The sequence below is a fragment of the Aulostomus chinensis genome, chromosome 4, assembly GCF_037954235.1.
Source record: "Aulostomus chinensis isolate RoL2024-O1b breed Wild chromosome 4, RoL_Achi_v1.0, whole genome shotgun sequence".
Lineage (NCBI taxonomy): Eukaryota > Metazoa > Chordata > Actinopteri > Syngnathiformes > Aulostomidae > Aulostomus > Aulostomus chinensis.
This window is the reverse complement of record NC_141323.1, coordinates 31,942,833-32,014,921: the sequence shown is the minus strand read 5'-3', so window position 1 is coordinate 32,014,921 and position 72,089 is coordinate 31,942,833. Positions and strand designations below refer to the sequence as shown.

Genomic DNA, 72,089 nt, shown 5'->3' with positions numbered 1-72,089 from the left:
GGTCCTGTTGTCACCTGCTATGATGAGGTGGAGCTCCTGGCTCTCAGAGGAGAAGTGATGGGGGAAAACATGGGACAGGTGATAAACACATTTGTAGTTCCCTCGGTGGGTGTGGTCTGCTGCTGAGAACAGGAACTGGGCGGAGTACTTGAGCGCTGGTAGGGTGTAGTTCTGTGCTGTGCTGGAGGTGGAGAAGATGAGCTGGAACAGGCCTCCTGGGTACTGTGGTTCAACAGAGCAACTGATGGTGAAGTTGGAGCCCCGGAGCAGCAGAGTCTCCTGCTGCCTCACCTCAGAGACGCCGTCAGTGAAGGCAGAGAAGGAGATGTTTGGCTGGACCAGCAAATCTGTGGAGGGGGGAGCAGAAGAAAGGCTGAATCAGCAGATGTGCTGGTGTCATCGAGGAAGCAGCAGCTTGTTTGGAATGTCCAGTTTTACCTGAGCACACCACCATCAGACTGGAAGCACTATGAACTTCATCAGTCTCCACTACACACTCCTGCAGTCCAGATGCTGACTGGACACAAGAAGACCTGATCCACCACACAGGCCTGGATCGCGAGTTCTGTCTTTTATTTGTTAAAGCAGCAGAGCCACAATTCATCCGTCTACACACTGCAGAGGCAGACTGGTGGAGCCATTCAGGACCCCCAGGGGCCGCTGGTCTCCACTCTCCCTGGTGTTTGATCTCCAGGGTCCCAGCACAGCGACTGGGCTCTCCCACCATCCTGACTCCATCAGGCTCTGAGCAGACACAGGAATCATGAGTGGTAGAAGCAAAGCAGTGGGATGAAGCAGATCTATGACCTTCACCTGAGCAGACGAGGCCAACGCTTTTCCCAGGTAAGCAGGTCTTCCTCACTGAGCCAGACCTTCCACAGTTTAGCAGAGCAGATTCATCTCCACCACACTGGAACTTTGCTGCCATGACTGGGGTCTCCATGTCTGTATACGGGCCCCCGTGGAGGAGGGACGGAGCCCCACACCCCAACTCTCTACACACCACCTCTGCATCCTGCAGGCCAAAATCCTCCTCACACACAGAGGACCATGACTGGTTAGACTTCACCTCCAGTCTGCCTGTGCACAGACTGGACCCCCCCACCAGCCTGACAGACTCTGTGGAGACATCAGGAAATCATCATTCTAATATTCACCCATTTTTCTCAGCTACTAATCCTGCTGAAACTCATCGGAAAAAACAAGAACCATGAAACTTCCCTTCCTGACTCACCTTCCTCTTGTTATTGCTTGATGAGGCTGAACCCCCAAAACACACAAACACATACACACACACACACACACACAAACACACACTCGTATTTGAGACAACTTGGTCTCTCTGCTTGAAGTGAAACATCTGGACTCCGTATTTCACATCATCAACATGACCCTCATCAAATTCAGGATCTCATCATTGTCAGAATAACAGAGGAATATTTGTGTTCATGTAAACAGCCAAAGACAACTTTTCCTGGATCTCAGTCACATGACTGTTAGTGTCAATAATGTTACCTGAGCAGGTGATTTCCTGGATGGTGGAACCAGAAGAGTTCCATGATCTCACACACTCCTTCAGTGTTGATGTAGACTGAACACACTCAGATTTGATGAACCACACGAGTCGTTCTGAGGACTCGTCTCTGTGCTGTGTTGAGACAGCAGAACCACAGTCCAGCCATCTACATATCACAGCTGTTTCCTTCAGGGTCCAGGACCGGTCTGTCTCTGCTGCTCTCCACTCTCCCAGGTGTTTCACCTCCAGTCTACCAGCACAGTGGTTTGCTCCTCCCACCAACCTGACATCATCAGCATCTGAGCAGAGACAAGAGCATCATTAATACATGAATATGAAACAGGACGGAGGAGGACCTGAACCAAAGCTCCACCTGAGCAGATGAGTCCAACTGATTTGCCAGGTGAGCAGGTGTTTCCAGACCCTGAGCGTCCACAGTCCAGGAGGGAAGATTCATGGCCCTCACACTGGAACGCCTGAGTCCAGAATGGAGACTCTGCTGGTCCAAAAAGTCCCCCCTCCAGGACTGAAGGTGTCCCACATCTCAGCTCTCCACACAGCACCTCTGCATCCTGCATGTCAAAGTCCTCTTCACACACTGAGGACCACAGCTGGTTAGATTTCACCTCCAGTCTGCCAGAGCAAAGGTTCGACCCGTCCACCAGCCTGACAGACTCTGACAAAGACAACAAGAGGCAGATTCATGATGAGAATGAATTCATGTTAACATGAACTCACCTGTTCATGCCTCTGACATGTTAACTAGCAAACCCTGGAAATGAGACAGGAAAACACAGATTTCCAAGGAATTTAACCTGAGAATGAAAAAGAAAATTTAGAATTGCAAGGAATTTATCCTCTTTGAAATAATTCACATGCTCTTATATCATCTGAAATCCCACACGTATAAATCAGAGAACACAACTGGAATCTCTGGTTTTCATCACCATCTTAACCCTTGTCAAATTTGAGCACTGGTGGCTTGAAGTTAAGAAATATTAACTTGTGATTGGAGGGTTGCTGGTTCAATCCTCAGGATTTGCAGGAAGAAGCAGTGTAAATGACTCTCATGTAGGTCTGTTTCTGAGGGAAAATTTCCTGAGGGGTTTTAATTTGTTCAGGTAATTTTCAGGATTTGAGAATTTTATTTTGAAGGGAATCCAGTTACGTTCCTGTTTTGCACATCTGGCAGGCAGCAATTTGATGCCTTCACAGAATGAAGTGAGGTTAAACAGGGTTTTCCTGATGTGTGCTGATCCTGTTTAAGACACTGAAGCTCCTGGCTGGAACTGGAACAAGGAACTCTGTGTTTCATTTGTTTGATGTCAATTTATGGGAATCAGTGAACTTGATTGAGTGTTGAGATGAAGGCTATGCTAACAGGAGCTTCTCTCACAACTGTTTCTCAGTCTTGTTAGCTTCTCTACCTCACCACATGAGCAAACTATGGGTGAACATGACTAATTTTTGTGGTTTGTTGTTGTGTAGATTGTTCATGTTGCACATCTGACGTTTAAAATTGTTGTTTTTCTAAGAAATAAATTTATTTCATTTATCTGTCTTTTAGCTCTGAAGGTTTTTTTCTGAAGACAAAAATGAAACAGAGAGACAGTAAATTATGTTAAAATACAACTGAAAGCTGAACAGATTAAAAAGCGACTGGAAACATCAGTACACTTCACCTTTGTCTCACCAGGATTGAGCTACAAGCAGCACTGCTGCCTCCCTCACTGCCACCACCATGGGGCCCTTGAGCAAGGCCCTCAGTGGCTGAACTGAGCACCTTGTTTTATGTGATAATGAACATTATCAGAGTGATGCTGCAAATGTGAGTCCCTCAGTGAGTTTCCTCTGGTTAAATAAAGGTTAAAAAAGGGAATATCATCATTGTCAGAATAATAGAAGAATATTTGTGTTCATGTAAACAGCCAAAGTCAACTTGTCCTGGATCTCAGTCACATGACTGTTAGTGTCAATAATGTTACCTGAGCAGGTGATTTCCTGGATGGTGGAACCAGGAGAGTTCCATGATCTCACACACTCCTTCAGTGTTGATGTAGACTGAACACACTCAGAGTCGATGAACCACACGAGTCGTTCTGAGGACTCGTCTCTCTGCTGTGTTGAGACAGCAGAACCACAGTCCAGCCATCTACATATCACAGCTGTTTCCTTCAGGGTCCAGGACCAGTCTGTCTCTGCTTCTCTCCACTCTCCCAGGTGTTTCACCTCCAGTCTACCAGCACAGTGGTTTGCTCCTCCCACCAACCTGACATCATCAGCATCTGAGCAGAGACAAGAGCATCATTAATACATGAATATGCAACAGGACAGAGGAGGACCTGAACCAAAGCTGCACCTGAGCAGATGAGTCCAACTGATTTGCCAGTTGAGCAGGTGTTTCCAGACCCTGAGTGTCCACAGTCCAGGAGGGAAGATTCATGGCCCTCACACTGGAACACCTGAGTCCAGAATGGAGACTCTGCTGGTCCAAAAAGTCCCCCCTCCAGGACTGAAGGTGTCCCACATCTCAGCTCTCCACACAGCACCTCTGCATCCTGCATGTCAAAGTCCTCTTCACACACCGAGGACCACAGCTGGTTAGATTTCACCTCCAGTCTGCCAGAGCAAAGGTTCGACCCGTCCACCAGCCTGACAGACTCTGAAAAAGACAACAAGAGACAGATTCATGATGAGAATGAATTCATGTCAACATGAACTCACCTGTTCATGCCTCTGACATGTTAACTAGCAAACCCTGGAAATGAGACAGGAAGACACAAATTTCCAAGGAATTTATCATCCTTGAAATAATTCATGTGATCCAACAGGGCTGGTTCTAGACAGTCACATATAAGGGGGCAGATGGAAATGTGAAGGGGGCAAAGGGTGGCAACACATGTGGGAAAATGGTGTGGTGGCGGTGTTGGGGGGGGGGGGGGGTAGGTGGTTCTCTGGATAACTGATATTATCATGTAGTTTGATTGCTCTTTATCAGACCTTTACCCTAAGACCGGTCCCTCTTGGTCCAACTTGTCCCACCTGAAGGCTAAGCTTCTGCTGGTGTAACTCTTCAGGTCACTGAGGCCCACAAACCCCCTGACCCTGATGAGGTGGCAATACCTCGGGGCAAAATTAAAAAAAAGAAAACAAAAACAAAAACAAAAAACAAAAAAACATTTCTTAGGATGACAACAACTAAATCTTGACATCTACCTTCATTGGATGGCCTGTATCAAATATATTCAAACCCAACAATAACACTTATCATTATTGCCAATGTCAACAAAACAAAAAGGGTAGGCCAGGTTATTAAAGAAAAATCCCTTCACCAAGTCTTGAAAAACAAAACCGATCAATAGAAAATAAATAAATAAATAAAATAAAGAATAAAATAAAACATCCATCCAGATCTCGACAATCAACAACATTGAAGGTCTTTGTTGGCTCCATGCAGCAGACCAGCTCACTGTGTTGCTTGTGGGATCCAGAAAGAAACACTTCTCTTACAGAGTCAAACAGTGAGAAGAACAATGGGCTGGTCCTCAGTTGACTCTACAAATACAGATGTGCGTGCAGCTGAGTGACAGGGAGATGAGAGGAAGCTGAGACTGTATCACACACCTTTTTTTGCATTTTTTCTGCTACTGCAGATAATTTTGTCAACTCATAATATATCAATTTTGTACGTATATCAAAATGTGTTTTTTTTTTTACTTCTAAAATTTTGATTTGAGGGGGCAGGACATTTGTTTGAGACAGATCTTGCTTCCCCATAGAGCCGCCCTGTTGATCTTATATCATCTAATATCCCACATGTGTCAATCAGAGAACACAACTGGAATCTCTGGTTTTCATCACCTTCTGGACCCTTGCAAAATTGAGCACTGGTTATGTCACGATCCCTGTCTCGTGCTTCCTGTTTTATTTTGTAGTCATGTCCTGTCTTCCTGACCTCCCTCCTGTGATTACCTCATGTGTCTCACCTGGTTGATTGCACCACCTGTGTCTTGTTTCCCCTCTCGTATTTAACCCGTGTGTTTTCCCCTGTTAGGTTGTTGGGTCATTGTTGTTGTTGTTGATGATGTCGCTGTCGTCGCTGATTGTTCTGTCTTGTATACTGTCAAGTTCATCAGTCACCGGTCAAGCCTCCAGCCTCACGTCTTGTCTCCGCCCTCACGCCACGTCTCCGCCCTCACGCCACGTCTCAAGCCTTCGCCCTCACGCCACGTCTAGCCCCCAGTCACCCAGCTTCAATAAACCTCTTTTGTGCACCTCCCAAAATTGTCTGCATTTGGGTCTCCCACACCATCCTCAACCCCCAAAACTGACATGTTACGAAAAGGAAAGAAAATTGCCTTGTGATTGGAAGGTTGCTGGTTCAATCCTCAGGATTTGCAGGAAGAGAGTGTAAATGACTCTAATGTCGGTCCATTTCTGAGGGAAAATTTCCCGTGGGCTTTTATTTTGTTAAGGCAATTCTCAGGAGTTGAGGCTTTTATATTGAAGAGCGTCCAGTTAAGTTCCTGCACATCTGGCAGGCAGCATTTTGAAGCTCCTGGCTGGAAATGGAACAAGGAACTCTGTGTTTCATTTGTTTGATGTCAATTTATGGGAATCAATGAACTTGATTGAGTGTTGAGATGAAGGCTATGCTAACAGGAGCTTCTCTCACAACTGTTTCTCAGTCTTGTTAGCTTCTCTACCTCACCACGTGAGCACACTATGGGTGAACTTGACTAATTTTTGTGGTTCGTTGTTGTGAAGATTGTTTATGTTGCAGATCTGACATTTAAAAAAAGAGCTAATTTCATTTATCTGTCTTTTAGCACTTGAGGGTTTTTCCTGAAGAAAAGGATGAAACAGACAGTAAATTATGTTAAAATCCTGCTGAGTGCTGAACAGATTAAAAAGCTACTGGAAACATCAGTGCACTTCACCTTTGTCTGGCCAGGATTGAGCTACAAGCAGCACTGCTGCCTCCCTCATGAAAACCACTGAGGTGCCCTTGAGCAAGGCCCTCAGTAGATGAACTGAGCAGCTTGATTTGGTTTTTGTGAACATTATCAGAGTGATGCTGCAAATGTGAGTCACTCAGGGAGTTTCCTCTGGTTAAATAAAGGTTAAAAATGGGATATCATCATTGTCAGAATAATAGAAGAATATTTGTGTTCATGTAAACAGCCAAAGACAACTTCTCCTGGATCTCAGTCACATGACTGTTACTGTCAATAATGTTACCTGAGCAGGTGATTTCCAGGATGGAGGAACCAGAAGAGTTCCATGATCTCACACACTCCTTCAGTGTTGATGTAGACTGAACACGCTCAGAGTTGATGAACCACATGAGTCGTTCTGAGGACTCGTCTCTCTCCTGTGTTGAGACAGCAGAACCACAGTCCAGCCATCTACATATCACAGCTGTTTCCTTCAGGGTCCAGGACCGGTCTGTCTCTGCTGCTCTCCACTCTCCCAGGTGTTTCACCTCCAGTCTACCAGCACAGTGGTTTGCTCCTCCCACCAACCTGACATCATCAGCATCTGAGCAGAGACAAGAGCATCATTAATACATGAACATGCAACAGGACGGAAGTGGACCTGAACCAAAGCTGCACCTGAGCAGATGAGTCCAACTGATTTGCCAGGTGAGCAGGTGTTTCCAGACCCTGAGCGTCCACAGTCCAGGAGGGAAGATTCATGGCCCTCACACTGGAACACCTGAGCCCAGAATGGAGACTCTGCTGGTCCAAAAAGTGCCCCCTCCAGGACTGAAGGTGTCCCACATCTCAGCTCTCCACACAGCACCTCTGCATCCTGCATGTCAAAGTCCTCTTCACACACCGAGGACCACAGCTGGTTAGATTTCACCTCCAGTCTTCCAGAACAAAGGTCCGACCCATCCACCAGCCTGACAGACTCTGAAAAAGACAACAAGAGGCAGATTCATGATGAGAATGAATTCATGTTAACATGAACTCACCTGTTCATGCCTCTGACATGTTAACTAGCAAACCCTGGAAATGAGACAGGAAAACATAGATTTCCATGAAATGGAAATGTGAAGGGGGCAAAGGGCGGCAACAGATGTGGGGAAATGGTGTGGTGGCGGTGTTGGGTGGGTAGGTGGTTCTCTGGATAACTGATATTATCATGTAGTTTGATTGCTCTTTATTAAACCTTTACCCTAAGACCGGTCCCACTTGGTCCCACTTGTCCCACCTGAAGGCTAAGCTTCTGCTGGTGTAACTCTTCAGGTCACTGAGGCCCACAAACCCCCTGACCCTGATGAGGTGGCAATACCTCGGGGCAAAATTAAAAAGAGAAAAGAACAAAAACTAAAAAAAAACAAAAAACATTGCTTAGGATGACAACAACTAAATCTTGACATCTACCTTCATTGGATGGCCTGAATCAAATATATTCAAACCCAACAATAACACTTATCATTATTGCCAATGTCAACAAAACAAAAAGGGTAGGCCAGGTTATTAAAGAAAAATCCCTTCACCAAGTCTTGAAAAACAAAACCGATCAATAGAAAATAAATAAATAAATAAAATAAAGAATAAAATAAAACATCCATCCAGATCTCGACAACCAACAACATTGAAGGTCTTTGTTGGCTCCATGCAGCAGACCAGCTCACTGTGGTGCTTGTGGGATCCAGAAAGAAACACTTCTCTTACAGAGTCAAACAGTGAGAAGAACAACGGGCTGGTCCTCAGTTGACTCTACAAATACAGATGTGCGTGCAGCTGAGTGACAGGGAGATGAGAGGAAGCTGAGACTGTATCACACACCTTTTTTTGCATTTTTTCTGCTACTGCAGATAATTTTGTCAACTCAGAATATATCAATTTTGTACGTATATCGAAATGTGTTTTTTTTTTACTTCTAAAATTTTGATTTGAGGGGGCAGGACATTTGTTTGAGACAGATCTTGCTTCCCCATAGAGCCGCCCTGTTGATCTTATATCATCTAATATCCCACATGTGTCAATCAGAGAACACAACTGGAATCTCTGGTTTTCATCACCTTCTGGACCCTTGCAAAATTGAGCACTGGTTATGTCACGATCCCTGTCTCGTGCTTCCTGTTTTATTTTGTAGTCATGTCCTGTCTTCCTGACCTCCCTCCTGTGATTACCTCATGTGTCTCACCTGGTTGATTGCACCACCTGTGTCTTGTTTCCCCTCTCGTATTTAACCCGTGTGTTTTCCCCTGTTAGGTTGTTGGGTCATTGTTGTTGATGATGTCGCTGTCGTCGCTGATTGTTCTGTCTTGTATACTGTCAAGTTCATCAGTCACCGGTCAAGCCTCCAGCCTCACGTCTTGTCTCCGCCCTCACGCCACGTCTCCGCCCTCACGCCACGTCTCAAGCCTTCGCCCTCACGCCACGTCTAGCCCCCAGTCACCCAGCTTCAATAAACCTCTTTTGTGCACCTCCCAAAATTGTCTGCATTTGGGTCTCCCACACAATCCTCAACCCTAAACCCTAACATGTTACCAAAAGGAAAGAAAATTGCCTTGTGATTGGAAGGTTGCTGGTTCAATCCTCAGGATTTGCAGGAAGAAGCAGTGTAAATGACTCTAATGTCGGTCCATTTCTGAGGGAAATTTTCCCGTGGGCTTTTATTTTGTTAAGGCAATTCTCAGGAGTTGAGGCTTTTATATTGAAGAGCATCCAGTTAAGTTCCTGCACATCTGGCAGGCAGCATTTTGAAGCTCCTGGCTGGAACTGGAACAAGGAACTCTGTGTTTCATTTGTTTGATATCAATTTATGGGAATCAGTGAACTTGATTGAGTGTTGAGATGAAGGCTATGCTAACAGGAGCTTCTCTCACAACTGTTTCTCAGTCTTGTTAGCTTCTCTACCTCACCACGTGAGCACACTATGGGTGAACTTGACTAATTTTTGTGGTTCGTTGTTGTGAAGATTGTTTATGTTGCAGATCTGACGTTTAAAAAAAGAGCTAATTTCATTTATCTGTCTTTTAGCTCTTGAGGGTTTTTCCTGAAGAAAAGGATGAAACAGACAGTAAATTATGTTAAATTCCTGCTGAGTGCTGAACAGATTAAAAAGCTTCTGGAAACATCAGTGCACTTCACCTTTGTCTCACCAGGATTGAGCTACAAGCAGCACTGCTGCCTCCCTCATGAACACCACTGAGGTGCCCTTGAGCAAGGCCCTCAGTAGATGAACTGAGCAGCTTGATTTGGTTTTTGTGAACATTATCAGAGTGATGCTGCAAATGTGAGTCACTCAGGGAGTTTCTTCTGGTTAAATAAAGGTTAAAAAATGGAATATCATCATTGTCAGAATAATAGAAGAATATTTGTGTTCATGTAAACAGCCAAAGACAACTTGTCCTGGATCTCAGTCACATGACTGTTACTGTCAATAATGTTACCTGAGCAGGTGATTTCCTGGATGGTGAAACCAGGAGAGTTCCATGATCTCACACACTCCTTCAGTGTTGATTTAGACTGAACACACTCAGAGTCGATGAACCACACGAGTCGTTCTGAGGACTCGTCTCTCTGCTGTGTTGAGACAGCAGAACCACAGTCCAGCCGTCTACATATCACAGCTGTTTCCTTCAGGGTCCAGGACCAGTCTGTCTTTGCTGCTCTCCACTCTCCCAGGTGTTTTACCTCCAGTCTACCAGCACAGTGGTTTGCTCCTCCCACCAACCTGACATCATCAGCATCTGAGCAGAGACAAGAGCATCATTAATACATGAATATGCAACAGGATGGAGGAGGACCTGAACCAAAGCTGCACCTGAGCAGATGAGTCCAACTGATTTGCCAGGTGAGCAGGTGTTTCCAGACCCTGAGCGTCCACAGTCCAGGAGGGAAGATTCATGGCCCTCACACTGGAACACCTGAGTCCAGAATGGAGACTCTGCTGGTCCAAAAAGTGCCCCCTCCAGGACTGAAGGTGTCCCACATCTCAGCTCTCCACACAGCACCTCTGCATCCTGCATGTCAAAGTTCTCTTCACACACTGAGGACCACAGCTGGTTAGATTTCACCTCCAGTCTGCCAGAGCAAAGTTCCGACCCGTCCACCAGCCTGACAGACTCTGAAAAAGACAACAAGAGGCAGTTTCATGATGAGAATGAATTCATGTCAACATGAACTCACCTGTTCATGCCTCTGACATGTTAACTAGCAAATCCTGTAAATGAGACAGGAAAAAAGATTTCCTAGGAATTTATCCTCCTTGGAAAAATTCATGTGATTGTTGAAACTGGGAAACAATATTCCTGCTCATTTCTCACTGAACCTAATATCCCAGGATTTAATATCCCACATTTCTAAATCAGAGAACTCAACTGGAATCTCTGGTTTACATCAGCATCCTGACCACATAGAGAAGTGAACTTGTGATGGGAGGGTTGTCAGTTCAATCATCAGGAGAGGCAGGAAGAAGGAGTGTAAATGAATCTGATAGGCTTTTATTGGGGTTAAACTCTGTGAGCTTTTATTTTCTTAAGGCCTTTTTTTAGTCGAGGCTCCTAACATGTAGGAATCATTCAAAACTTTGAAGCGCCAAGTTGGAATGAGAACAAGGTCTTCTGTCATTGTTCTGTTTGATGCCATGTTCTGTGTTTTGGGTGGGGTTTTTGTATCTGTGTGTTGAGGTAAAGGCTATGCTGACATCAGTCAAGTCAAGTCACTTTTATTTGTATTGAGCCAAATCACTACAAAAGTTATCTCATGACACTTTACAAGTACAGCAGGTCCAGCACCAAACTTCTTCAATGAATCTACACCCAACAATTCTCCATCAGCAGGCACAAAAGCAGTGACAAAAGCCTTCCTTTTAACAGGCAGGAACGTCGAGCAGATCCAGGCTCAACAGGAACGGCCTTCTGCTTTGAATAGCAGGGGGAAAGAGAGCAGGAGAGCAGGACAAGACAGAAAAGGGAGGAAGACAGATAAACAGGAGGAAAGAGAGGGACAGATGTAAAGACAGAGAGAAAGTGGAAGAGACTGATGGACAGATTGGGACGGGGATTAAAAAGAGTTCTGTGGAAATACAACTTGATTTTCGGCTTCAATTCCATACGACAGGACGAGGTTGAGGGTGTGACTGAGACAGTGAGTGGGCTCACCTGCAGACTGATGGAAACCAATGGAGTCTAAAACCATGAGCTTTGGTCACAACTGTTTCTCAGTCTTGTTAGCTTCTCTACCTCATCACATGAGCACACTATGGGTGAACATGACTCATTTTTGTGATTCATTGTTTTGAAGATTGTTCATGTTGCACATCTGACGTTTAAAATTTGTGTTTTTATTAAGAACTGATTTCATTTCATTTATCTGTCTTTTAGCTCTGAAGGTTTTTTTCTGAACACAAAAATGAAACAGAGAGACAGTAAATTAGGTTAAAATACAACTGAAAGCTGAACAGATTAAAAAGCTACTGGAAACATCAGTACACTTCACCTTTGTCTCACCAGGATTGAGCTACAAGCAGCACTGCTGCCTCCCTCACTACCACCACCATGGGGCCCTTGAGCAAGGCCCTCAGTGGCTGTACTGAGCAGCTTGTGTTGTTTTCAAGAACATTATCAGAGTGGTGCTGCAAATGTGAGTCACTCAGGGAGTTTCCTCTGGTTAAATAAAGGTTAAAAATGGGATATCATCATTGTCAGAATAATAGAGGAATATTTGTGTTCATGTAAACAGCCAAAGTCAACTTGTCCTGGATCTCAGTCACATGACTGTTAGTGTCAATAATGTTACCTGAGCAGGTGATTTCCTGGATGAAGGAACCAGAAGAGTTCCATGATCTCACACACTCCTTCAGTGTTGATGTAGACTGAACACACTCAGAGTCGATGAACCACATGAGTCGTTCTGAGGACTCGTCTCTCTGCTGTGTTGAGACAGCAGAACCACAGTCCAGCCATCTACATATCACAGCTGTTTCCTTCAGGGTCCAGGACCGGTCTGTCTCTGCTGCTCTCCACTCTCCCAGGTGTTTCACCTCCAGTCTACCAGCACAGTGGTTTGCTCCTCCCACCAACCTGACATCATCAGCATCTGAGCAGAGACAAGAGCATCATTAATACATGAATATGCAACAGGACAGAGGAGGACCTGAACCAAAGCTCCACCTGAGCAGATGAGTCCAACTGATTTGCCAGGTGAGCAGGTGTTTCCAGACCCTGAGCGTCCACAGTCCAGGAGGGAAGATTCATGGCCCTCACACTGGAACACCTGAGTCCAGAATGGAGACTCTGCTGGTCCAAAAAGTCCCCCCTCCAGGACTGAAGGTGTCCCACATCTCAGCTCTCCACACAGCACCTCTGCATCCTGCATGTCAAAGTCCTCTTCACACACCGAGGACCACAGCTGGTTAGATTTCACCTCCAGTCTGCCAGAGCAAAGGTTCGACCCGTCCACCAGCCTGACAGACTCTGACAAAGACAACAAGAGGCAGATTCATGATGAGAATGAATTCATGTTAACATGAACTCACCTGTTCATGCCTCTGACATGTTAACTAGCAAACCCTGGAAATGAGACAGGAAAACACAGATTTCCAAGGAATTTATCCTGAGAGTGAGAAGGAAAATATAGAATTGGAAGGAATTTATCCTCTTTGAAATAATTCATGTGATTATTGAAGCTGGGAATCATGATTCCTGCTCTTTCCTCCCTAAACCATCTAATATCCCACATGTGGATACCAGAGAACACAACTGGAATCTCTAGTTTACGTTATCATCACCACCATTTTCAGATCCTAGCAGTGGCAGCCTAAAGTTGTGATTCTCAAACTGTGGAAAACCCAAATATCTTTTGGAAAGTTAAACAAGTCAAAATTGTTTTGAAACAATGAATACTATAGAAAAAATAGCAAACAATTTTGAAAGAAAATACATATCTGTATCAATCAAGGATGGTTCCAAGTCTGCTTTCAGACAGGAGGTGGAGCAGCTGGTCCACTGGGGCAGTCTGAACCACCTGGAGCTGAACCTGCTCAAGAATGTGGAGATGACAGTGGACTTCAGGAGAAGCCCACCCACACTCTCCCCCCTCACCATCCTCAACCACACAGTGTCTCCTGAGGGCATGTTCAAGTTCCTGGGAACCACAATCTCCAAGAACCTGAAGTCCACCTCTAACATGGACACTGTCCAGAAAAAAAGCTCAGCAGAGGTTGGACTTCCTGTGACAGCTCAGGAAGTTGAACCTGCCACAGGAGCTGCTGATCATCTTCTATACTACAATCATTCAGTCTGTCCTGTTCACAGCCATCACTCTGGTTTGGATCGGCCACCAAACAAGACAGGATCAGACTGCAACGAACAATCGGGTCAGCAGAGAGAATCATGGGGGCCGACCTACCTGTCATCCAGGACCTTTATCGGTCCAGGGTCAGGAAACGGACAGGCACCATCTCTGCTGACCCATCACACCCCAGTCACAAACTGTTTGATCCCCTCCCCTCTGGAAGATGCTACAGAGCCCTGGATGCTGAGACCACCAGGCTAAAAACAGTTTCTACCCTCAGGCTTTCAGTCTGATGAACGGGAAATAGTCAGAGTGTCAGGAAATAAAAACAAACATCTGCTACACCAGCAGCTCAATAGCAGGTGATCTGACAGGAGGGAACTGCAAATCATAACAATGGTGATGAAGGAAAAGCCGGCCCTGGTGTTGTTCAGTGTGAAAACCCTGGAAGAGATCGTCATGAGGCCACAGCTCCTGGAGGAGCTGAATGATTCCCAACTCCTGTGTTGTCCTGAGGATGAACTCACGTCACTGCTGCTCACCTCCACAGAAGAACCAGAGCCAGCGTTTCCCTGATTGATGCTAAGATACATTCTGATGTGTGTGATTCCACAACTGTCTGGTGTGCATCTCAGTCAAACAGCAACAGTGTGTTGGCCTACCTGTGCTGGACCCTGAGCAGCACACACTGGGTCTTCTATTGGAACCTGTGCTCAGTGTGTATTGCTATCAAAGGTGATTCCAACAGAGGCTCCAGCTGACTGCTGCATCAGAGCACTGATACCAAAGACACTGCCCAGCTCCTTACTTTCAAATATTCTCAAACACTATTCATAATATAATTTACTGTATTTCATCAGTGATCAATGCATCATTTATAGCAGTAATTGGCAACAAGTGGATCTTTTCACTGGAACCTCAGAGTTCACCAGATTGACACACACACTTGAAAACAAGTTCAGATTCATAAAATATTCCAGTGTTTCATGTTTCTCTATGGTTGTCTGATGGTTGGCCTCTGACTCACTCTGACTCTGAGAAAACATGCTGTCCACCTCTGATGCAGCTGAACAGAGGCACTATGACACTGTTCCATGGTCATCATGGAGGTACTTGCTTCAAGAGTTAGACAACCACTGGCCTGAAGGACAGAGAAGTGAACTTGAAACTAAAAGGTTGTTGGTTCAATCCTCAGGACTGGTAGGAGGAAGCAGCCACACTCATTAACACCACCAAGATGCCCTTGAGCAAGGCTCTCAGAGGTGGTACTGAGCAGCTGCTGTTCTATGACTGTGAATGTGATCAGGGTGCTCCTGCAAATGTGAGTCACTCTCAGTGAGTTTCCTTGGACTAAATAAAGGTAAAAAATAAAAACACTGGAGTTTTGTGAATATTTGTGTGCATGTTAAAAAAAACAAAGTCACTTGTACTGGATCACAGTAACATGACTGCATTACTGTGTACCAAATCACATACTTCCATACTGCATATGTAAAATTTTCAAACTGAGTATTCTAAGCAAAGTATGTACTCAATCGCGCAGTGCGCGTGTTTCGAGGGTGCAGTGCTGTCCCAAACCACATCCTGCCGTGCGGTGCACTCTTCAAAATGATGACGTGATGTCTTCTTCTTCTACACAGATTTGTGACTGGCGAGCACCGCATCAGCATCAGCTAATTACCGCCTCCTTTTGCCTGTGCTTGTTTGTCAATTTCTGAAGCAGTAAAAAAGCAAAATGGAGGGTCATCGCACATTGTTACACCACAATAGGCACCAACAACACGATGTCCTCCTTCTACTGGCTGAAGATGCAACTGTCTGTAGAGTTTAATTGTGTGATTTATTTAGCACAACATTTTGGTGACAAGTGATTTTATCTTTTCAAACCCGTGTCCACACAGAATTTCCTACTTGTTCCTGTTATTTCATGTAAAGATGACTCTATACAAGTCAGTGTTGGCCGACTCTCACCACAGCAAGTGTCCACAGTTGCACACTCAAAATCTTAACTGATTGGAGTACGTCATCCGGGAACTTTTGCTTTCTCAATTTTTGAAAACTATCCATACGTTTTTCCATTTTCAGTTGAGTAGACTCAAAATTTTAAGTATGCAGTATAGAAGTATGCGATTGAGAAAACACGCAGTGAGAGTCTTCTGGCGAGATGAAGGTTAAAAAAATTGTTATGTTATTGTCAGAATCATAGAGGAACATTTATGTTCATGTAAACAGCCAAAGACAACTTGTCCTGGATCTCAGTCACATGACTGTTAGTGTCAATAATGTTACCTGAGCAGGTGATTTCCTGGATGGTGGAACCAGAAGAGTTCCATGATCTCACACACTCCTTCAGTGTTGATGTAGACTGAACACACTCAGAGTAGATGAACCACATGAGTCGTTCTGAGGACTCGTCTCTCTGCTGTGTTGAGACAGCAGAACCACAGTCCAGCCGTCTACATATCACAGCTGTTTCCTTCAGGGTCCAGGACCAGTCTGTCTCTGCTGCTCTCCACTCTCCCAGGTGTTTCACCTCCAGTCTACCAGCACAGTGGTTTGCTCCTCCCACCAACCTGACATCATCAGCATCTGAGCAGAGACAAGAGGATCATTAATACATGAATATGCAACAGGACGGAGGAGGACCTGAACCAAAGCTCCACCTGAGCAGATGAGTCCAACTGATTTGCCAGGTGAGCAGGTGTTTCCAGACCCTGAGCGTCCACAGTCCAGGAGGGAAGATTCATGGCCCTCACACTGGAACACCTGAGCCCAGAATGGAGGCTCTGCTGTTCCAAAAAGTCCAACCTCTAATTGGCCTTCCTGGATGAGTTTTAAATTTTACTTTCTACTGCTCACTGCAGGTCCAGTCAAGTGAGAGCACTTTTCCTTCACCTGCCTCAGCATTTTGGGACTCAAAAGTACTGCAATTGGAGAAGGGTGGAGCCGACAGGGAGGGAGAAGAAAATGTGCTTGAGAAGCAGCTAAATACATAAAGACTGATGCTACATTTCCAGGCAGCACCTCTGGTTTGAAGTAAACATACTAGCTTTGTTTATATGTGATCTAACCTCATGTACACAGCAAGTTAATGGTGTGATTCTCATGACACTCCTGCCTAAACTGTATAATACAACATTATTCCACATTTATACTTGGATTCATCTGCACGTTCCAGTTGATTTGCACTTCTGGTTGGATGCTAGCTGCATGTCAGTACTTGTACTCTGAACAATGACAAATTTGAATCTATAATTGATGTTTAATATACATCATCGAGGCTATTTGTAAGTATTCAGTGGAAAATGTTTTTATTGCACCAGGTGAACAAGTGCACCTCCTAAAATTACGAGTGTATATTAGGCCTGTCACAGTAACACGTTATGTTAGTTGATGTGTCCCATCAATTTCGTACCTCTTATCTTGTTAAGGGTGGCGGGGGGCTGGAGCCTATCACAGCAGCCTTCCTGTGAGAGGCCAGGTTCAACCTGGACAGGTCACCAGTCCATCACAGGGCCAACACATAGAGACAGACAACCATTCACACTCACAGCCACACCTACGGACAATTTAGAGTATCAATCAGCCTCGTCCCCTCTTGATGTCTTTGGACTGTGGGAGGAAGCTGGAGTACCAGAGAGAACCCACGCAGACACAGGGAGAACATGCAGACTCCACACAGAAAGATCCTGTGCTCAAGTTTGGGCTCAAACCTGGAACCTTTTCGCTGTGAGGCAACAGTGCTGACCACTGCACAACCATGTCTCCCAGGATATATTATCCAAGAATTATTTTGATTTATGGTATGATTATTGACATTTTAACAATTTTACCACTTCAATAATTATGTACCACCTAATAAATCAAGTGCACACTTTATCTTTGTTCCTGTCATGACTTGAGCTTGGACGAGAACCCAAAGCCACGACTCCCAGGCAAGGTGCCAGATGAAGAAAGTTTATAACTAAAGTACAAATCAAAACCACTCTTATGAGGAAAAAAGCCTAAACTACAAAAACTCAAACTCACTAGACTGAGGAGAACCTGACTCGACAAAGTGACAAAGAAACTCAAAGTTAGATCAGGTAAGGAGCATGGCATGGAAAACAAAACCTGACTAGACAAAGATTCAACAAAAACACAAACTTGATGAGGCATTAAATGACGTAGCACGTTTGGAACTGACGGAAAAGACAAACTCGCACCAGACAAAGAGAAATGCAGACGACATAAACTCATGAGGTGACGGAAACAGGAGGACACAGTCGGGGTGGGGAAGACAATCAGACTGGTGGGAAATCCACCACGGGGAAGTGGAAGTTACCAGAAACTGGGAGGATGGTTAAATTTCAAAATAAAACAGGACGTCATGACACAACATAGACACATGGCAAACAAAGAACACCACTACATGCATGGACATGACAGTTACAAGAGTATTTAAGTCTGTTACATCACCAAAGAGGACCAGTATCATGATGGGTTTATTGAGAAAGGACTCCAAAAAGAAACTGAAATTCCAGACTGGAGTATCAAGACTCTGAGAGGGTCATGTTCACTCAGACCTGAATTAACAACTGTGTCATGATGAGTTTCCAGGACCTTTTCAATTACGGTGCTATGAGCCAACTTAAAGTAAATAGAAGGGAGCTGTGCCCCCCCTCCCCCCTCCCTCAGTGGAGGAGGAGAGGAGCAGGAGACCTGTCACAGGAGAGGAGAGGTGCTGGTGACCAGTAAACCTGCCTCAGTGGTCTTTTCTGGTGTCAAATGCTCACACGTACACACAATTATCACAGTTACTGAGGACAGAAAAATGATGGAGGTCGTACTGGAGAAGAGTTCAAACTGGAGCCAGGAGGCAACGACCATTCCATCATCCATCTTCCAGCATTCCCCTCCAGCACTCACTATCACCCAGAAGTCCATCCTGTTAGACTGGAAACCTCCAAACAACCTCAACATCCTACAGTGGAAGAAGCTGCTGATGAGCAGAAATCCCTGGAAAAATGTCTGCATCCATCAACCATGAAACCACCAACTTCAGTAAAACCTGGTCCACTACCATCAATAAATGAACCTGACCTCCAACCCTCAAAGTGACATTGAACACACAAACACCCAACACATTCAACACACACACACACACACACACACACACACACACACACACACCAGCTCCATTCACCCTTTATTCTTTTTAAAATGCCTTTATTTGTTCATACATTTATTGTTTTCATTACAATATCATAATTATTATATTTGATATTATTGTTGCTGTATTAGAAACATTTCTACTGATCGTGGTGATAACAACAAAAGCATTGAAAAGGATACCATTGATTCTGAATAATACAGAATTACTGCATGATGAAATTATTATTATTGTTATTATTATTAATACTCTCACTCAATCAATATTTTGTTCTATTTTATTATTAATAATGTATCATTTCAGACATTATAACTATGTTCTGGTCTCTTTCTCCTCGTCCACTTGCTTGTTTATATATTTTTTGACAGTAGAAATGCTACAAATCCTGTATGATGAATCACTACAAGTGGAGGAGGAAAAAATAGGAACAGCAAACCAGAGATGAACAATTTATCCTCATTCACCATTATTATTACCAAACACAAGTTATGAATGAAATGTGACACTTCTCTCTCATTATTATTATTATTATTATCATTATTATTATTATCATTATTATTATTATCACTGTTTTTGTGGCATCACTGTTTTCTGGTTCTCATCACTACTCTTGCTATTATTGTTCTGGCATTAACAACGTTGTTAATGATGACATCACCTTTATATTAATATCACAACTATGGTTATTGTTTTTCTTATTATGGTGATAGTCATTAATTACATATTTCTACTCTTTGTCTCCTATGTGTTTGTTTATTCTTTGCTGTACAAAATTATTGTGGAATTATATTTTATTGATATTTCTGTATGATAGAAACCAGAGGTTCTCAATTACAAATGTTAAAAGGCCTTAAAGTAGGATTTATTTCTCCACCCATTCATTTATTCTATTTCTTTTTTCAATGATCTTCTTCAGATGTCATTCATCAGCCTACCATGATAGATATTCAGCATTCATTATTAATATGATTGAGATACAAAGATAATGAACACAACACACACACCATCAATTTACACACAACACTGACACAATATCAGTCTCTCATTATTAATGAATTATTGATTTGTTAAAATTATTTTTAGTTTCTTTTTCCCCCCAGATAATTCTTTTAATTTTAGCATTTCAATTCATGAATTAATCTTGTTCATTGTTTCCTCCAATTTCCTGCCTCTCCCTTTCCAGTTTGTCCAGTCCTCTTTAAAGAGAAAACACACAAAATGACTTTCAACCGTCCGATTGCTCAACTACTTGAATAAATGAATAATAAATAAATGAGACAAATATGTCATGAGCAGACGCCCTGACATTGGGTCTGGGGGTTGAACTGGGAGGAGATGGAATAGCGGCTGGTGACTTCCATCAGCAGCTTCCTCCTTTCGTTTGGTTCCACACCCGACGCTGCTAACGAGTGGCTAGCCAGCCTCAGCTGTGAGCCTCTGCTGCTGATGCTGACCGGTTGCTAGGCAACCAGGTTCCCCCCTTCTCCTTCTCTCTTTGGGACACTCATACACACACACACACACACGTTATCACTTTGTATCATTTGGTTAGATTGAATCGTTATACCAACGTGTTGCTGATTGATTGATGCATTGTGTTTAATAAACATTTTTAATCATAAGAGAGAAGTCGCAGTGTCTTTTGTGTCCAAAACTGTGGTCACGTGTCTCAGTGATAGGCAGCCCTCTGATCTCACCCTTCTAAGATCAGAGTTGTCCCTGTTTAGTTGAGATTACAGAATATTGACTGTTTAGTGGATAAACTCTGTATGAGACTGACAATTTTTACAAATTTGGTCAACATTTTAGTTTCCCTGAACTCATCAGGGTGGTGCCCCGATTGATTAATATTCAATCTTAATTAGTATTTCATTCAATAATCAAAAATTGTATTCATAATTATTGACAATTATAATTTTGACCAAATCGCTCCTCAACGCACAACATTGGCAATAAAGTCTTTTCTGGTTCTAACCCCCCTCCCCAAAGACACACACACACACACACACACACACACACACACACACACACACACACACACACACACACACACAATTTCTGCAAATGTGGCTTCAGTGTCTTTGATTCTTGTCTCTTATTTCATGGTTCAGTTGTTGACACTCGGTCTTTTCTCAGCGTTCCTGTTATCTTGTCTCTCCTGCTTCATGTAAATTAAAAGAATATTTTTCAAGTTGATCTGAAACTAAGCTGAGACTAGTTAGACTGTGGAGGACCGACACTCTCTGGGTTTAGCAGCAGCTCAGCCACCTCATGTGATTGAACTACTGTGTTTGTACCAGCACACTACAACTGGAGAACAGTCCATTTATTTGACTTCTTGACATACGGAACACAGAACATCAGAGCAGTTGAGGGCCGACTGGAGCAAACAGTGAGGGAGTCAATCCAGAAATGCAGCTGCTGCCTCCAGGACATGAGCCAGTTGATTTGAGCCGTTTCAAACACACGTCTATCTGAACCATGCAGATCAACAACACCTCCAACAGGAAGCCTACCTGAGCTCCACAGCACCAGCAGCACCAGCAGCACCCTGCCATCCATGTCCAGTGTCAAGCTCCTCCGATCGTCTGCTACTAGTTTCTTCACTCTTATTTCCTCATCAGGACTCTTAAGTGCAGCTTTTCATGTCCGTGTCAACAGCTCCTGATGTGCTGAAGTGATACAAAGATAAAGCTGAGGGTCGGACACGTCATCCACATCAGCGTTGCGACACTCATGATCTTCTGATCAGATGAGCAGTTTCCTCTCCTTCACTGCTGCAGACGCATCAGATTGTCAGCACCACATCTCCTGTTTCCTGATATAAAACAACACGTACTTCATAAAACAAGCCTGACCAACTTAACACATTTCATGTCAACTGCATTTAACAACACAGAGATGTTTTGTTAAATCCTACTAGAGGTGAATCTCATCCATGATTCTCCAGACATTTTTTAGGACCTCTGACAGTTTCAGCATCTGAGGAGGCAGACGACAGCGTGTCTGAAACAGAGGGTTTCAAAGTGAAGTCCTCAGATAAATTAGCTGAGTTTCACTGGACTGCTAACGAAGGTCAGAGGAGAGAGAGAGAGAGAGAGAGAGAGAGAGAGAGAGAGAGAGAGAGAGAGAGAGTGAGAGAGAGAACAAGCAGTGTACATAAGAATGAAATTTCATTCCAGAGGCAAAAACTCAACACTGCACAACAAAACAGTGAACCCTCCTGAGCTCAGGATGAAAGCAAGCTTTTCCCAGGCATTTTATAAAAGTAAAATCTGACAAAATCTCTGATCTGACTTTTAAATCCATTTATTAAAATGACACTTTTACTGACTTCAGGTGATTTCCTTGCTGTCGTTACTTCTCATTTTTAGGGAGTTTCTTGATCGTCACTCAGGACTTCATCCCCCATCTTTGTGAAGGAAACAGGAAAAAAAGACTGAAAACTGACACACATTCCTGGAATATTAATCACAAACCTGCCAGAGGAATCATGAATAGAACATACAGGAAAAAAGCTAATTCACTTTAATGATAGTTCTGAGTGTCAACTCACTGATCCTGGATCAGATTTGAGTTTAAAGGATAAAAGCAACTGGACTTGCTTGAATGTCTTGAAGAGGCTTCCAGGTACTTCTTATCTTGTAGTAACTGCAGTACTTCAACCTTTAACTTGGTCATGTTCACACATTGTCACCACATATTTCAAAGCAGGGAAACTGAACTGGTGATTCAGGCCTGTTAAAAGAACCCTGCAAGTGAATGTGTTGGTCAGACCAGCAGATTGAGGGCCAAGTGTTTCCATGTATTTCTGTGTGAGAAGCAGCGTTGCACCACAGGCTTGTATTTTTGTGTCAAATCTACAAATCTTTGTTCAGTCGTAGAAGCAGGAGGAAGGGGAGGACATTGGGTGAGAGTGAGAGTCAGAGGCTGATAGAGAGGAGGGGGGAGGCCGGTGGAGACAAACCACAATCATGAGACGTTTATCAGCAGACGTGCAACATTTAGAGAGACGACCTGATAGAAACCTGTTTTTGCTCTTAACTTGCTTTTGCTGGTCCACAATGTTGGAGAGAAGAGAGAGAAATCCACAACACTGGACCGGGCTGATACCAGCGGAACCAGAGCTCCGCTCCTCCAACCTAAAATTAACTTGAGGTCACTCGGTGCATTTTGCTGCTTCCTAACTTGATCTTTTGAAACACATCAGCTTCATCAGGAGAGTGAACAAGAAATGAAATGGTCTCCCTACAAGAGTCACCTTCAAGCTGCTGAGGCAACATGGCTGCTGATCTCTGGTCCTTTTGCTTGAAGCACCGTTGCTTCCTTGACCGGCTGTTTTACTGCACTCCTGGACTTTGTCTGATAGAACAGAAATATTCAGCCCCCTTTTCCATCATTGAAGCGCTCCTGTTAAAGTTCAACAAAAATACAAAGGACAACAGTGAAACAAAAACACTGATAGAGAAGAAGGTTTACTCTTTTTGAATTTGTGTCCCATCCTATGAATCCAACTCATTGTCAAACTGGCATTTTCATTGACTGATGGTTTTAATTACTGTTATTTTGTATTTTCATATCTGCTTTGATGATCAAGTTGAACATTGTAGCAGACTTAAAAATATGAATCAAGGTACTACAGCATTACATCACATTACATTAGACAGTAACAAAGTTATCAAACCAAATATTACAATATTGACGTCTTCCTCCACTGCTGCCTCAGTCTCATCAAAAATGTCAAGTTCAGCTGCGCTGGGAATCCACAACTGTTTTTTTTTAACTACAGAAAGAAAGCATGTAACAAAATAAAGCTGGATTAAGTTTAAAAATGTTTCAAATGAAGAACTGCTTCAGCAGCTTTTAATGTTCACAGTTACATCATGAATTTGTATCTTGTCCATTACCAATATTAGTGGATAATAAAAAACTTTCTCATTCAAGTTGAAACCTGCAAGAGGCAGCAGACAAGGTCAAATTATTTTGACACATCAAACTAAACAACAATAAGGTGCATACTGCCCTCTACTGACTCAAGCTGATAATGCCACTATGAACTCTCAGGAAAAGAGAAGCACAAATTAAACAAAATAATACAGGACATCCCCCCCCCCCCCCCGCCCAAAAAAAAAGAAATTCAACAAAAAATGTCCTCAAAGAGTGAAGTTTCATCAAACCTTGTGTCTGTATGTTGTGATAGTATTTTATACACAAAATGAGAGTAAACTCACCTCCATGTTTGATGCAGTACAGAAAAAGAACATAGTTCCCTTCATTCTCCTGCCATTAAAGTTCATAAACTAGCAAGAATGTCAGGTAGCATTAGCATTAACTTCAGCTAAAGTCAACCAGCTTCAGGTGCCTTTAACAATCGCCTTACTCGCTACTTAAGGCTTTATACGCGGCGTATATAAAGTTTTAGAACCTGTAGAAGTTCATATACTTCGTTTTTTTTCTTTTTAAACCGAATATTCCAGGCACTGCGTTTTCCTCTGGACACCGCGAATCTTAGAGAACAGCGCGTGGAGATGGAGAGTGGAACTCAGCCCAGAGTTCCTGCGCGTGACTGCTGAAATAGCCCCGCCCCCTGAGCTGCACTGAGGCGGTAGAACAACACCCGAATTAACACCATGAAACTACAAACCATTTAAACCTGCTTTGAAGTCATTCAAAAAGACATTTCTGACCCTTGACGTCACGCAGCCCCCCCTCCACGTCCAAATCTCATCAAACTAGTCTCAGTCGTTTGGGCTGTCAAAAGAAACGTTGGGGCGACTTTGTTTTTAAAGTTATTCTATATTTGAAAAGATATTTATATTTTTACGAAAGACAGTACTGAAACTTTAACTTACCTTGTTTCATGATATGAACTTCATTGTAAACAGCTGAGTGATGGCTTCATATTTAATAGAAGTAACCAATGTTTAATATCATTTATTGTGAAGCAATGAGTGAAAGTGGAGTGTTGAAATTGTCTGACAGGAATCTTTATGAGATCCTTGTTTCTGTGGGGAACATATAGTAGGAGGTACGTAAACAGTCTGCACTGTCTGTCAACTGTTGAGAAAGTAGTGCTTTATTACTCCTGGTGCTCTGCAACAAACCTCATCTGTCAGAGGTGAGACACCAGCACCCAATATTACACATTTCTTTGGTAAAGCACAAGATTGAACGTTAAATGCTTAAAATAGAACAATGTCTGAAACTGTCATTCACCTTAAATGTGGGCATCATTATAACCATATACAGGACACAGAGCATGGAAGAAAAGATGAGGACAAGTCTCTGCTGCAGTCAGTGGGAATTCATCAGGAATAAATTTGTTTTCAGATAAAACAAGGACAACAGCTGTTATGATGATGGTCACATGATTTAAAAGATTAAAAACAACTCTCTGTATCAATGTGAGATAGAGTTACATAAATGAATAGAACATTACTCACTGACTGAAAATTGAAAAAGCACCAGACTTTGGTCCAGAGCTTGGTTCTAACGTGACTTGACAGAACTTTTTTCTACTTTTTTTTCTTCTTGCAATCAACACTGCCCAGAGTTGATTTGAGGAAATAAGACTCACACATTTGATGAAGTTTGGTCAGACGGTGCAGGCACACTTGACACCCAGAGAGGTGAGCAGGTTTTGGACCAAGTTGAAACTTGTAAAGTATTTGAGACAGAAAATGAAAGAAAGCTGTAGCTGTGTTCTGGTTCTGCGTGTGAACACTTCGGCCCCTAAAGGTAGCATCTGCTCCTGCTGACTCAGGGCAACATTGAAGAATGTGGATGCCCCTGATAGAGGAGCAGGTCATGATGATGCCAGATGAACTTGCGGAGCAGAACAGTTGCCAGTCCCACTTGTCTGGCTTGTTGGCAGTGGATTGGTGGAGAGAGCAGCCCTGGTTCTTCAATGAGCAACCATGACCTCATGCACACTGAGCTGATAAGTTGATGGTATCTGATGGTATCTGATGGTATCTGGTGGTATCTGATGGTATCTGGTGGTATCTGATGGTATCTGATGGTATCTGGTGGTATCTGATGGTATCTGGTGGTATCTGGTGGTATCTGATGGTATCTGGTGGCATCTGATGGTATCTGATGGTATCTGGTGGTATCTGGTGGTATCTGATGGTATCTGGTGGTATCTGGTGGTATCTGATGGTATCTGATGGTATCTGATGGTATCTGATGGTATCTGGTGGTATCTGATGGTATCTGATGGTATCTGGTGGTATCTGATGGTATCTTATGGTATCTGAAGGTATCTGATGGTATCTGATGGTATCTGATGGTATCTGATGGTATCTGGTGGTATCTGGTGGTATCTGGTGGTATCTGGTGGTATCTGATGGTATCTGGTGGTATCTGATGGTATCTGGTGGTATCTGGTGGTATCTGGTGGTATCTGATGGTATCTGATGGTATCTGATGGTATCTGATGGTATCTGGTGGTATCTGGTGGTATCTGATGGTATCTGGTGGTATCTGGTGGTATCTGGTGGTATCTGGTGGTATCTGATGGTATCTGGTGGTATCTGATGGTATCTGATGGTATCTGGTGGTATCTGATGGTATCTGGTGGTATCTGGTGGTATCTGATGGTATCTGATGGTATCTGATGGTATCTGATGGTATCTGGTGGTATCTGGTGGTATCTGATGGTATCTTATGGTATCTGAAGGTATCTGATGGTATCTGATGGTATCTGGTGGTATCTGGTGGTATCTGATGGTATCTGATGGTATCTGGTGGTATCTGGTGGTATCTGATGGTATCTTATGGTATCTGAAGGTATCTGATGGTATCTGATGGTATCTGGTGGTATCTGATGGTATCTGATGGTATCTGGTGGTATCTGGTGGTATCTGATGGTATCTTATGGTATCTTATGGTATCTGATGGTATCTGATGCTGACTACTTCACTGACATGTGGTCAAATGTCTTGTGTTTCCTGAAATTAACTGAGTGCTGCTCAGTAAAGTAGATATGACTTGAGATTCTATTCCTGCTTGGTCCATTTCAACATTCTTAACCTTCCTAGCATTGGAGATAAAGTATCAATCAGGGCTGTACTTGATTAGTACTGCATATAGTACACATCAGTCACTGCCATTACACAGTGGAATGGAAGTTAAAATATTGTTTACCAGCAAGCTGAAAACTGTTGTGGTATTTGACAATTCTATTGTTTCTGAATGAAAATCATGTGAAGGAGAATCATGGAGACATCCTAAAAATGGCTGAGGTCTGCTGAGCTGCAGCAGGTCTGAGCTGCTTTTGATGCCCAGATGATGAGGAGGCAGTGAATGTTAGGTTTGGTGGAGCTGAAAAAAATGCTGCAGGTGTTGAGAGGTCTGCTGGAGTCCAGGACCTGAGTCGTTGGGTCACAATCCAAATCCATCTTTGTCATCATGACAGCTGGACTCCCACAACATTCTTAGGATGATAAAATGCTGGTTTGGTTCTGTTTCTGATGAGTGGTTCAGAACTAAGATCTGAATCAAAGATGAGACCAAGGTTTTTCACTTGTTGAGAGGCCTCAAGTGCTCGTGTTTCTAGTTTTGCACTCAGTTTCTCTCTGAGCTTCAGGACCAATAATTAAGACCTCAGTTTTGTCCTGGCTGAGCTGGAGAAAGTTCTCTGCATCCATGACTGGATCTCTAAATGCAGGTAAGAGGACATCAACTGGTCCTGAGTCATCAGGAGACACGGCGATGTACAGCTGTGTGACATAAGCAGAACTGTGGAAGTTTATACTGAGTCTCCTGATGACAAGTGGCAGTATACAGATATTAAAGAGGGTCTGAGCTAAAACTGAACCTTGGGGAACTTCGGCATTTGATCTCAGAGTTTTGTGTTTGATCTTAGAATTCTTTCTTTGATCTCACCTTGATTTCTCAATGATTTATTTGTGAGCACAAATTGTCTTTGATCTCTCAGTGAGACAAAGACATAGAAGCTCAAACCTCAGCGTCCAGGAGGCCATGATCCTATAGTGGGCAGTACTCTGTGTTGTGGCTGCAGCAACCCTGGTTTGAATCCGGGTCACGGCAGCAACATGAATACTGACTAGTATTTGTTGTTAAACTGGACAGTTTGTCTGTTGAAGCTCTCTCAGACACTCCTTTATTCATCCTACCTTCAGGCTCAGCAGCATCATAGTGAATGTGTCTGACTAGAATGATCACTTGTTTTTAAGATGGCGCTGTTCTTTTCTTTCTCAGTCTGATGAAGAGCTTGTGTGCAGCAAACGTCTCTCACTCTGATCACTTCATGCTGTAGAACATGGAAGCCCTGGCCTGACGACCTCAGTCAGTAGAGCATGAGACTCTTAATCTCAGGGTGGTGGCTTCAAGCCCCATGTTTACATTCATCTTCAAATCTCTTAGTGTGTTCTCTCACTTAAACCAGCTGTGGCAGCTTTCATTGTGTGATTGATTTTAAAATATAAATATGGAACAGAACCATTGGAAGAAGATGTCAGGACATTTGAAGGAATGTAAATCTCCTGTTGAAATGTTGCAGTGTGCAGCTGAGGCTCTCTGGCAGTGGCACAAGGAGCCACAATGGCAGAACCTGGACTCTCCTGGAGGAGAACCACAGGTGAGGGCCTTCTTGGTTCCAGATTGATGGAAATCAAGTGTCTGAGGCTGTTAGCAGCCATTAAGTTGATCTGGTTGGGCACTGGTATTTTTTCTTGCTGCAGCTCAGGAGTGATTCAGGAGAAGAGTTTCAGAACAGCCAAGGTTGGGGACTGGAATTTTCAAATTTCCCCTGGAACCAGACAACCTTGGGAGGTAAAACCTCCAATCATAGCCACTCAGATGCAGCAGCAGAAAGAAGCTGTCATCTACCCTGACAGTCAGAGCATCAAGTCAAGAAAACATCAACCATCTTGGAGTTCCAAACCTTCACCTGTCAGATTCAGCTACTTCTTATTGTGGGACTTTAAATTTGAACACAATGGAATTTGGACAAGGAGTTTTCCTTCAAGTCCAAACATCATCGTCCAGCCTTCAACCAGAGGTCCATCAGTTGTCATGGGAGCCACATGTGGAGTCTGGGTTCTTTTCTAGAATGTGACGGCAATGACAGTCCTGCCAAGTGACATCACTGACATGAATGGATGACTTCAGTCACATGACAGGATGACTTCAGTCACATGACTGGATGACTTCAGTCACATGACAGGATGACTTCAGTCACATGACTGGATGACGTCAGCAGTAGGTGTCGCTGTGATACCAGGTTCAGTTCAAGATGACCAACTCCAGCGTGAAAAGAGACTGCTTTTTCTCTTTAACATGAAGGAGTTGAGATTTTCTGAACGTCACTTGTTGATGGTGTCTTGCGCCGTAGTTAGCAGCCACAGACAAACACAACTCCTCTATCAACACCTGTCAGAGACCAGCTGGAGGCTCCACTGAGATTTGAACTCAGATCACTGGATTCAAAGTGCAGAGTGCTCACCATTACACCATGGAACCTGTCAAAGAGGAAATGAGTGAGACAAATTATGGCACTAATCATGATTGAGGGACGACAGTGGTTTTCAGGATATAATTTTCACAAACATATGTTTTCAAGTTTTTGTACAGTGACACAGAGCTCTTATTTGAAGGGCCATAGGTGGCAGATGTGGTAGAGATGTAGGTGTTGCTGTGGAGCAAGATTTGGCACTTGGGGGGTTAATTTTCACATTTCATTGCATAGGAATGTGGAGAAAATGTCCTTTGTCAGAAGTGGGATTTGCATCCACAGCGCCTTAGACCGCTCGGCCATCCTGACAGAAACTTAAAGTGGCAGACTGCAATATGAAATGAATTAATTCATTGACAAAGTAGAATTTTTCCACAGGAGCGACTGGCTCCTGAGTTGTTGCATTTATTGTTAACATTAAACACACAGTCTGTGTTCATGGCAGTAAGAAATGAATTTCATTTTTCTAAAGGACAAGAAATGAACCAGAACATTAGAACCACATAATATCTCTCTATCAGTTTGTCCCATGGGACACATTCCAGACAGGAAGGTCCCCCTGAGACTTGAACTCTGATCACTGATTCAGAGTCCAGAGTGCTCACCATTTCACCATGGAGCCAAACACAAGGAGGAGTTTCCTCAAAATACAACTTGACATCACCTGCAATCCAAACTGTTGCTATTTGGAGGTTCATCTTGCTCTTGTTCCAGACTACATTGCCAAAAGAAACATGAACCACAAGGAAATCATGGAACTCCAGATTTATTCAGGACCTTCTAAGTACATCGTATGACCTGTGAGCAAAGACTGGCCAGGCCTTCCTTTCTGACAGTAGTCAGTCATGCTATCCATTGCACCACCAGCCCTGTGAAAACCTCTTCATGTTCATGTGTACTTGATTTTACAGAAAATCCAAACGATCTGGTGGCATTTTCAGGGGACACAATGGTGCAGTGGTCAGCACTGTGGCCTCACAGCAAGAAGGTTACAGATTCGAACCCCAGCTGTGTGAGTCTACATGTTCTCCCTGTTCCTGTGTGGGTTCTCTCTGGTACTCCAGCTTCCTCCCACAGTCCAAAGACATCAAGAGGGGACGAGGCTGATTGATACTCTAAATTGACTGTAGGTGTGGCTGTGAGTGTGAATGGTTGTATTTCTCTATGTGTTGGCCCTGTGATGGACTGGTGACCTGTCCAGGATGAACCCCGCCTCTTGTCCGAAGGCTGCTGGGATAGGCTCCACCCCCCCACACAAACCTTGACATATAATCAGTGGAGAAAAGGAAATTTATCAACACTCATGACTTCATCTGTTTTGAGAACTGAACTGGATATAAACTCTGAGAATTCAGAGTAAGGACCAGGAGGGTGGGACACAATAATAGACAGGAGTCAATGTGGAGTCTGGATTCTTTTCTAGAATGTGACGGCAATGACAGTCCTGCCAAGTGACATCACTGACATGAATGGATGACTTCAGTCACATGACTGGATGACTTCAGTCACCTGACTGGATGATAATGTAGATGCCAATGTAGAGGTTGGGGAAATAGTCTCTGAGAATCCAGCTTGAACCAACACCCTCCTTGTTCTTCAAAAACCCAAACAGCGACCATCAGTCTCCCTTCAATCCTGTACTTGGGTTCAATGTTGTTGTTCCATTTAGCAGCAGTAGGTGTCGCTGTGATACCAGATTCAGTTCAAGAGTCCCAACTCCAGCTCATGTTGGTGACCTCAGTGGCAGGGTAAAATGGCGCTTCAGTGGATCATGTGGATCAACTCATGTCTGTCCTCACTGCTCCACAGGTCTGTCAAATGTTCTGTAAAATAGTTTGACCACAGCAGAGATGCTAGATTAGGAGTTGATGGGAGTTGTTGCAGATACCAGTGTCCAAAGTCCAGCTTGAACCCAGTTTGTGCCACTTATTTGTCAAGCTAGCAGTGATTCTTTTCACTGCCAAGCTAAAGTGACTTCTGTCAACAAAGGTAAACACACAAAAGGATATTTCTACTGTCAGTTCAAGATTTTTATCAAACTCCTTTTTCATAGCTTCAACCTTCCTCTTGTGTTAGCTTTCTGTTCCCATCTCTGATGTTAACAGGTCAGTTTTGACCCACGTCTTCAATCAGCTGTCAAATAAACTAAAAACAATTTTCTATCATCCAAGTAGTTTCCATCTCTTGGTTACCTTGTTAGGCTTCCTTATCATGGAAATATTGATTGGAATATTTTGTTGTGGGCCTCTGGACCTTTTTTTAGTCAGTAAACTCCTCGATTTCAGTTAAAAAATGATAAAATGAACCTCAAGAAAAACTTATAAATAAACAAAAGGTTGTTGTAATTCCTGACCATTACTGAGGGGTGTTAGAACAGTCTTTTAATTCTTCATTTTAATATTATTATCTATTGTAACATCCATGGTGTTATGGGTCAGTTTCGACCCTCATGTATTTACTTCAAGAAAAAGGGAAAAAAGTCTGTTTTTCAGCAACAGAACTTTAATACAAACACAAAAATGAAAAGCAGAACAGGCCAGAACCCAAAATATGGATTTTCAAGGTCAACAAAAAACAACCAGTCAAGCAAACCAAACCACCAGAAACCAACTACTGGTTCAAAACCAGTAAAAAACAAAAACAGAGGAAAAGTCTCTGTGTGTAAGAACATGCATGAGTATGTGTGTGTGTTTAGATGCATGTGTGTCAAAAACTACAGATCCCCGAATGGATGGTTGGATGGTTGGATGGAACTTCAGCTGTTCTGAAACTCTTCTCCTCAATTACTCTTGAGTTGACTTATTCTTAAATGGGAAACTCTGAGTATCCATTTCCGAAACAGCTGATCGGAGTTGGTTGAATCAACTGTGAGTATAGTCATCTTGAGTTGCACATGTGCACAACCATGATAAAAAACAGTGTGTGGAGCCCTGATACCACAAGTCACCATGAAAACAAGAAGAAAAGATCCACTTATTTCATGACAATGGAGTTGAAGGTCTACATAAAGGCCTATGGAGAGTATGAGAATGAAATTCACCACTGAAGCAGTGCAGGAGAGAGAAAAAGCAGAGGAGAAAATTGCTACCTGAGAAAACACTAAACTTTGAATTAACTATTCCATGGATGTAACATTTAGCTATGAGAGATCGTACCTTACAATTCTAAATATACAAAAGAATAAAACTGAAGAGAAAACTACTGCATCTGCCATCTGTCTCCTTCAAATATTTCTCGAGATACACGCTGCTTGACTGTTTAAATTTCAATGCTGCGGAAAGGCGCTTTAACAAGAAGTGTGTGAGGGAAGCTCGCTCATGCTGGTCCCAAAAGACTTAAAGCTGCCCTTTCCTCACAAAGAAACAAAAAAGCTTACAGCACCTGGTATTCCCAGGCGGTCTCCCATCCAAGTACTAACCAGGCCCGACCCTGCTTAGCTTCCAAGATCAGACGAAATCGGGCGCGTTCAGAGTGGTATGGCCGTAAGCTCTTGACTCTCACACATGGGCTCTATATCCATTTCACTCACTTTACAACGCTAAAGCTACGATCTGCTGGCACATTAGCACGGAATGCTATCCCTAGCTAGCACGTCGCTAACCATGTACACACCCAGTCTCTTTTCACTATAACAGTTAGATAAAGCGCAAATACAGGCATAAATATTCACCTCTCGAAGGTCACACAGAAGTTTACATCAGGACCACCAGTCGTCGACCTCCAAAATAAACTTAAATGCTCTCCACACAAATGATGCCTCCCCACTTCGCTCTCTGATCATTGCCTCTGTTTCTCTCCCCATGCGCGCTAACTACTCACCTCACAAACCTGCGCCACTAGTCCCACCCCTTACACAGTAACTTTCCTCTGATTGGCTTTTGCGGTCTTAATACACCCAAAGATAAAACAGGAATGAAATGATTGACAGGTAACAATTGAGGTTACATATAAACACGGCTTCTTCCCCTCTCCTTATTCTTAGATCACTGATCTTTTACAGACTCAGAGAACTTAAAGACCTTTATATGAATTTATTTTTGAACTGTAAATAGTTTTACTTTTTAAATGTTACATACTATATTTATGCTTTTAACCTGCTCACATTATAACCAATTTTAACGATCATGAACTCCATTTATTTTTGAACTTTTTAACACATCTTTTTATGCTTTTTATGCTATGTAATTTATTTGATTTTTGTACACGGCTACATGTTGTATGATAACAAGAGTGTATATTGTTTACAATGTGTTACAGTCAATGGGTGGCACGGTGGTACCGTGGTTAACAGTGTCGCCTCAAAGCAAGTTCAAGTCCTGGCTCGAGCACAGGTTCTTTCTGTGTGGTGTGTGCATGTTCTCCCCGTGTCTGCGTGGCTTGTCTGTCTATTTGTGTTGGCCCTGCAATGGACTGGCTACCTGTCCAGGGTGAAACCTGCCTCTCACCTGAAAGCCACTGGGAAAGGCTCCAGCCTCCCCCTGCAACCCTTAACAGAAATAAGCTGGGATGCATGGAAGTATAGAAAGCGGATACAATGAAGCGCATACAAATTTTTCGAACGCACGAAAAAGTCTCACCTTTTGTTTTTTTCATATTGGTTAGTTTGGAAGCATGGAATTTCTGACAAAGCCTAAGTTTGTATTGTTTATTCACTGATTTTTCTGACAATTTACAAACAAAGCTTTCAAAACTGAGAGGACAAGCAGTGGTGTTTAAGATCAACACCCAACATGGGGCTTGAACCAACAACCCTGAGACTAAGAGTCTCACGCTCGACTGACTGAGCTAATCAGGTTACGTCGGTGTAAGTCCCATAGCATGAAGTGGTCAGAGTGAGAGACTCACAGTCCTGTGAGTGATCACCCACCCATCTATCCATCCATCCATCCATCCATCCATCCATCCGTCCATCCATCCATCCATCCATACATCCATCCATTTTTTCCGCTTATCCTGTTAAGGGTCACTGGGTGGGGCTGGAGCCTATCCCAGAAGGGACATTACCTTGGACAGGTCAGCAGTCCATCGCAGTCCACCGCAGCCAACAAATATTGACAGACAACCATTCACACTCACAGCCATACCTACGGTCAATGTAGAGTTGCATTTCCATTTGCATGTCTTTGGACTGTGGAAGGAAGCTGGAGTACCTGGAGAGAACCAGCACAGGGAAAACATGCAGACACTCTCAGGATTTATTCCAATGAAGCGCCTAAAAAAGGAGTGTTGGAACTCACTCAGATGAATGAGACATTATAAGCCATCAAATATATACATGTAGATGTAGTGTTGGAGATCCAAGAAAAGAGGGAGAAAAGAGAAGAGAAGAAGAAGAAGAAGAAAAAAACAGCTTCTTTGACCAGATAACATAGTTGTCTATTTCAATGTTTGAGGTCTGAAAAAATAACTGATTAACTGTGAAATGTGATGGACAGGCAAGTACTTACTAGGATCAGGGCAGCTGGAAAATAGGCTCCTGCATCTGTAGGCAATATCAGAGACAAAGAAAAATCAACACAAATGAGCAGGCACTTGAACGATGCTAAAACCACTCTTTTTTAAACAAATACAACCACAGCTTCTGATCTATGGCCTTAAGTACACTGTAATCATGCCATCAGACAGACTCATGCCAGAGCAGTAGCCTAGCACAAGATGGAGGAACGTAATTGCATGTAAACACAGTCAGTGTGCACTCATCTTAATATGAACCGACTTAACTGTTGTGTGACACGTATATTGTGTGTACTGTAAAATGGTTCAGACTATCAGAAAGCTTCATGAATTCACAGGCAAAATACAGATGTCGCACACATTAATTTGTGGAGGCTCGAGATGTAAAAAGTAAAGTCGACTCTCTGTTTTTTGGATTAATTTGCAAGCATTTTCAACATTTTGGCTAGCTGCTAAATCTGGCTAGCATGATGTGCACCGAGTGTAATTATCAATGCAAATGTGGCAGGATGAGAGGTCCCATCCTAGCAGTGAGACTGGTTGGTGATGCCTGACTTGGCTTGTACCATCATTAGCTAACCAGTGTGTGGCGCTGCTCTATAAATAGGGGCAGCATCTACCTGGTCAATCTCTTGCTCTTGGGGTCTGTGGTCCACCCACTTCCTGGTCACCTCGCTTCCGCCTCTGATCGCCTCACGTCTGCCTTCTCGCCACCGTCTTTGCTGGTATGTAGCAGTAGCTCCCTGTAGCTCGTGTTGCATGCTGATCATGCACGTTTTTCATATTCACGTGTTTAATTGTAGGCGTCCGGCTTTTGGGACACGGTCCCTTAATCGCCGCTAGTGGGGAAACACCACACACACATGATCTACACCTGATTGGCACAGCTGGTGAGCCGTGACACTGAGGAAGAACTAGCTGCTGCTTTGCTAACGGGCGCTGTCTTGCCAGACTATCTTGCTTTGCTAGATGCTCCTGCTTTGCTCTGGCTGCTGTTTTGCTGCAGACTACCCTGCTTTGCTCGGGCTGCTGTTTTGCTACAGACTACCCTGCTTTGCTCTGGCTGCTGTTTTGCTACAGACTACCCTGCTTTGCTCTGGCTACTGTTTGGCTACAGACTACCCTGCTTTGCTCGGGCTGCTGTTTTGCTACAGACTACCCTGCTTTGTTACAGGCTCCTGCTCTATTAGCCTGCTCTGCTACTAGCCTGTTCTGCGACCTACTGGCCATCTACACATGTTTTGCTTGTTTGTTCACTGTTTACTGTGTTCACTGGAGTGCTCTACTTCTGTGTTAACGAATTGGAATCCGCTGTGTGTTGAACTGGAGGTTGTTTCAGTAATTCACCTTGTTTAACCAGAGTCTGCCAGATCCTGATGTCCACCGTGTGGCGCCACTGAACTGTACTTCATGGTGCTCTGAAGGTTTGGATCTGCATTGTTTCCCATTCCTCCGCTTGGGCTTCAGGGTGTAGCAAGCTGCGTGACGGCTATCTGTTAGCTCCCTGGTCTAGCAATGGAGAAATGAACTCCAGTTTCTGGTTATTTTGGGTTATTTTTCCTTGCTAATTTGTGTTTAATAATTAAATCTTGTTTCTCGAATTAATTTGTAAATTGTTTTGAGTTTGGTTCTGGTTTTTTTTGTTTAGTTTTGGAGTTAAATTATAATTCTAGTCATTTCGTTTCAGGTACTGGAAGCTCACGGTCCTGGCGTCGCTTTGTCTCTTGTGTGCTGTGCACCCCTGTTTTGCTTTAATCATGTGTTTTTGTTTTTTTTTTTAAATGTGATGTCCCAATTGATTAGGGTGTCTTCTGCCTTGGGATCCCTCACCCCCACTGGTAAGCTCCAGACTTGTTTAGATTTATTCTTGTTCTTTTTAATCTGCTGGCCTGTTTACAATAAAATATTTTTGTCATGGAACCACGTCTCCTGCCAATTAGTAAATGAACCTGTGAATGCCTTTTGGTCGGTACGTTAACTATTTCCTTGGGCGAAATTCCCAAGGTGGCGTTGTCCGGCTTTGGTCACTATTATATTTTAATAAGTGCACCCCCCACTCGTGTGTGTCGCCACACAAACTGGAAACTTCACTTAGCCTCCACTGGCCTACAGACTTTGCGCCAGTGTCTACAATAAATGCAATCGCTACTCACCAAATGACTGAGATTGAGATGGATGACGAAAACCAAGGCTCTGGCCTCACATGTGCAGCTCAGGAGATTCTCCTTGTGTCCAGAAGGCAAAGATACTGCATGATACTGTTTTATTTACAGTGAAGTACTGTATTTTAGCATTACAGCATAGTTCTGTTAAACAGTCATGGGGTGTAATTTAACAGATTCCTATTAGAATTAACGGCAAAGTACTGTATTTTTATAAACAGGGTGACACTATTGAAATCTTGTAGTACACTGCAAGCAATTGCTGTAAATTTACAAGTCCCACCGCTTTCATAAAATTCATCACTGGATTCAGGACGACCCCTGCTACTCGGCTGCGGTGGGCGGGAGGAGGCTCAGGCCCAAACAACGCTGACTGCAGCTTTAATTTAATCCTAGGTTTATGTAATACTCTGATAACTCAGTGGTATTTATTTCATGATTTTCATAGGAATAAATTAAGAATAAAATGCCAGTTCATGGTTAAGCTAAAATTTACATAAGTATTTGTTATGAAGATATTGTATAAAATTTGTTGAATATTAGTAACTTTCAAAAAAACATTTCATGGGGTGTGAATGTCTTTAAAAAAAAAGTTAAGTAATTCTCTTACGTTAGGTTACGTGCGTGAGTTCATGACCTTTAGTGTTTACACTTCCGGGAGAAACGAGCGCGAGGAAGGAGCATCGTGTAATGGCGTAACGTTATCGGAGTTTGGAGACTGTGTGTCGTCGGAGAGGAGTTTTTATCGGTAACGGACTGTGAACTGTAATTGACCGACGTGATCGGAGTGCGTGAGTCGGATTCTCCGCCACCGATTGTGTTTTGTTGAGCACCAGGCAAGTCCAGTTACAGAAGCTAGCGGGAGCTAGGCTAACGCTGTCCACGCTGAAGGGAGACGCCGCTGCAAGGACGGGACAGGAGCTTCGGATAGTCGCCTCGGGAGAGAGTCGTTAACTGAGGACGCGTCACTGCTGCCGACGGAGTCGGAGGACGGGTCGTGGTTGCCGACGGAGCCGGAGGATGTGCCGCTGCTCCCGAGTCACGGAGGTCTGTTGCTGCGGGCTGCTGCGAGCGGGACGGTCGCTGCCACAACGAGCGAGGGATTCATCGGCTGCGGTCCGGTATTGTTGACTTCACCGACACACGGGGGGATCTGGTAAAGGTTTCCATCATGAGCTCCAACGAAAGCGCGCCAACGAAAGTAAACAAGAGTGCACTCGAAATAAAACTAGACAGTTGAAAAAGACAAACAATATACCCCGGGGTTCTTTTTATTTTCTATAGTCTTGTTTATTCAAGGTTTGAATGTGTTTTTCTGCAAGCCTTTAATACATTTTCTAAACTGAAATCTTGTGTTGGTTTCATTGAATTTGTGTGTTGTTACTGAAGCTTTACAGCAGAGTTTAAAGGTCAAGTGTTCTCCCCCTAGCCTCCAGTTGAATATTTAAGAGTGAGAATCATACATTGCCCTAGATTGATATTAATTATTCCAGATGGGACTTTTACCATACAAGATATTTGAAATGAGTTAAAGTGTTCCCTGTAAGCCTAAGGTGGGTTTTAATATTGGAGCCGGTGGTAAAAGGGTTACATTTAGAAATCTAAACCCCTGCTACCATGAGCACACATGGAAATAAAGACTCAACTGACCGCTCGGTCTACTTCAGCTAGCACACTGAACAATACTGTTGTTTACTTGCTAGCTGATAAGTGAGCAGCTGATGTTTGCAATAACATTGAAATAAACTAAAAATAGAGTCAATAGCTCAAATCCTATCACCACCAAAGGAGCCACGTCTTTAACACTTCAATCTCATAGCGACTCCTCAGGATTTCTTCTTCTCTCCATTGCATTTTGTAGGAGGCTCCTGCCGGTCCACACTGCCTTCCCCCTAACAGATTCAGCTACTGAGACTAAAGTTCGTTAGTGAGCTCAATGCATTAGTGACTTAATATTTGTTGAAAACTAAATAGGCATGAAGCTGTAACCTCACATGAACACTTGAAGTCTAGATTTCAGCTGCATGTGAAGAAATCAGCATAAAATCCTTGTGTTGGTGTTTAAACCTGGACTACCAGAACCAGGCTAAGAGGTGTTTGTCTGTTAGCTGTGAAGCAAACTGAAACATGAAGGCTTTGAGGCTTTGTTCTCAACACAAAGAAAGATTCAATGCTCAGACAACTGCCAACTCTGTAAAAAAAAAAAAAAAAAACATTTTTACAAATCTCAGTTTATTTCTTCATGAAGATCTTAATGAGGCAATCAGCACCAGAGCACTAAAGTTAAAATTAGTAACACCGTCACTAACGATGGATTTATTTGACCCAATGTAGTTTTCCTGATCAAATATAGTTTTCATCAAAATATTATTTTTTTATCATTAATTATTTCCCAATGTGCAACATCACATAAATGGAAAAATCAACTGGTCCAACTTGATGGTGAGTCTCCTTTTATCAAGGATTACTGAATGCTTGTGTTATTTATGGCATTGTTAACACTTTATAAACCCTTCATTCAGAGCTGTAAAGAACCTTTAACCTCATATCCCAGACATCAAAGTGGGCCACTAACTGGTGAGATGAAGCTATGCTATGCTGCTACATTCTGAAGAGGTAAAGTAGCAGGTTCTGAGAGTGATGGCTAACCTGGATGTGTTCATCTCCTACTTTAATATCAGCATCCCAACTTGGAGCTCTGACCACCTCCAGCTTTTTGTTCCTGTTTCTGCTTCAGTCAACAGGGAACTCAAACCTGCAATAGAATCATCAACAACAATGGAATAGAAAACAGAGGAAGACAAAATATCATAAACTTACAAAGCTGAGAAATGTTCATGAAGAATAAATGCACACATTATGATTGAGGCCAGAAAGTAAAACTCCATACCAAATGTATTTTGACATGTAGGGATAATGAACTTGAATGTGTTGAAATAGCAGATAAATGAATCCACTATCACAAGATGGCGTCACAGATCCTGATGATCTGTGCAGGAAACACCGAGCAAAACATGACTAAAAAGCTCCTGTTGTTCCCTCCATGAAAAACTGTGGCACTGATGAGAAGAAGGATCCCAGCGTCCTCTGAGGATCCATCGCCTCACCATTCGGTAGAAGGATGATCGGGTCGGCACCAGGAGAAACCCTTGTGTCTCCGATGCAGGGAAGATGGAGCACTGAAGAGGACACATTGTGGCGTCCTGAAGAGGACATTTGGTGGAGCCTGAGACAGCAAACATCATGCCGCCCTTCATCAGAAGAACCACAGCACCAGAAGAAAGAATCCTGGCAGTGACGACAGGGAGGATCAGGGTGTCCTCCTCACCACCACCTTTAAACCTTCAAATGAACTTTCAAAAGCTTCAGAGTGGAGAATGATTTTTTTAAACCTTTTTTTTTTGTTTTTCCTTTAATTCTCATTTGTGCGATTGTCTGATTCATTAGAAATAAACACTGTCTGCTGGGTTTAAGTTGACTGTGATTCTCTTTTTGCGTGCAAATTGAAAGTTATGCCAATAAAAACCACAAGTATTTGAAGACCAAAGGAAGAACCCCCAAAGTCAGGACCTTGAGTTCAAAGTGAGCGCTCTGATCTCAGAGGTTTGGGATATTTCACATCCCATGGCCCTTCAAATAAGAGCCCTGTGTCACTGTCTACAAGTTTTAAACCGTATTTGTTTGTGAAAATTAAAACCAGACGACCACTGTGGTCCTTTTTACACGGTAAGTAAAGCCCAGATGCCATGGTGGACCTGTTAGCACCCTGGACTTTGAATCCAGTGACCTGAGTCCAAGTCTCAGTTCCAGCAGGTTTCCTGCAGCCTTCAGAAGAGCTGCTATGTTTCTCTGTAGTTAACTAAGTGATGCTCTCAGCAGGTTGAGGGCACCACCAACAAGTGAGGTTATGAACCTCTGACTTGTAGGAAGAAGGTAGGAGATCTCCAACAGGATCCTTCTTTCCTCTGTCCTCCTTGGATCTCATGGATCATCACAGTCAAGTGGAGACCCAAGCTCCTGGATGGATGTGGCACTCAGGAATTGCTGAGTTTTCCAGTGGATTTTGTTCCATCCATGGTTCAGGAGCAGGATTCCTCCTGGTTAACCTTGTATCTGTGGACCCCAACTGTGTGGTTTTGAGAATTTTTCATGTCATGTCAAGAAATCAGGCTGATGGGTTTTTCAATGAGAGAAATTCTGGTAACTTAATTATGTGGCATGTTTGTTGAAGCAGTAATTAACTGATGAATTAAGGAAGGCCTGGCCAGTCTTTGCTCACAGGTCATACGATGTAGTTAGAAAGTCCTGAATAAATCTGGAGTTCCATGATTTCCTTGTGGTTCATGTTTCTTTTGGCAATGTAGTCTGGAACAAGAGCAAGATGAACCTCCAAATATCAACAGTTTGGATTGCAGGTGATGTCAAGTTGTATTTTGAGGAAACTCCTCCTTGTGTTTGGCTCCATGGTGAAATGGTGAGCACTCAGGACTCTGAATCAGTGATCAGAGTTCAAGTCTCAGGGGGACCTTCCTGTCTGGAATGTGTCCCATGGAACAAACTGTTAAAGAGATATTATGTTGTTCTAATGTTCTGGTTCATTTCTTGTCCTTTAGAAAAATGAAATTCATTTCTTACTGCCATGAACACAGACTGTGTGTTTAATGTTAACAATAAATGCAACAACTCAGGAGCCAGTAGCTCCAGTGGAAAAAATTCTACTTTGTCAATGAATTAATTCATTTCATATTGCAGTCTGCCACTTTTAAGTTTCTGTCAGGATGGCCGAGCGGTCTAAGGCGCTGCGTTCAGGTCGTAGTCTCTCCTGGAGGCGTGGGTTCAAATCCCACTTCTGACAAAGGATGTTTTCTCCACATTCCTATGCATCCACAATAGAAACTTCCAAACCAAGTTGAAGCTGCTCTCCACTGATGGGAGTGAGTGGTCGTCTGCCAAAGTGGGTTGAACTGGCAGCAGGGGAGGCAAATGAGTTTCCCTGTGATGTTCCAACATCGGCCTGGTTTCCTCCAACATGGAGCAGCCACCAAAATCTAACTACAAATGTTGGATCAAAGTCTACTGAAGAAATGTATTTTCTTTCAATTCACATTTTGTCCATAAACTTCATAATCAGAGTCACCATCTCATCACATGACTAAAGTTTGGGTTCTGTATTGGTGGTAAAATATCCTTCCATGCCCCTCACTAGTTTGCACACAGAAAAGCATATTTTACTGGTTTCAAATCTCTTAGCGTGTTCTCTCTCTTAAACCAGCTGTGGCAGCTTTCATTGTGTGATTGATTTTAAAATATAAATATGGAACAGAACCATTGGAATAAGATGTCAGGACATTTGAAGGAATGTAAATCTCCTGTTGAAATGTTGCAGTGTGCAGCTGAGGCTCTCTGGCAGTGGCACAAGGAGCCACAATGGCAGAACCTGGACCCTCCTGGAGGAGAACCACAGGTGAGGGCCTTCTTGGCTCCAGATTGATGGAAATCAAGTGTCTGAGGCTGTTAGCAGCCATGAAGTTGATCTGGTTGGGCACTGGTATTTTTTCTTGCTGCTGCTCAGGAGTGATTCAGGAGAAGAGTTTCAGAACCGCTGAGGTTTGCCTTTTTTGCCTTTTTTTGTAGTGATTTGGTTTGATACAAATAAAACTGACTTGACTTGATTTGGTGCCTCATGAAGAGAAAATCTGGCCACAAATGTTGGACAAGAGTGTTTGTGGAAGGGTGATTTTTTTTTTTTTTTTGCAGTGTTGTAAGTCACTGTAACTGCAGCTAAAAGATTGAACTTTCTCCAAATGTCCTCAAGATGGTTTCCAAATGGCATCAGTTGTCACAAGAGAAAGTCTGCATGCAAACACACTCAGGTGTGCCCAGCTATTCTTATTAGAACATTCCATCGACTTCATTCTATGTGCAGCCTCACCTTAATCTTAATCTTAACCAAATGTATCTTAATCTTTATTTGAAACTAAACTCAATCCAGACCTTGACTCTGAAATTCATGCAAGAACTAACAAACTGCGCTGTGTTGCATCAGGGCCGGTCTTTGGTCCCCATGAGGAAGAGGACTCCTGATCAGTGTTGATGATGGAAATGGTCTCCAGCACGATAAATCAAGAAATACACACACGCATAAACACACACAGTGACCCTGCATGTCGTTTCTGTCCAATTTAAATTTTCATTCATTACCCAGAACCTCTCAAAAGCCCTGAAGAAAAAAATTGAATATTTGGAGTTTGAAAGCCATAAATAACATCCATATCATATCGTCCATGTCATCTGATCTCATCTTTGTTTGTTGTTTTGAAAGAGGGACAAATTGGTACTTGGTCAAAAAAGAACTCTGGGAAAATGATCCTGCTTTCAGGGAGGTCTTTGGTGAGTTTGCTAAAATTGCAGAGAACCATGACGGAACCAAGCACAAGGCTGCCGCCCTCTGCATCACACGCTGCACTTTGTAGTGTTTGAACTGAATGTGAAGGGTCTGACATCATCACACCAGTACGACAAAAAGTGACCGTGAACCAAAAGAAAACCTTCACTGATGAGTCCATGGATCTTATTTATCTGTGCCATTTTCTGATCTTCTTTTTCCGTCTTTGATTTCTTTCTTTGATCTCTAAATTCTGTGCTTTGGTGTCCTTGGTCAGTCTTTGAATTTCTGTGAAAAAAAAAGAACTCACAGCATATTTCTGCAGACCATAGATAGGGATTTTACCAACTGCACCATAGCAACCCTCGTTGCTGCTGTGCCATTGAAAAGTAAGACAGCCTGGCAGCCAAGAAAAAACAGAAAAATGTCAACTTAAGATGTATTGAAGACGAGGAGGAAATGTAACCAACCTACAAAGATGGAGGGGAATTGAGACCCATATGTTTGCCATCCTTGATGAACTGTCCACTGGTGCAGGGGATGAGGTCATGGCAATGATCTGGGAGCCAGTCCTGGATGTTAAATGCCCTGATGATGGACAGTGTAGTGGCAAAATGTCTGGTCCACTGACTGAACTCTGCCACAAATGAGGAACAACAGTCAGCAAGGAATAGAAACGAAGAGGAGAAATGGAGAGAACAGAAAAAATGAGAGATCATGGAGGAAAGAGGCTGATATTTGCAAGTGTCCTGACTACAACACAGAAATCTAGAGAAACCATGACCTGGATTACTGAGGATCTCCACTGGCAGTTCATTTCTGTTGATCATAGGGCCATGCTGGGGGAAGCATGAATTCCCCCTGGGACTGACATTGTGGAGCAATGGTCACCTTTCCTGCTGAAATTGTCAATTCTTGTGCTTCGTTCTCTCCACAAAACCATTCCCTTAACGGAGCTCAAACCCCAGTTACAGCTGTGGGAGCCCAACATATGACACACTGGACCATCAGGAACAGCTTTGTGCTTTCAAACAACAGAGATGATACACAATGACTCACGGAACACAGGAATCTCTGGCCTCAGCTGACATGTTGAATTTCAGCAACACTTCATGATGCTGAGCAAACCAATGAGAAGATGAAGGAGGCCGTCAACTCCTTCAAGCTCAACATCTACGCTGCTTTACCCAGGAGGTCAGGAGGTCAAAGCAGAACCTGCACCCTCCTCCTCTGATGTTTACTCCACACAGAAATGAGGGGTCAGTTCAGAAAAGTCAGCTGGACTCTGGGCAAATCTTTTCATTCAGTCAATTGTCTCCACCAACTTAAATATGGGTCTAGACCTGCACAGGTTCCAATTTGTGTCTTGGTCCCAAGGGTTTGTTGAACCAGAGACGCTTCAACTGGTGACGCTCAGCCAACCATGCATGAAGGTCAAGCTGCATTATCTGCTGTGCTCATTAGCAGGGGAATTAGCTCAAATGGTAGAGTGCCAGTTTAGCATGTGAGAGGTAGAGGGATCCATGGCCTCATTCTCCAGAATACTTCAGCTTGTTCTGTTGATCAGAGGAGCTGCTGGGTGATGAATGCTGATGTTTGTCCACTGCTGTGATAAAGTGTCACCCTGTTACTGATATGTGAATGAACACCTGCTCAGTTCAAAGCTGCAAGGAAACCAGGGACTTTGAACCACACAGTGAAAGAGTTTGTCACCAGCCTTTAAAATTCCCACCATCTCCTGAATGTGGAGCAACTTGTCCTGCCAAAACTGTCACCTCTACCATTCTTAATAACACCTGTCCTGACAGCCAATCAAGCTCGAGCTGCAGCGGTGAAAGCGCCGAATGCCAGCCACCATACACAATGACTCAGGCAACACAGGGATCTGTTGACTCAGCTTGAGGAGCAGAGGGTCCACCAAGACAAGCATACACCTTCATTCTTGATTCTTTATTTCAAGGGTAGCCCCTTGAGATGCACCATCTCATTTTGGAGGGGGTCCTGACAAATAATGACCAACAATAATACAAGTAGATTCTAAACAAAATACCAAACATTTCAACACAAGGACACACACATCATACACCCAAGTACAGGCCAACAATGTTCCCCAAAGCCAAACCCCATCACTCACCATCCAGTATTATACAAAGTATGATCAGAGATCCCACTGCAGAATAAGAGTGGGCCTGTGTACCCATACTCATACATTTCAACACCCATCTAAATAAATACTGCTTACATGCACCATTAAAGTACACAATGCATATTCATACACAAATATCCACATATGTACAGTATAGAGAACAAACAAGAACAAGTACAGAGTGAATCCTGGAGAGAAAAGTTGAGGTGCATCAGAAACAAGAGCAGATGTTTGAAAATGCTTGATGATTTGAAGATGAGAAAGGAAGTGAGAGACCGAAGTGAGGAGGAAAGGTTGTTCCAATCTGATGGAGCTTTAAATACAACCAGACAAAGCAGAAGGCCGTCCCCACTGATCCTGGATCTGCTCGACATTCCTGTCTGTTAAAAGGAAGGTTTTCATCACCGCTGTTGCAGGATGTGCTTGTTGATGGAGAATTGTTGGGTGTAGATTCATTGAAGGAGTTTGGTGCTGGACCTGCTCTACTAGTAAAGAGTCATGAGAGAACTTTTGTTGTGATTTGGTTCCATACAAATAAAAATGACTTGACTTGATTTGCTGCCTCATGAGGAGAAAATCTGGGCACAAAAGTTGGACAAGAGTGTTTGTGGAGGGGTGATTTTTTATTTTTTGCAGTGTTGCAAGTCACTGTAACTGCAGCTAAAAGATTGAACTTTCTCCAAATATCCTCAAGATGGTTTCCAAATGATAAAATTGACTTGAGGAAAATATGAATGTGCGATGACCAGTTTCTTTGCTGATTCTAGGCAGACATAGAAACAAATGATCTCTACACTCTAGGTTGCATTGTGAGCTGAAAGGAATTGAAAGTTGCTTCAAGTATGAAGGGAAATTCAAGCAGACACATTTGAAAATAAATACTGACCAGTGGAGTTGTCTTTGTGTCACGATCCCTGTTTTGTTCACCAAAAATGTCTGCGTTTGGGTCTCCCTCACCATCCACAACCCTCAATCCTGACACTTTGGGAATCATACATGAAATAATGATGGGTTCAATCCAAACACCTGGAAGGGCTGCACGATGGTCCAGTGGTTAGCACTGTGGCCTCACAGCAAGAAGGTTCCGGGTTTGAGTCCCGGCTCGGGCACGGGATCTTTCTGTGTGGAGTTTGCATGTTCTCCCCGTGCCTGTGTGGGTTCTCTGTGGTACTCCGGCTTCCTCCCAACGTCCAAAGACATGCAATTTGGGGACTAGGCTACTTGGGTTCTCTAAATTTACCATAGGTATGAATGTGAGTGTGAATGGTTGTTTGTCTCTCTATGTTGGCCCTGTGATGGACTGATGACCTGTCCAGGGTGAACCCCGCCTCTCGCCCGTAGCCACTGGGATAGGCTCCAACCCCCCGCGACCCTTACTCGAAAGGAATAAGCGGAAGGTGTGGAAGTCAGTGTCAGCAGTGGAGGTGAGTGTGTGGATGTGATGTCAATGTGTACTGCATGTTGTTGGTGGAAAACAAGGAAAAACAAAAGGACAACAACAGCACGCCGGCTGAGCACAAAAGGGAGACAAATGTGTGGGAAGGTGGGGTTAAACAGGCCTAACTGGGAACACTGGCCTGGTCCTCCCAGTCAGCCTAATGACCAGGCTGCTCCAGACCTGCAAAGACACAAACACACCCACCAACAGGACCCTGCACACAGAACACTGCATAGGACCCCAGGCCTGGGGCCGTCACCAGTGTTCCCATAGAAACCACCAGCGGAGTCCAATATGAGGAACATGAACTGTGTTATCATACTTTTCCGGACTTCTTGTGGAAAAAGTCAACAGAACAACAAACGTAATTTTAGCCCACCAGATATTTGCTTGGACACTGAGTTCATGTGAAATTTAAATGACAGCTGAGAATAACGCCAGAGGTCTGGATATTCCAAGTCTTCAACTTTTGCTTTTGTTGTTCCATCAAGAAAGCCAATGAGCCAGTTAGTTGACAACCAAGATCAGGTCAAACGGAAAACAACATACGATATGAGGTTTTTCTTGTTTCTTGATGGGCAGCCAAAAATATTTTCAGCATTGGATCATTAAAGTCTGTTTCATTTCTGATGTCGTGTTCAAAAATAATTGCTCACCTAAGAAGATTCTAAAAAGTCAGACTTTCTCAGTGATATTCTCTTCTCAGGCTTTCAAATCTTTTAAATTTCCATTTTCCACAAGTGAGTAGAAAGTTGTTACTCTCTTTGAATCCAGGATTTAAATCTAGGGTTCATTTCATGAGGCTTGAACCCTGGATTAAAAGCACATCATTAAATGACTTGTAGTGATATTCTCCTGTTAACATTCCAAATTATTCATTGAGATTTGGACTTTATGGAAACATTTTTCGAGATTTTGGTGGGCCAGTACAGCAGGAACTGGGGCTCATTCATGGTGTGGTTTAAATTTGAGCCTGGGTTTCTTCCCCTGCAAGATAAATCTGGAAAGCATTTTGTTCAATTCAGAAACGGTTTTGAAGGCAATTTCTCCAGTTGGTCCTGGAACTAGAAAGAGATCTTGTGGTAGGACATTTATTTTTACTCTATCAATCCTGTGACTCAGACTCAGAAAGGAAATGGAGTTCCATCTTCTTCTATCATCTTCAAGGAGTTCTGGCCCAATCCAGGTGGAGGTTTTCCTCCATGTGTTCTGGAGGTGAGTGATTAAAGGTCAGAACCTGTGTTTTAGAATGGAGAATTAATATCCAGCAGAGCTTCCCAGTGTTTCAAAGAGTTTTATTAATGCAGGTCCTGTGTTAGGGGGCTCACTTCAATATGTTAAAACATCATCAGCGTCCAGCGCCACCTTGTGTTCTTCTCCATTTATGTGGACACCTTTAATATTTGTGGTCTCTCTCAACCACTGTACGAGGGGCTCGATATAAAGAGCTGGAAGCAGCAGGAACTGGAGGGTCATGTCTCAGAGTCTGTCTTATTTTGATATCCCATTTGCGTCCTGTTCTTCCTGTTTTAGTTTGATGTCGAACGTCCCCTCTCATTTTCAGGTTACTTCACTTGCCCTTGTCTTCTGTTTGCCTGAGTCTCTCGGTGCATCTGAATAGACATCAGGACTCAGAGAGGGAACGACCTCAGCAGAGACTCCTCTATTTAGAGGAAAGGAGAGCTTAGAGAACACTTTTTTGACATCATTCAACATCCTCAGGGACGATCGTTTACAAAGTTCTATTTAATATACGACACATAAAATCACACCACTTGAAGCAGGCTAATGAATAATAAATCAAACATAAAAATGCTTTATTTTAAGATATAAAATATCTTGTGAATATCTGGAGCTTAATTCCAGCAGCAGACCTCCTCAGGTGATGGAATTTATATTTGACATGTTTTCCATTAAATGAGACACATTTGCAGTCCATTGAAATCTACTTGTGCTCATGGTGAGTTGATTTCAAAACATGAGCTGACAGAATCTACATTTAGGTAGGAACCACCATATCCAGGGGTCTGGACCTTTTCGTAGTCAGAGCCATCAAAGTAGCAGACTAAGCTAGCAGACATTAGCATTGAGAAGAAACTGATACCTGGAGCCTAATTTTGGGTCTGGTCAAGTGATAACAAAATATATGACATCATTGTCAGACTGACACCTGCTCAAAACTGACCAAACACCACCCTGTTGCATAGTGGGAAATTTCTGCTTGGTTTGTGTCCATCAATACACACAAGAAATTTGTCTCATGCTGCTGTGACCCGGATTCGAACCAGGGTTGCTGCGGCCACAACACAGAGTACTAACCACTATACGATCACCGCCTCCTCAACAGCAGATTGAGATTCGATGTCTTTGTCTCAGGTGAGATCAAAGAAAGAATTCTAAGATCAAACACAAAACTCTGAGATCAAAGGTTGAAGTTCCCCAAGGTTCAATTTTAGCTCAGACCCTCTTCAAGGTGGAACCAGCAGAGGAGCTCAGTAGAGACAACTGGACAGCAGCAGGACAGAACAGAGGCTCTCCACAATGGCAGGAGACAGGAAACAGGTTTGGACCATCTGGGCTTCTGTCCACTTTGATGGTTTTTAAAACATTGAAGGAAATTGTAAAAATCAACATTGTGTTTAAATCATGATTTCTAGTTGAGAGTGTTTGCTCATCTGTTCCAGAAGCTTCTTCTAGAGTTGACCCTGAATGAGTGGAAGGACCTTTTTGATCATCAGGACTGCTTTTTGATGCCCTGATGGTGCATCGGGGTCATCGTGGTCCTCCACCATCTGCAGGGGTTCCAGGACTGTTGTGGTGTTTGTGGGAACTGCAGGGAGAAGCTGAGAACTGGAGAGGAAGTCCTGGACACCAGCAGACCTCTCAACACCTGCAGCATTTTTTCAGCTCCACCAAACCCAACATTCACTGCCTCCTCATCATCTGAGCATCAAAAGCAGCTCAGACCTGCTGCAGCTCAGCAGACCTCAGCCATTTTTAGGATGTCTCAATGATTCTCCTTCACATGATTTTCATTCAGAAACAATGGAATTGTCAAATACCACAACAGTTTTCAGCTTGCTGGTAAACAGTATTTCAACTTCTATTCCACTGTGTAATGGCAGTGACTGATGTGTACTATATGCAGTACTAATCAAGTACAGCCCCTACTGATACTTTATCTCCAATGCTAGGAAGGATAAGAATGTTGAAATGGACCAAGCAGGAATAGAATCTCAAGTCATGTCAACTTTACTGAGCAGCACTCAGTTAATTTCAGGAAACACAAGACATTTTGACCACATGTCAATGAAGTAGTCAGCAAAATAAATATGACACTAAACAGTAGTTGAGGGAGAGCAGAGCTGGAAATAAGACATTACTGGAAGGGGAATAAATCTGAAACATGCAGAACCAGAACACAGCCACAGCTTTCTGTCATTTTCTGTCTCAAATACTTCACAAGCTTCAACTTGGTCCAAAACCTGCTCACCTCTCTGGGTGTCAAGTGTGTCTGCACCGTCTGACCAAACTTTATCAAATGTGTGAATTTTATTTCCTGCAGATGAACTCTGGGCAGTGTTGATTGCAAGAAGAAAAAAAAGTGGGAAAATAATGGAGTCTTTGCCAGATGTTCCTTCTGGCTCAGGCCCTAAAAAGTTCTGTCAAGTCACATTAGAACCAAGCTCTGGACCAAAGTCTGGTGCTTTTTCAATTTTCAGTCAGTGAGTAATGTTCTATTCATTTTTGTAACTCTATCTCACATTGATACAGAGAGTTGTTTTTAATCTTTTAAATCATGTGACCATCATTATTACTGCTGTTGACCTTGTTTGAACTATTTGATGGTGCTAAATATTGTCAGCTTGCTAACGTTAACTTGCTAACGTTAACTAGCTAACGTTAGCTAGCTACTAATATTATTTTCTAACTTCAGTCCTTAAATTTGGGATTGATTGTGGAAATTGTTCACTTCATCTTTGTGAGCCCAAGGTTTTGTATTGATGATGTCATTGTAACTGCCTTTCTGATTCTTTGCATACATAAAATTAAAATACAAATGTTAGCCTGCTCTTGTTTGTTCCCTCAGCTGCAGGTTTGACCACTGGTAGCTTAGCTAACTGTTAACCAATGAATGATTAATTGTGTGAGTTTTTCCTTTCAGTTTTCCATGATGGAAGACAACTCAACACAGGTGGTTTCATCACTTTCAGTTGTCTGAAGATTGGAGCACCACGAACCCAGAGGCTGATTCCTGAAACCATCAATAAAACTCTGCATTCACTTCTTCTGAATTTTAATTGATGATGTTTTGATTTCTTCTTCTAGAATCATCTGAACAAACCCTCCCTCAACACAGTGAAGCAAAACTCTTTGGCCTTCATCTGACAGGATGAGTTTCTTTTCCCAGTGATTCCATTGATAAAGTGAAAGCTTTGCAGCTCTCACTGGAAAGTCCTGAGGCTCGTCCCATTCTGAAGCAGGCAGTTGCTCCCAGCCAGCCGACACTTTCCCTCTCTTGTGTAGGAGTGAAGAACAAAATCAAAATAAAGAATTATCACTCTTTCATTGGGGCTCCTTTCTCCTTTTTCTGATACAGAAATTCAAAAGCTTCTATCATTTAGTTTCCAGGAAATGTTGATGACACTCTGGGATTTTTTGTTCTCCTGCTGTCACTGTCAAGTGCCAGCTTAACATGTGAGAGGTAGCAGGAGCCATGCATGTGTTCATGTTTACAGCAGACAAGGAGGAAACCTTGGAGGATTTCAGGGACTTTTAGCAGTGGTTCACACTTCAGGTGTGAAAGCTTCTGAGTATAAAGTTTTAAGTGAGCAAGCCAGGAGTTGAACCTAGAATCTTCTGACAGTAGTCAGTCATGCTATCCATTGCACCACCAGCCCTGTGAAAACCTCTTCATGTTCATGTGTACTTGATTTTATAGACAATCCAAACGATCTGGTGGCATTTTCAGGGGACACAATGGTGCAGTGGTCAGCACTGTGGCCTCACAGCAAGAAGGTTCCAGATTTGAGCCCCAGCTGTGGAGTCTGCATGTTCTCCCTGTGTCTGTGTGGGTTCTCTCTGGTACTCCAGCTTCCTCCCACAGTCCAAAGACATCAAGAGGAGACGAGGCTCATTGATACTCTAAATTGACTGTAGGTGTGGCTGTGAGTGTGAATGGTTGTCTGTCTCTATGTGTTGGCCCTGTGATGGACTGGTGACTCAACCAGGGTGAACCCCGCCTCTTGTCAGAAGGCTGCTGGGATAGGCTCCCCACACAAACCTTGACATATAATCAGTGGAGAAAAGGAAATTTATCAACACTCATGACTGAATTTGTTTTGAGAACTGAACTGGATATAAACTCTGAGAATTCAGAGTAAGGACCAGGAGGGTGGTACACAATAATAGATAGGAGGAAATGTGGAGTCTGGATTCTTTTCTAGAATGTGAAGGCAATGACAGTCCTGCCAAGTGACATCACTGACATGAATGGATGACTTCAGTCACGTGACTGGATGACTTCAGTCACAGTCACGTGACTGGATGACTCCAGTCATGTGACTGGATGACAGTGTAGATGCCAATGTAGAGGTTGGGGAAATAGTCTCTGAGAATCCAGCTTGAACCAACGCCCTCCTTGTTCTTCAAAAACCCAAACAGAGACCATCAGTCTCCCTCCAATCCTGTACTTGGGTTCAATGTTGCTGTTCCATTTTGCAGCAGTAGGTGTCGCTGTGATACCAGGTTCAGTTCAAGATTCCCAACTCCAGTTCATGATGGTGACCTCAGTGGCCACAGTGGCAGGGTAAAATGGCGCTTCAGTGGATCATGTGGATCAACTCATGTTCCCATCTCTTATGTTAACGGTCAGTTTTGACCCACGTCTTCAATCAGCTGTAAAATAAACTAAAAACAATTTTCCATCATCCAAGTTGTTTCCCATCTCTTGGTTACCTTGTTAGGCTTCCTTATCCATGGAAATATTGATTTGAATATTTTGTTGTGGGCCTCTGGACCTTTTTTAGTCAGTAAACCCTCAATTTCAATTAAAAAAATAATAAAATGAACCTCAAGAAAATCATATAAATAAACAAAAGGTTGTTGTGTTTCCCCACCATTACTGAGGGGTGTTAGAACAGTCTTTTAGTTCTTTATTTTAATATCATTAACTTTTGTAACATCCATGGTGTTATGGGTCAGTTTAGACCCTCATATATTTACTTCAAGAAAAAGGGAAAAAAGTCTCTTTTTCAGCAACAGAACTTTAATACAAACACAAAATGAAAAGCAGAAAAAGCCAGAACCCAAAATTTTGATTTGCAAGGTCAAACAAACAACAACAAGTCAAGCAAATCAAACCAACAGAAACCAACAACTGGTTCAAAACCAGTAAAAAACAAAAACAGAGGAAAAGTCTCTGTGTGCAAGAACATGCATGTGTATGTGTGTGTGTGTGTGTTTAGATGCGTGTGTGTCAAAAACTGACACACTTTTGGACATGAGCCAACAGTGGTGGTGTCTGTCAAAGAGGTGGAGCTCTGTCCTTCACCTGCAAGATTTCAGCAGGCAGCTCAGGTCCAGTTTTCTTCACTGTGCCACCATGATAAGTTTCCTCCTGAGAAGTTCTTGTCCAAGGTCATAGCTGGTAAAAGAATTGTCACAGTGATACTGGGACCCTGCAGTCCAGTCGTCATATCCAGGACCACACTGGACATGGCCGTCTTTGTTTGTTTTGTTGTTGTGCAATGTGAGAGAACATGACAGACCATGTTATACCAAAGACAGGCTGTGTGTGTGTGTGTGTGTGTGTGTGTGTGTGTGTGTGTGTGTGTGTGTAACCATGTTAAATTCTTTTAAATAAATGTGTTTCAACCTGCTATTATTTGTATGCTGTATGATTTCTGAAACCCAAGACTAACTAAGGTGTACATACTGCAACCTAAAGTATGGTAATGAGGAGAATGATGAAAAATCCACAAGGTGATCAGAAAATAATAAATGTATTCAGGAAAACAAAATCATCTCTGAACATGTGTGACTGAAATATGTCAGTGGGACTGGCAGAATCTAGCTTTACCACAAAGTGTCTCATCCAGAGATCCAAAGAACCAGTAGAGCCTGTTCATCGTCCCTGGGGGGGCTCGAACCACCAGCCTCTCTGTTAACAGCCGAGTGCGCTGACCGATTGAGCCACAGAGACTCTGAGTCTCCTGCTTTTCATGAAGAGTTTTCAGGCTAAATTCAGTGTGTGAGGTCCACACTGCACATTTGAGGGAACATGAAGGACAGATGAGAGTCTGACTGTCATGGCGAAAGCCTTCAGCACGAGAACTGAAACAGCCCCCACAATCTTAACCCCCCAGACCAAACATCATCGTCCAGCCTCCAACCAGAGGTCCATCAGTTATCATGGGAGCCACATGTGGAGTCTGGATTCTTTTCTAGAATGAGACGGCAATGACAGTCCTGCCAAGTGACATCACTGACATGAATGGATGACTTCAGTCACGTGACTGGATGACTTCAGTCACGTGACTGGATGACTTCAGTCACATGAATGGATGACTTCAGTCACGTGACTGAAGTGCTGTGGTTCTTCTGATGAAGGGCGGCATGATGTTTGCTGTCTCAGGCTCCACCAAATGTCCTCTTTAGGACGCCACAATGTGGCCTCTTCAGTGCTCCATCTTCCCTGCATCGGAGACACAAGGGTTTCTCCTGGTGCCGACCCGATCATCCTTCTACCGAATGGTGCGGCGATGGATCCTCAGAGGACGCTGGGATCCTTCTTCTCATCAGTGCCACAGTTTTTCATGGAGGGAACAACAGGAGCGTTTTAGTCATGTTTTGCTTGGTGTTTCCGGCACAGAGCATCAGGATCTGTGACGCCATCTTGTGGTAGTGGGTCATCATCTTGTTGTGTGATAGTGGATTCATTTATCTGCTATTTCAACACATTCAAGTTCATTATCCCTACATGTCAAAATACATTTGGTGTGGAGTTTTACTTTCTGGCCTCAATCATAATGTGTGCATTTTTCTTCATTAACATTTCTCAGCTTTGTAAGTTTATGATATTTTGTCTTCCTCTGTTTTCTATTCCATTATTGTTGATGATTCTATTGCAGGTTTGAGTTCCCTGTTGACTGAAGCAGAAACAGGAACAAAAAGCTGGAGGTGGTCAGAGCTCCAAGTTGGGATGCTGATATTAAAGTAGGAGATGAACACATCCAGGTTAGCCATCACTCTCAGAACCTGCTACTTTACCTCTTCAGAATGTAGCAGCATAGCATAGCTTCATCTCACCGGTTAGTGGCCCACTTTGATGTCTGGGATATGAGGTTAAAGGTTCTTTACAGCTCTGAATGAAGGGTTTATAAAGTGTTAACAATGCCATGAATAACACAAGCATTCAGTAATCCCTGATAAAAGGAGACTCACCATCAAGTTGGACAAGTTGAAGAACAAAAGGACTTCTACATGATCACATTTATCCTCACTGGTCCATACTTGGGGACCTCTGTACTAAATGGAGAGTTGAAGAAATGGGCTTGTTGTGGCCCTGCGGTCCACAGACCTCCTGTACAGTCACCAAGCGCTAGCAGACACAATCGTAATGGAACCAATTATTTTAAAATGACAGTAACTAGTAAGAAATAAGGCATTACAGCTTTGAAGGAACTTGTCCAGCACTGGTTTGTGAGTGGCTGTTGTCCTGTATTGGCAGGAAAAACTCCTTGAAATGTCATGCAAGTTTTTTCTTCAAAAGAAATGTGTAAAACATTCAGTAACATCCAGGACCAAAGACAAGAGAGGGCAACGCTCCAGGAGTCTTTGATCTCTGAATTCTGTCTTTGAACTCTGAATTCTGTGCATTGATCTCTGAATTCTGTGCATTGATCTCCTGCTTCAGTCTTTGATCTCTGACTGATTCTAAACTAATCAAAGGATCACATCAGCATATTGGTCCAGTCTACAGATGGTGATTTTACCAAGTGCACTGCAGCAGTCCTTGTTGCTGTCTGCTGTTGTGTCACAGCAAAGTAAGGAAACAGCCTGACGGTCCTCAGGAGGAAATTCAACAACCTCCAAAGATGGAGGTGAACCTCGACCTGCTCATGTTTGCTGTCCTTGATGAATTTGGGCGGTACTCTGGTGCAGGGGTGAGCTCATTGAGATGATCTGGGAGCAGTCCTGATGTCAAATGGACAAAATGTTTTTTAAATCTCTAATGACTTGTTTGAACTGAACCTACCGGATCCTGTGGTGCCTGATGAGGAGACAACTTGGGTACAAAGTTGAAGAGGAGGGTTTTTGGAGGGGAGATGATTTTTTTTCCATTGTTGTAAATCAAAATAACTCCAACTACATGATAGAATTTTCTCAAAACATCCTGACTAAGATGGATTCCAAACCAAATCATCTGTCACAAGGGAAAGTCTGCATGTACACACACACACACACTCTGGAACAGCAGTTTAACGTTGTTGGCAGGACTCAAACCTGCGCGGGGAGACCCCAATGGATTTCTAGTCCATCACCTTAACCACTCGGCCACAACAACTACACTCCCGTGCACATTAGTAGAGGATAGTAGTAGATTTTTTTAATCTTCTCACAAACACAAATTATTTCACACTTACTCTTTTATAATTTAGTGACAAAATTTGTTTTGCTTTATTTTTTTGAACTGGAGCTTCCTGACAAAGTCAAAAAGCAATAAAAAATTCATGTACTTCTTTGATGCATTTAAAACCTCCAAAGAGGTCACACAGGAGGAAGGTTGAATCATGTGACCATCATTATAACAGCTGTTGACCTTGTTTGAACTATTTGATGGTGCTAAATATTGACAGCTTGCTAACATTAACTAGCTAACGTTGCTAGCTAGCTCATATTATTTTCCAATTTCAGGCCTAAATTTGGGATTGATTGTTAAAATTGTTCACCTCACCTTTGTCAGCACCAGGTTTAGTCTTGATGATGTCATTGTAACTGCCTTTCTGATTCTAAAATATAATGCATCCAAGAATAAAAATGTAAAACTGCCCCTCCATGGAAATATCATATTTAATATATTGCAATATTCTTTTCCAGTATACTACACTATACTTTTGTTTTATCAGAGAGACTTTAATGTCTGTCTTTGATTTCTAAACTCTGACTCTCCTGTTATTGGTGCTGACTGAATTCTACCACCTGACAGACTGGGAAGGCTCATATTTGTGATGGATCCAAAAATATAGGAAGGTCTTGTTTCAATGAATTGGTGTGAGATAACTTGTTATTTTGTTTGTAGTTGTCATGGTGACTCGTGGTGTCGGGGCTCCATTGACGATGGCATTTTGTCGTGGTTGTGCACGTGTGCAACTCAAGGTGAACGTACTCACAGTTGATTGAAGCAACTCAGATCAGCTGTTCTGGAACCAGATACACAGAGTTTCCCATCTCAGAGTGTCAACTCAGGAGTGATTGAGGAGGAGAGTTTCAGAACAGCCACAGTTGGGGGACTTCCATCCAGCCATCCATTTTCTTTACCTGTAAGGGAGTTCAGGGATCTGGAGCTGCTTCGTTCAGGTGGATCCAGAACACAAGATGGGTGTCAGTCAGGACACCAGAAGGAGACCAGCATCTGGAAGGTGAAGTGCTTTAATCTGACACTGTTGTGTCAACAGTTCTGAAATAAGAACAAAAATAAACAGTATTATTTCCACCTCATACTCCTGCATATATTCAAGTGAACAGGGAACACAAATTCATGCACAACTTCTCCTGTGTGTTCATCCACAGTCACTAAACAACAACCAAACCAAACAAAAGGGGGTTTGCTCGCGTGGCGTGCTGAGGTAGAAAGGAGCTGTACAAATTGAGTCCTTTTACCATTTCTTTCCTGGCTGCTTCTGGCAGCGCTGTCGTCACTTCCTGTGACAGTGGGAGGGAAAGGGGTCCCCCTTCAGAATAAGTTTTATAGCATTATGTTACTTCCTCTTCAATATGCCTTCAACAGACCAACTCACTAAACAGCTCAGTGAGGTAGTGTGGACGAGCGATCTAAGGCGCTGGATTAAGGCTCTAGTCTCTGGGGAGGTGTGGGTTCAAATCCCACCACTGCCATCGTATCCTAGGTCACTGGAGAGGTGTGGCAGTCTCTCACAGCCTCTCTGTGCTGGAGGGTTTGGTTGCTTTTATCACTCGTGGGAAGAAAATGTCCTGAACTTGAGGAGTTCTCCTCATCTTGAACTCTCCAAAACAACAATGTGCAGTAACGCTGAGCTGCCTTCAAGCCAACAACATGGGCACAGTGTAACCAGAGCCGCAGGCTCCTCCCAGTATATGCAACACTGCCAGTGACAAGTGATGCGGAACTAAATAATCTATAACCAAAAATCTATCACATGACAGGATAAAGGCACATTGAAAGAGTTACTCTTGCAAGACAGGTTTTGAGAAGGTTCACCAAAATAATATAATGTGAAACAATTTCTTTTTTTTAATTGGTTATCTACTCAGCTACACCAGCACCTGGTTCTACAGGCTGAATTAACTCCAGGACGTTGGCCAGTCGTGTCAGTTGAAACCTTATTTGTCCAAATAGCAAAAAAATAAGTCTGATTGTTAATGAAAGGTGTCATCATGGCTTTGAAACTGTGGTTGGGGACAAGCCAACATGAGCACATTCATGGAAGAATAGCAATAAAAACAGGAAGTGTTAGTTAGCAAGCACTCACCAGGCTTTCACTATCATATTTGAGTCTAGTGGAACAAAATGGCTGCTGCTGACTGTGCTGCCTGGTGGTGGATCACTCTTCACCATCCTCACAGGCCTTGATGGAACCAAAAAGGCGAGTTCCTGGAGAAGATCTTCAAGGGCGTCGATGTTAAAGCGGTGCCCCAGCTGGCACCAGGCGCTGACCCAGGTCCTGCATGTGAGATACTGTCAGTTCTGTTCTGCCCTGCTCACAACCACAGGCTGGTGTTGAGGCCTGCAGCAACCAGGACCACAGTCACCAAGTGTATAAAGGCTGGTCATTGTGGCAGTGGGAGGAGTCAAAATGAAGACCGATCAATGTGAGCAGGACGTTACTGCAAAAGTAAGAAGAACTTGACCATGTTTCCTACAGTACCCAGGAGGCTTGGTAGTTGTTGAAGGAAGCTCCAAAAGCAAAGAGCAGACAGCAGGATATAAAAAGAAAAGATCCAGACACTAAAACTACCAGTAGAAACAAGATGAAATACTAAAAGCTTTGGAAAGATACTACAAGGTTGTATATACATTATTATATACACTACTATTCTCATTGACTCCTAAAGAGGGAAAGGAAGAATTAGAATGTAGATCATATGAGCTGATTTCAGTGTTAAGTCCATCCCTCCATCCACTTTCTATTCTTATCCTTTAAGGGTCACGGGGGGGGGGGGGGGGGGGGCGATCCCAGGTGACATTGGGCAAGAGGCAGGGTTCACCCTGGACAGGTCACCAGTCCATCAGGAGAAATTAGGTGGCCGAAACTAAATCATTAGTCAGATCAAATTCAGATTAAAGCAAGAGTCTCCAGATCAAAGTCAGAATTCCTGATAATGTCATCAGGGTTTTGACAGTAACTAGAATTCTGTCTTTGATCTCAGGAGGACATGACAGAAACACAATTGAGAAAAGTATATAAGACCACGGCGGCATGATGATGCAGTGGTTAGCACTGTTGCCTCACAGCAAGAAGGTTCTGGGTTTGAGTCCAGGCTCGGGTGCAGAATCTTTCTGTGTAGAGTCTGCATTTTCTCCCCGTGCATTCTCTCCAGGTACTCCGGCTTCTTCCCACCGTCCAAAGACATGTAATTTGGGAAGAGGCTGATTGCGTGTAGGTATGAATGGTTTTTCATCTCTGTATTGTTGGCCCTGTGATGGACTGGCAACCTGTCCAGGGTGAACCCTGCCTCTCACCTGTAGATGCTGGGATAGGCTCCAGCCCCCCTGCAACCATTAATGTAGGTGTTATTTGTGGTCTTTTGTAAATTGCATGCCACATGAAATAATTATTGGTCACTTTTCTAGCAACTGTCTCACAGTGGAAAGACAGGAACACTTCTACTTTTGCTGATGACAGTTTGTTCAACACTAAATTTCATCCAGTACCATGTTGTCAAACACTGGAACATCCACAGCGCCTGAACAGGGAATTGAACCCTGGACCCTCAGATTAAAAGTCTGATGCTCTACCGTCTGAGCTACTCAGGCTCTTTCTACAGCATTTAGACAGGAAAAGAAACACCTGTGAAGGTCAAACTGCTGCTTTCTTGACTTGTTCAATCCTCCATGTTAAAGTCCACCAGGCTTTTGATTGGCTCTGATTCTCTGTGGCAAAATCCAACAAGAGGCTCCAAAAATGTCTTGAATGTCATCAGAATGCACAGGACAAGATGTTCGTTTCCTTCATGTCTGCAGTTCCTCCACTGGAAAGTAAAGTCAATGCTGTTCCTCTGCTGAAACCTGGGATCGGACCAGGGACCTTTAGATCTTCAGTCTAACGCTCTCCCAACTGAGCTATTTCAGCTCTGAGTGAGGGCCCTGCTTCTCTCATTTTATAATCTCTTCCACTCTCACTCGAACTTAGAGAGGATTTGAGCTTCTGAAGTCACGACACATTGAACAGTTCTACAGGACGAAACTGAATGAACTGAAGAAGCTTCTTGGAACTCTAAACTTCTTAACTCGCTTTCTCCAAAAACTGTGCCTGGACGAAGGCCGTTTCCAGCTGTCCTTCAAGCTGACGAGGGCCAAGTTTGATGACCTGTTTGGAGGATATCAAGGATGGACACCAACTACAGGCCCCAGGTTCGTTGACATGACTTCACTGACACCAGGGGAATGTCAACGCTGACAGGTTCTCTGGACTCATTGTCATGAGAATTTGTCACATCAGTTGAATATCTTCACATACGTGAATTCATTGAAGGAGTGTGGTTCTAGACCTGCTTTACCTGTCAAGTGTCTTGAGATAACTTTTGTTGTGATTTGGCACAATATAAATAACATTGACTCGACAATAAATCAACTCTTTCCCCCCAACCGTTTAAAGCAAACAGCCGTTCCCACAGATCCTGGATCTGCGCAACGTTCCTGCTTTTTAAAAGGAAAATTGTCATCATTGCTTTTGCAGGATGTGCTTGCTGATGGAGAATTGTAGGCTATAAACTCATTGAACTCACTCCAAGTCATTAGTTTTGAGCAAACTCATGACTCCTGATGTTTAACACAATTATTTGTTAAACACAGAGATCCAGGTGTAGTCCCTCTATGTTCATCCACTAAACTAGAATAAAGTTCTCCTCTTTCCATGGTGGAACAAAGAAGGGGGAGGGTCAATAAGAATATGATCTTTGGACGTTACAGCATCTAAAGACTCAAATGTATATTTAAGGATACATATTTGAGAGGGAGGAAACAGTGATGGGAGGCTGGAGGCTTTAAGGGCTTGATTTTTAGCGGCCAGTGAAGCCACCTTTTGCTGGCTGAGTCCCAGAGACTCATGGAGGCTCTTTGTGGAGGATTTCCACGAGAGAGTCCAGCATGGAAACTTGTTAGTTTCCCTTTCAATTGAGTCCAGGATGTCCCCGAGGTCCTTATTGGGTGATCAGGGTGCGCTGGACGGTCGGCTTCTTTTGGGAAGTGGGGTGGCCGCGTTACCGGTCTTCCTCATGATGGGTCAGTGGCAGCACTCGTCTACGTTCTCCCGCAGACTTTCTGCGGTTCCATCTTCCAGATTTTATTGATGAGGATTGTTGGTGGATGAGAGAATTGAAAATTTCTGACTGCAGTTTGGATGATTGAAACTGTGTAGATTGGCGTTAAGAAGTTAGCTGGTTTGGATAAATTCAGGTATGAGCCACCACACTGAATCAGGCACAGGTATGACGTTCACCCTGACATAGAACATCAACAGCTTAACATTGTTGGCAGGACTCCAACCTGAGCAGGGAGACCCTAATGGATTTCTAGTCCATCGCCTTCACCACTCAGCCACAACCACATTGACACACATTTGTAGAGGATGGATATTCACAAAATTATCTTAATTTCTGTCACAAGCCCATTTGTGTGAGGTCCTATTTTCTCTTTTTCAGCATTCCTTTGTTTCCAGGTCTCTAATAAGTGCAGAATTACAAAGACAAGCAAGCTTGATCCATCCTGGGCAGGTGATAGGAGCCATTGACAACTGGCCAGAGACCCTGGCACAGACGTTGGGGTGGTGATAGAGAGCATTTATACAATTATATTCTATATTTATAGAATTCTAATATCCTACAATTTCATTGAGCAAATGCTTTTGTCCAAAGCCATGTACGTTTCTCACATGTATAGAATATATATGTTACTCTTTTATCTACGTATTAACCACAAAATGCAGTCAAATGCCAGTAAATTCTGAGTATTTATTCATTATTTATTGTTATTTATTATTTTTGAATCCATTTTCATTGTCACTCTTCTGTTCATTTTCAGTTTGATTCATAAAAATGAACAAACTTTGACGTGTTTTCTTCTCTTGTGTGTCAACAATTTTGGATTTGGAATCTCCTGACAAACAGACCACATGACCAAGATGAAGTGTTTTTGGTGAGTTTGGCTCCTGAGCTCAAGACAGTTGTGACTCATAAAGGACAGCTTCAAATGCAGCTGTGAAGCCTCATTGTCAGCTGGGAGGAACGACAGGTGTCTCCCTCTAGTGGCTCCTCACAGCAACAGAGCCTCATTTCATTCACATGCATCCACCACCTCACTACCAAAGGCCAGTTGGGCCTCCACAGACAGGTGAGTTTCAAGTGTTGGACAAAGGTCTTTAAGATGTTCTTATTAATTCTATAACATCTGAGATTAAAATCTATGGAATTACAACTAACAAGTAGTCAAACACCTGATCAGATGCTCCTTCATGAGGCTGAGAAGAATCAATCAAAACTGGGATGTAGAAAATTAATTGAGAAGAGAAACCTACTGATTGGATGACATGGACCCACCTGATCCATGTCAGCCTTGTTGGAGCAGAAAGAGGTGGATCAGAGGAATCAGTGGATCAAGACTCAGGTGTCAGATGAAGAATCTCTTTATTCACAATGGAGTCAGAGAAATCTTCCAACGTGAGAGAACCTGACAGACCATTTTATACCAAAGACAGGCTGTGTGTGTGTGGGGGGGTGGGGGGGGGGAGACGGGACAATGGCTTAAGGGAGCTCCAGGTAACTGGTTTGAACTGGTCCCTCATCTCTGTGAGTAGAAACCATCTGAGGTGGAGGGTGAAGATCTGCTTTGACCTCCTGATCTCCCAGTAAAGCCAGCATAGATGTTGAGCTTGGAGGAGTTGATGGCCTCCTTCATCTTCTTGTTGGAGATGTTTGCTAAACTCAGCACCACCACAGATCAGAGGAAAGTCCACTTGTCAGCTGGACACTGGAGTTTCTAGTGACCTGCAGGATCTTAGTTGTGGTGGCAGCAGGCCTGTTCCAAGAGCTTTGCTCACATTCATGATCAGGCTTCAGAATGGTTCTGGACCACTGAGTGACAGAAGCTGATCCTGGGGCAGCAGAAGACAAATATAGAGAAGAAAAGACAAAAGACAGAGAGAAATGAGGGAGAGAATGACAAAAAGATGGGAACAAGATGAGGGTGAAAGACAAGCAGAGAGAAAGACAGAGGGACAGGGGGATGGAAGACAGACAGACAACCAACAACAGCAACAGCAACAGCAGCAATAATAGTATTGATATTGTCCTGTTATTGATGTTTTCATGTGAAAGTGGCATATTTAAGATAAAAGACACTCTTAGAACAGAAAGATCCAGAAAACCCACCAACAAGAGGTGTGTCTGGTACAGATGTGGAATTATTGGCTCTCACAATGTTGAGGCAACTGGGCAGAAGACAAACAAAAGAGGCTTGTGTGATTCAGACATTCATCAAAAATGGTCCTGTAGAACTGTTCAATGTGTCATGACTTCAGAAGCTCAAATCCTCTCTAAGTTCTAGTGAGAGTGGAAGAGATTATAAAATGAGAGAAGCAGGGCCCTCCCTCAGAGCTGAAACAGCTCAGTTGGGAGAGCGTTAGACTGAAGATCTAAAGGTCCCTGGTCCGATCCCAGGTTTCAGCAGAGGAACAGTTGACTTTACTTTACAGTGGAGGAACTGCAGACATGAAGGAAACTACCATCTTGTCCTGTGCATTCTTATGACATTCAAGACATTTTTGGAGCCTCTTGTTGGATTTTGCCACAGAGAATCAGAGCCAATCAAAAGCCTGGTGGACTTTAACATGGAGGATTGAACAAGTCAAGAAAGCAGCAGTTTGACCTTCACAGGTGTTTCTTTTCCTGTCTAAATGTTGTAGAAAGAGCCTGAGTAGCTCAGACGGTAGAGCATCAGACTTTTAATCTGAGGGTCCAGGGTTCAATTCCCTGTTCAGGTGCTGTGGATGTTCCAGTGTTTGACAACATGGTACTGGATGAAGTTCAGTGTTCAACAAACTGTCATCATTAAAAGTAGAAGTGTTCCTGTCTTTCCACTGTGAGACTGTTGCTAGAAAAGTGACCAGTAAGCATTTCATGTGGCATGAAATTAACAAAAGACCACAAATAACACTGGTCAAGTTAATTTTATTTGTATTGCGCCAAATCACAACAAAAGTTATCTCATGACTCTTTACAAGTAGAGCAGGTCCAGTACCAAACTCCTTCAATGAATCTACACCAACAATTCTCCATCAGCAAGCACATCCTGCAACAGTGGTGACAAAAACCTTCCTTTAAACAGGCAGGAAAATCAAGCATCAAGGTGATACCTTCCAGGGGACCGATCTCATGAGATAAACTTGTAAAGTGTCATGAGATAACTTCTGTTGTGATTTGGCACTTTTTAAATAAAATTGACTTGACTTGACTTGGAAGTTAGAATTAAATGTTAAGTAGAAAAATCTTCCCTCTTCAATCCTGTCACTCAGTGTTGTAAACTGTTTCAAACAAATTCTACTGTTAAACAGTTCAAGAGTTTCTAATGAAGCTGAATGTGCTCTCTTATACTTTCCTCAATTGTGTTTCTTTCATGTCCACCTGAGATCAAAGACAGAATTCTAGGTACTGTCAAAGCCCTGATGACATCATCAGGAATTCTGACTTTGATCTGGAGACTCTTGCTTTAACCTGAATTTGATCTGACTAATGTTTTAGTTTAGGTTGCATGATACTGACCACCTAATTTCTCCTGATGGACTGGTGACCTGTCCAGGGTGAACCCTGCCTCTTGCCCAATGTCACCTGGGACCCCCCCCCCCCCTCGTGACCCTTAAAGGATAAGAATAGAAAGTGGATGGAGGGATGGACTTAACACTGAAATCAGCTGATATGATCCACATTCTAATTCTTCCTTTCCCTCTTTAGGAGTCATGGAGAATAGTAGTGTATATAATAATGTATATACAACCTTGTAGTATCTTTCCAAAGCGTTTAGTATTTCTTCTTGTTTCTACTTGTAGTTTTAGTGTCTGGATCTTTTCTTTTTATATCCTGCTGTCTGCTCTTTGCTTTTGGAGCTTCCTTCAACAACTACCAAGCCTCCTGGGTACTGTAGGAAACATGGTCAAGTTCTTCTTACTTTTGCAGTCACGTCCTGCTCACATTGGTCTGTCTTCATTTTGACTCCTCCCACTGCCACAATGACCAGCCTTTATACACTTGGTGACTGGGGCCCTGGTTGCTGCAGGCCTCAACACCAGCCTGTGGTTGTGAGCAGGGCAGAACAGAACTGACAGTATCTCACATGCAGGACCTGGGTCAGTGCCTGGTGCCAGCTGGGGCACCGCTTTAACCTGGACCCCCTGGAAGATCTTCTCCAGGAACTCGCCTTTTTCAGTCGAAACAGCATGAAACTTCAAGTAAAGAATTAAAATTATTTCATTAACAATGAGGCCTCTGTCATAAAACAAAAGGAACAACTGACCACATCACCATTTCTACCTCTTTTTGACAGACTCACATTTCAAAACAATCAGGTTTATTTTGCTCCTTTCTTTCAGCAGAGAATGGTTTTGTTCCATCAACCTCTGGGTTCTGGGCCCAGCACGCTTCCTCTGCTCCACTCTGCTCTACCATTCATTGAACAGGCCTTGATTGAGGAGAGCAGGATTGTGACAAGAACAGGAATGTGAGTGTTGAAGGTTTCACAATTTTCTCTGAAGCAGGCCTCAGCAGGTAAAGATTCATCTCTTATTTCAGAGGAGGATTTGAAGAATTCATTGTTGCTGAACTGTTTATGCTTCAATTTCTGGACGTTCACTGGTGGAATGTTTGTGGGTCAGAGGTGAAAAGAGTACAAGTGCACCTGTTGTGTGTGATGGGGCACCAACATGCAAGAAGTTGTGTCTCCTCAGAGACTGGAGTCTTCATCCAGCACCTTAAACCGCTTGGCCACACCACCTCACTGTGCTATTCAGGGAGTTGGTCTGCTAAAGGCATGTTGAAGAGGAAGTAACATAATGATATAAAACTTATTCTGAAGGGGGACCCCTTTCCCTCCCACTGTCACAGGAAGTGACGACAGCGCTGCCAGAAGCAGCCAGGAAAGAAATGGTAAAAGGACTCAATTTGTACAGCTCCTTTCTACCTCAGCACGCCACGCTAGCAAACCCCCTTTTGTTTGGTTTGGTTGTTGTTTAGTGACTGTGGATGAACACACAGGAGAAGTTGTGCATGAATTTGTGTTCCCTGTTCACTTGAATATATGCAGGAGTATGAGGTGGAAATAATACTGTTTATTTTTGTTCTTATTTCAGAACTGTTGACACAACGGTGTCAGATTAAAGCACTTCACCTTCCAGATGCTGGTCTCCTTCTGGTGTCCTGACTGACACCCATCTTGTGTTCTGGATCCACCTGAACGAAGCAGCTCCAGATCCCTGAACTCCCTCACAGGGATAGAAAATGGATGGCTGGATGGAAGTCCCCCAACTGTGGCTGTTCTGAAACTCTTCTCCTCAATCACTCCTGAGTTGACACTCTGAGATGGGAAACTCTGAGTATCTGGTTCCAGAACAGCTGATCTGAGTTGCTTCAATCAACTGTGAGTACGTTCATCTTGAGTTGCACACGTGCACAACCACGACAAAATGCCATCGTCAATGGAGCCCCGACACCACGAGTCACCATGACAACCACAAACAAAATAACAAGTTATCTCACACGAATTCATTGAAACAAGACCTTCCTATATTTATGGATCCATCACAAATATGAGCCTTCCCAGTCTGTCAGGTGGTAGAATTCAGTCAGCACCAATAACAGGAGAGTCAGAGTTTAGAAACCAAAGACAGACATTAAAGTCTCTCTGATAAAACAAAAATATAGTGTAATATACTGGAAAAGAATATTGCAATATATTAAATATGATATTTCCATGGAGGGGCAGTTTTACATTTTTATTCTTGGATGCATTATATTTTAGAATCAGAAAGGCAGTTACAATGACATCATCAAGACAAAACCTGGTGCTGACAAAGGTGAGGTGAACAATTTTAACAATCAATCCCAAATTTAGGCCTGAAGTTAGAAAATAATATTAGCTAGCTAGCTAACGTTAGCTAGTTAATGTTAGCAAGCTGTCAATATTTAGCACCATCAAATAGTTCAAACAAGGTCACCAGCTGTTAGAATGATGGTCACATGATTTCACCTTCCTCCTGTGTGACCTGTTTGGAGGTTTTAAATGCATCAAAGAAGCACATCAATTTGTTTTTTGCATCAAGGCTTTCTGACTTTGGCAGGAACCTCTAGTTCAACAAAATAAAACAAACAAATGTTTTTCACTGAATGATAAAATAGTGAGGGTCTGTCTGGACCCAGTGATCAAAATAAGATGATAAAGCAACAATTAGAGCCAAACCTGACGTCAGAAGTGCACTGTCAGCAACCCACTGACAGCAGCTCCTCTCCCAGTCATGGGAGCTTCAGGGGATTCTCATTTGGCCTCGTTTTCCCATCGACCTGCACAACAACAAAACAAACAAAGACGGCCATGTCCAGTGTGGTCCTGGATATGACGACTGGACTGCAGGGTCCCAGTATCACTGTGACAATTCTTTTACCAGCTATGACCTTGGACAAGAGCTTCTCAGGAGGAAACTTATCATGGTGGCACAGTGAAGAAAACTAGACCTGAGCTGCCTGCTGAAATCTTGCAGGTGAAGGACAGAGCTCCACCTCTTTGACAGACACCACCACTGTTGGCTCATGTTGTCAAAAAATGAAGTGTGTCAGTTTTTGACACACACACATCTAAACACACACACACGCATGTTCTTACACACAGAGACTTTTCCTCTATTTTTGTTTTTTACTGGCTTTGAACCAGTAGCTGGTTTCTGTTGGTTTGATTTGCTTGACTGGTTGTTGTTTGTTTGACCTTGCAAATCCATATTTTGGGTTCTGGCTTGTTCTGCTTTTCATTTTGTGTTTGTATTAAAGTTCTGTTGCTGAAAAAGAGACTTTTTTGCCTTTTTCTTGAAGTAAATATATGAGGGTGGAAACTGACCCATAACACCATGGATGTTACAATAGTTAATAATATTAAAATGAATAATAAATAAAACCAATCCATGTCAGAGATGTGTTCTAACACCCCTCAGTAATGGTCAGGAAACACAACAACCTTTTGTTTATTTCTATGATTTTCTTGAGGTTCATTTTATCATTTTTTTAACTGAAATCGAGGGTTTACTGACTAAAAAAAGGTCCAGAGGCCCACAACAAAATATTCAAATCAATATTTCCATGATAAGGAAGCCTAACAAGGAAACCAAGAGATGGGAAACAACTTGGATGATAGAAAATTGTTTTTAGTTTATTTGACAGCTGATTGAAGACGCTGGTCGAAACTGACCTGTTAACATAAGAGATGGGAACAGAAAGCTAACACAAGAGGAAGGTTGAAGCTATGAAAAAGGAGTTTGATAAAAATCTTGAACTGACAGTAGAAATATCCTTTTGTATGTTTACCTTTGTTGACAGAAGTCACTTTGCTTGGCAGCAGTGTTAATTTTGAAACGAAAATTTTTCATTGACTACACTTTATTTAACTTAAATACTATACTATACTAATAAGTACTGACAACGAAAATTAAAACAAAATCGCTGTTCACTATAAGCTGACGAGTAAAAACGTGATGAAAAGGATGACGGCGGCCGGTCGGACTCTCAGGGTTACAACCATCCTTAATGCCTTGATTTCTTTTCTTTTGAACCAATTAATCATCTCAAAACTAATTTGACCTCTCAGTCCGACTTTTTGATTGGCGGGCCCCGACCCCACACCCGCCCCGCCCTCCGCGGTGTGTCAGTGCACGTTGCAGAGACGCTGTGCAGACGAGCAGCAGACCTTCACCTGTGGCGGCAGCGTGGAAAGTTGGAAGAAAAAGACGAGCGGATTTATGGACGCATTTCTGTTATCATCCTGCTGAACAGAAGACGGAGTGTGTTGTTCCTGACAAGGATGGGGAGCGTTGTGGATCTTAGATTAGTGGAAAAAACACGACCAGTTTGAAAAGACACCTGAAGGCCCGCCATCCCGCAGCTGGAGCTTTACTCTTGTGGCTTGTCAGTCAAATACAGAAAATAAACAAGAACTTGCACTTTTTCTAACAGGCTTCTGACGTTTCATTATTATGATCATGATCCTTATTGACAAGACCAATGTGCTTCAATCTCAGTTTAAATGACAGTTTCATGTTTGCTTTGTATGGAGTTTTATAGAACATCACATATCCCTTTGCAACATCTCAGGAAAATAAAACATTGCTTCAGACTAAAATGAGACTAAAACTTAAGACAAAAGACTAAATTTTAACTAAAACTGTTCTAAACTAAAAGGCTAAGATGGGAATTTAACTGAATCCAGTCTTTGATGACTGACGATAACTAAACAAAAGTAAAAATTCATGTCAAAAAGAATCTCTGCTAGCTTGACAAATAAGTGCACAAACTGGGTTCAAGCTGGACTTTGGACACTGGTATCTGCAACAACTCCCATCAACTCCTAATCTAGCATCTCTGCTGTGCTCAAACTATTTTACAGAACATTTGACAGACCTGTGGAGCAGTGAGGACAAACATGAGTTGATCCACATGATCCACTGAAGCGCCATTTTCCCCTGCCACTGAGGTCACCAACATGAGCTGGAGTTGAGACTCTTGAACTGAACCTGGTATCACAGCGACACCTACTGCTGCAAAATGGAACAACAACATTGAACCCAAGTACAGGATTGGAGGGAGACTGATGGTCGCTGTTAGGGTTTTTGAAGAAAAAGGAGGGCGTTGGTTCAAGCTGGATTCTCAGAGACTATTTCCCCAACCTCTACATTGGCATCTACACTGTCATCCAGTCATGTGACTGAAGTCATCCAGTCATGTGACTGAAGTCATCCATTCATGTCAGTGATGTCACTTGGCAGGACTGTCATTGCCGTCACATTCTAGAAAAGAATCCAGACTCCACATGTGGCTCCCATGATAACTGATGGACCTCTGGTCGGAGGCTGGACGATGATGTTTGGACTTGAAGGAAAACTCCTTGTCCAAATTCCATTGTGTTCAAATTTAAAGACCCACAATAAGAAGTAGCTGAATCTGACAGGTGAAGGTTTGGAACTACAAGATGGTTGATGTTTTCTTGACTTGATGCTCTGACTGTCAGGGTGGATGACAGCTTCTTTCTGCTGCTGCATCTGAGTGGCTATGATTGGAGGTTTTACCTCCCAAGGTTGTCTGGTTCCAGAGGAAATTTGAAAATTCCAGTCCCCAACCTTGGCTGTTCTGAAACTCTTCTCCTGAATCACTCCTGAGCTGCAGCAAGAAAAAATACCAATGCCCAACCAGATCAACTTAATGGCTGCTAACAGCCTCAGACACTTGATTTCCATCAATCTGGATCCAAGAAGGCCCTCACCTGTGGTTCTCCTGCAGGAGGGTCCAGGTTCTGCCATTGTGGCTCCTTGTGCCACTGCCAGAGAGCCTCAGCTGCACACTGCAACATTTCAAGAGGAGATTTACATTCCTTCAAATGTCCTGACATCTTATTCCAATGGTTCTGTTCCATATTCATATTTTAAAATCAATCACACAATGAAAGCTGCCACAGCTGGTTTAAGAGAGAGAACACGCTCAGAGATTTGAAACCAGTAAAATATGCTTTTCTGTGTGCAAACTAGTGAGGGGCATGGAAGGATATTTTACTACCAATACAGAACCCAAACTTTAGTCATGTGATGAGATGGTGACTCTGATTATGAAGTTAATGGACAAAATGTGAATTGAAAGAAAATGCATTTCTTCAGTAGACTTTGATCCAACATTTGTAGTTAGATTTTGGTGGCTGCTCCATGTTGGAGGAAACCAGGCCGATGTTGGAACGTCACAGGGAAACTCGTTTGCCTCCTCTGCTGCCAGTTCAACCCACTTTGGCAGACGACCACTCACTCCCATCAGTGGAGAGCAGCTTCAACTTGGTTTGGAAGTTTCCATTGTGGATGCATAGGAATGTGGAGAAAACATCCTTTGTCAGAAGTGGGATTTGAACCCACGCCTCCAGGAGAGACTGCGACCTGAACGCAGCGCCTCAGACCGCTCGGCCATCCGGACAGAAACTTATACTTGCAGACTGCAATATGAAATTAATTCATTCATTGACAAAGTAGAATTTTTCCACAGGAGCTACTGGCTCCTGAGTTGTTGCATTTATTGTTAACATTAAACACACAGTCTGTGTTCATGGCAGTAAGAAATGAATTTCATTTTTCTAAAGGACAAGAAATGAACCAGAACATTAGAACCACATAATATCTCTTTATCAGTTTGTTCCATGGGACACATTCCAGACAGGAAGGTCCCCCTGAGACTTGAACTCTGATCACTGATTCAGAGTCCAGAGTGCTCACCATTTCACCATGGAACCAAACACAAGGAGGAGTTTCCTCAAAATACAACTTGACATCACCTGCAATCCAAACTGTTGATATTTGGAGGTTCATCTTGCTCTTGTTCCAGACTACATTGCCAAAAG

At 43.1% G+C, this 72,089-nt stretch overlaps 1 protein-coding gene and 6 non-coding genes across 7 annotated transcripts; 1 reads left to right on the top strand and 6 right to left on the bottom strand.

Annotated features, from left to right (window-relative positions):
* Positions 1-5,830: 5,830 nt before the first annotated feature.
* Positions 5,831-12,361, bottom strand: LOC147267064 (T-cell differentiation antigen CD6-like). The gene is made up of 4 exons (XM_086202353.1): positions 12,280-12,361; positions 10,557-10,606; positions 7,182-7,434; positions 5,831-5,843 (listed from the first exon to the last, which is right to left on the bottom strand). Exons 1-4 carry the CDS (start codon positions 12,321-12,323, stop codon positions 5,831-5,833), a joined length of 360 nt encoding a protein of 119 aa, XP_086058479.1. The 5' UTR covers positions 12,324-12,361.
* Positions 12,362-29,344: 16,983 nt separating this feature from the next.
* Positions 29,345-29,416, bottom strand: trnaq-uug (transfer RNA glutamine (anticodon UUG)). The gene has a single exon. It is a non-coding gene; the product is annotated as a tRNA-Gln (tRNA).
* Positions 29,417-32,777: 3,361 nt separating this feature from the next.
* LOC147267062 (5S ribosomal RNA) lies at positions 32,778-32,896 on the bottom strand. Its single transcript, XR_015113182.1, has one exon. It is a non-coding gene; the product is annotated as a 5S ribosomal RNA (ribosomal RNA).
* A 23,583-nt stretch (positions 32,897-56,479) lies between these two features.
* trnas-aga (transfer RNA serine (anticodon AGA)) lies at positions 56,480-56,561 on the bottom strand. Its single transcript has one exon. It is a non-coding gene; the product is annotated as a tRNA-Ser (tRNA).
* A 3,596-nt stretch (positions 56,562-60,157) lies between these two features.
* trnak-uuu (transfer RNA lysine (anticodon UUU)) lies at positions 60,158-60,230 on the bottom strand. The gene has a single exon. It is a non-coding gene; the product is annotated as a tRNA-Lys (tRNA).
* A 243-nt stretch (positions 60,231-60,473) lies between these two features.
* Positions 60,474-60,546, bottom strand: trnaf-gaa (transfer RNA phenylalanine (anticodon GAA)). Its single transcript has one exon. It is a non-coding gene; the product is annotated as a tRNA-Phe (tRNA).
* A 3,833-nt stretch (positions 60,547-64,379) lies between these two features.
* On the top strand, positions 64,380-64,452 carry trnak-uuu (transfer RNA lysine (anticodon UUU)). The gene has a single exon. It is a non-coding gene; the product is annotated as a tRNA-Lys (tRNA).
* Positions 64,453-72,089: the final 7,637 nt, after the last annotated feature.

Coding starts and splice junctions, on each gene's coding strand:
- LOC147267064 (XM_086202353.1), bottom strand. CDS start 12,323: ATGGAACTCTTCTGGTTCCTTCATCCAGGAAATCACCTGCTCAG. Junction 10,607..12,279: donor CCAGGAAATCACCTGCTCAG/GTAACATTATTG, acceptor TGTCTTTTTCAG/AGTCTGTCAGGCTGGTGGAC. Junction 7,435..10,556: donor TTTGCTCTGGCAGACTGGAG/GTGAAATCTAAC, acceptor TGTCTTTTTCAG/AGTCTGTCAGGCTGGTGGAT.